This window comes from Chelonoidis abingdonii, chromosome 18 (genome assembly GCF_003597395.2).
Source record: "Chelonoidis abingdonii isolate Lonesome George chromosome 18, CheloAbing_2.0, whole genome shotgun sequence".
In the NCBI taxonomy this organism is placed as follows: domain Eukaryota; kingdom Metazoa; phylum Chordata; order Testudines; family Testudinidae; genus Chelonoidis; species Chelonoidis abingdonii.
The window spans coordinates 19950947-20020845 of record NC_133786.1 but is presented as its reverse complement, the minus strand read 5'-3'; the positions used below and the strand labels follow the sequence as shown (position 1 = coordinate 20020845).

The following is a 69899-nucleotide window of genomic DNA, read 5'->3' as shown; positions in this document are numbered from 1 at the left end:
GGGGGAGACTGCGGGAACTATAGGATAGCTACGGAATAGCTACCCACAATGCAACGCTTCAGAAATTGACGCTAGCCTCGGACCATGGACGCACAACACCGAATTACTGTGCCTAGTGTGGCCGCATGAAACCGAATTTATAATATCAGTTTTATTAAACCAATTTTAGCTAATTTGATATTATCGCGTAGTGTAGACGTGGCCTTAGAGTGGCCACCTGCTGTCACTGCTGCTCCAAGGGCAACATACTCTGCATTACCCTGACTGGCCACCGGGTGTCACAGCTGCCCCAAGAGAAACACCTTCTGTGCAATACCCATATAGGCCACCAGGTGTCACTGCTATGCCAAGGGAAACATGTTCTGTGCATTACCTAGACTGGCCACTGGATGTCACTGCTGCTCCAAGGGCGACATACTCTGCATTACCCTGACTGGCCACTGGGTGTCACTGCTGCCCCAAGAGAAACACCTTCTGTGCAATACCCATATAGGCCACCAGGTGTCACTGCTATGCCAAGGGAAACATGCTCTGTGCATTACCTCGACTGGCCACTGGGTGTCACTGCTGCTCCAAGGGTGACATAGTCTGCATTACCCTGACTGGCCACTGGGTGTCACTGCTGCTTCACGGGAAATGCCATCTGCGTAATACCCAGACTGACCACCAGGTGTCACTGCTGCACCAAGGGAAACATGCTTTGTGCATTACTCTAACTGGCCACCAGATGTCACTGCTGCGTCATGGGCGATACACTATGTGCATTACCTCGACTGGCCATCGGACGTCACTGCTGCCCCAGGCGAAACACCGTCTGAGCAATACCACTACTGGCCACCAGGTGTCACTGCTGTGCCAAGGGAAACATGCTCTGTGCATTACCTCGACTGGCCACCGGGTGTCACTGCTGCTTCATGGGAAACGCCGTCTGCGTAATACCCAGACTGACCACCAGGTGTCACTGCTGCGCCAAGGGAAACATGCTTTGTGCATTACTCTAACTGGCCACCGGATGTCACGGCTGCGTCATGGGCGATACACTATGTGCATTACCTCGACTGGCCACCGGGTGACACTGCTGCTCCAAGAGAAACACCTTCTGTGCAATACCCCGACTGGCCACCGGGTGTCACTGCTGTGCCAAGGGAAACATGCTCTGTGCGTTACCTAGACTGGCCACCGGGTGTCACTGCTGCTTCATGAGCGATACGCTCTATCCATTTCCCTGACTGGCCACTAAGTGACACTTCTGGGCCAAGGGAAACATGCTCTGTGTATTACCTCGACTGCCTACCAGGTGTCACTGCTGTGCTAAGGGAAACATGTGCTGTGCATAACCCTGACTGGCCACTGGGTATCACTGCTGCTTCACGGGAAACACCATCTGCGTAATACCCCGACTGACTACCAGGTGTCACTGTTGCGCCAAGGGAAACATGCTTTGTGCATTACTCTAACTGGCCATCTGGTGTCACTGCTGCGTCATGGGAGATACACTCCGTGCATTTCCCTGACTGGCCACTGGGTGTCACTGCTGCCCCAAGAGAAACACCTTCTGTGCAATAACCCTACTGGCCACCAGGTGTCACTGCTGTGCTAAGGGAAACATGCGCTGTGCATTACCCTGACTGGCCACTGGGTATCACTGCTGCTTCACGGGAAACACCGTCTGCATAATTCCCCGACTGACTACCAGGCGTCACTGTTGCGCCAAGGAAAACATGCTTTGTGCATTACTCTAACTGGCCACCGGGTGTCACTGCTACATCATGGGAGATACATTCTGTGCATTACCTCGATTGGCCACCGGGTGTCACTGCTGCGCCAAGGGACACACCTTCTGTGCAATACCCCGACTGGCCACCGGATGACACTGCTGCTTCATGGATGATACGCTCTGTGCATTTCCGTGACTGGCCACTAGGTGGCACTTCTGTGCCAAGGGAAATGTGCTGTGTGCATTTGCCTGACTGGCCACCGGGTGTCAGTGCTGCTCCAAGGGTGACATACTCCGCTTTACCCTGATTGGTCACCCAGTGTCACTGCTTTGCCAATTGAAACATTCTCTGTGCATTACCTCGACTGGCCACTAGATGGCACTTCCGTGCCAAGGGGAACACCTTCTGGGCAATACCCCGACTGACCACCAGGTGTCACTCAGGCGGCGGGTTCAAGGTGCCCCACAGGAACCCAAACAGACCCACTCTGCCCCAGGCTCCTGGGCCCACCGCCCAGGGTTGATACTCCCTGAGGGCTCTGCCAGAGCCAGGTTCCCCTGCCCAGGCAGCTCTTGGGGGCTGCAAGCAGTTGAAGGGAGGCAGGAAGCTGAGGGGCAGCCACAGCCCCAGAGCCAAGAGCAGCAGCAGAAGGAGATGGGAGCAGCTGAGCTGCTCATCCCATGGCACCAGCCAGTGCATCAGTCACCCCACCCCCCACTGGCCAGCTCCAGCCGCCACCCGGCCAGGAGGAGGGCAATGCAGGGGACGGGGCAGGAGGCAGGGCTGGCACTTAAGAGGAGCAGGGAGCAGAGTGATAGAGGTGGGTGGGGCCTTATGGCAAGGGGGGCACCGGTGGCTCCAGGCACCAGAGCACCAAGCGCGTGCCTGGGGCAGAAGCCGCGGGGGGCGCCCTGCTGGTCCTTGCGAGGGCGGCAGTCAGGCAGCCTTCGGCGGCTTGCCTGCAGGAGGTCTGCCAGTCCCGCGGATTCAGCGGCAACTCGGCGGCAGGTATGCCGAAGCCACAGGACCGGCAGACCTCCCGCAGGCAAGCCGCTGAAGGCAGCCTGCCTGCCGTGCTTGGGGCAGCAAAAAAAGCTAGAGCCGCCCCTGCAAAAGGGGGGGGTGCTAGCCCCCAATTTTCTGTCTAGCCTACCTCAGCCACCTCACTGCGAAGAGGCTGGTGCCACCCATGGAGGGGAGAAATGGGGGTTTAAGGTTGGGATTACAGGGTCAGGGTCTAGGGGTTGGATTAGGGTGAGGGTAAACAGGAGTTAGGTTTAGGGTGTGGATTAGGTTTGGAAAGGTCAGGGGTTGAGAGGAAGAATTGGATTGGGGAGGGGAGGGGTTAGGGTTCTGGAAGGTAGGGTTAAGGGTTAGAGGGTTGTGTTTAAAGCAAGGGTTAGGATAAACTTTAGGGATTAGGTTGGGTAAGAGTTTGGGTTCAAAGGTGGGTTAAGGGTTAGGGTTATGGTCAGGGTGGGGGTTATGATATAATAGGGTGATGGTCAGGGATCAGGGTTAGTTGAAGGGTTCGTGTGCAGGGGTCAGGGTTGGGTTGCCTAGAATGAAGGGAGGGGTCAGAGTTTAGGGTTGGGTTGTAGTGAGGGACAGGGTCAAAGGTTGGGGGAGGAGTTGGGTTGGAGTACTGGGGAGCAGGAGTTAGGGTTTGGGATTAGGGTTAGCAGCTGAGGGCTCAGGGTTTGTCATTTTTGCTGTTCTAATTGCTTGACGACCATTCTGTATCATAATTTCCTGTAAATGTCGTTTAATTCCTTTTTTTGACTTTTCAAAAACATTAGTTTCATTATTATTATAACACCACTTATGTTTTTATTGCGACATAGTACATTATAGGTTTTAACACTCATGGTTTTTTTTATGTCAGGCTATTATTTATGACAATATCACTTGAATGCTGCCTGATTTTCTTGGTTGCCTCAGCCCTGGTCCAGAAATAGCAGTTTGTGATGGATGGTATCTGCCCTGTCACAGTTTCCTACCCCATGAAATCTCTATATTAAATTTGGATCTCAATAACACAAATGTTTTCTAACTCAGAAAAATGTATTCAGTTATAAAACTCATTTCATGAGTGTCCCATTTTCAAATAGAGATTTCCCAGAAGTAGCACATTGTGACAAGACCTACCCCATCTGTCACAAATCACTACTCTTAGACCCAAGGCTGGTGAATTGGGGGGGTGGTGAATTGCATCAGGACAGCAAAAACTTGCTACGTCGATGTCAGACACTGCAGAGGAGATACTGGGATGTTTTCCCCCACCATATATCAGGCTCTCCACATTAGGGACAGTGGCTGCCAGGCCAGCTGGGGGCTGGTCTTGGTCTCTGTTGTGAGCAGGCTACTCTGGGAGCAGGATAGCGTGAGATCTGGGGCAGGTTGTTCAGCAGCCAGGAGCCCACATGCTTGTTCGTCCTTGAGCAGCTCAGGAGTACAGAGCACCTGCTGTAGCCACGGCTGTAGTGCTGCTCTGGGGCCAGGCTCTGCTTGGTGCTGGCTGCAAGAGATGTGGCAGCATCAGAAACAGCACATAGGGGGCAGGAGCTGCTGTGGCAATCAGCCACCAGCCAAACCCACAAACCTGTCAGCCTGCAGCATCACGATCTGTCCTCCATATGCCACATACACCTCTACATCCCTCCTCTGTATACCAGAGACAGTCATCTACCCATCTCCAGACATCTCTGTTTCTCTCTGATTTCCCATGCAGTGCCCAACACAATGAGACTCAGACCTGAGTGAGGCATTTGGATACTACAGTACTGGAGCTGCAGGGTGACAGTGCGTCTCTGGGCATCTCTAGTCTCAGCCCCTTTTCTCTTGAGTCCGAAGCTATGACTCTTGAGTTCACACCTCTTGGGCCGAGACCCCATAGCCCTGAAGATACTCAACAAGCCACTTGTGCTCTGTGATCCCGTTACAGCAACAAGAATCTCCCCAAAGTCCTTATGAAGATGGGGGAGGAGTGACACCTTGAGCCTAGCAGGCAGCATGAACTCTCCTCAGCATGGCCTGGACCATCCCTGGGGCAGACAGATCCTATATGACCCATACGAGACCACAGGGGGCAAGAAAGTGCATCCCACTGAGCCTGATAGGAGGCATGGGCCCGCCTTCTGGGTTGCATTGGGGCAGACAGACCCTCCCCCCAGATGGTTCCTCTCCAGCCTATGGAAGACTACAGCAGGCCAGGGGGTCATTATCCACGGGGCTGCTCTGTTGCAGGCTCTCCTGTGCTACATCGTGATCTCCAGCACGTCCCTGCGCTGCAGCTTGGATTGCTTTAAGGAATGCACAGAGGCACCATTAATGAGTGATGGCAGGTACAAGGATTTGGGGACTTAAGGTGTTTGGGTGTCACAGGTGGGACAGTGCCTTGTGTGTCCATCCATCCCCCTCCCTCCCCTGGGGCAGTGACCCCTCATTCCTATTTCACACTTTAAGAAAAGCGCCAATGCCGCTGTTTGTCATGGGGTAACTTTATTTATTGGCATACTTCTTCAGAAGTTTACAACCCCCACCTTGCCCAGCACCTACCCAATCTGGTGCAGTCTCACTGATGACAGCAAACACTCCAGAACAGGGGTGGGCAAACATTTGACTTGAGGGCCACATCTAGGTGGGGAAATTGAATGCAGGGTGTGAACCAGGGAAAGTGCCCTGGCCCCGTCTGCCGAGCCTGGCCTCATGCCACTGCCGGAAATGGCCAACACCATGTCGCTGTGGCCTCTGGAGGAGGAGGTGGTGGACAGAGGGCTCCTTGCACTGCCCTCACCTGCAGGCTGCTCCCCTGATGCTCCCATGGGCCATGGTTCCCCATTCCTGGCCAATGGGAGCTGTGAGGGGAGATGCCTGCAGGCAAGGGCAGTGTACAGAGCCCTCTGTCCCCTCTCCCCAAGGCAGCAAGGACGTGGTGCCAGCTACTTCTGGGAGTGGCACAGAGCCTGCCACACCCCAGGGCTGGCAATCCCGCAGGCCAGATCCATCCCACAGGCCGTAGTTTGCCCATCCCTGCTCTGTAGAGCACTCAAGTTTCCCCCTAGCCAGGGTATTATCAGTCCTCAAAGAGGCCACCCCTAGCATGCCACTTCCACAGTTGCTTGTAAGGGAACCTGGACCAGACTTCTACACTGGGCTCCAGCCCAGGCACCCTCAACACATCATCTCAGGTCTTTAATCTCCCACCCCTTACTGCTCCTTCCCCAGACTGCTTCCTACATGGCCTATTACAGGTCCCGCTGCCGTGTGCTCCTCTCTGACCTTCTCCTGATGGCAGCACAGCCTGACCCCTTCTGGCCTCGCAAGGGCAATGCCCCGGAAAGGGGAAGTCCTGGCTGGCAGGGCTCTGCAATGACCAACAGGCTAATGGGAGATAGAGGCCAACAGTCATTGAGTACGCTGCTTAATTCTGACAAGTCCCTCTCACGTTTCTGGGTTTCTGCTGCACATGCTTATTTTAGCAAAACCTGGCCCTAGCGTCTAGCTTATAAATTGTACTTTTCTGTCTTTAAGGAGCATGGAATATTTAAGATAGCTTTAATTCTAAAATATTTAAAAAAAGGGATCACGTTTGATTGTGCAATGATAACTTAAAAAAATAGCCTCCAGGTCAGTTCTATTCACGTCAACACATTTCTTTCAAAAATCTGGAAAAAAGAGAGTTTCCTGTTTGTGTTCTATTCAGATCTTAGCCCGACAAACTGAAGCACAGGGTTCAATCTGAATTGATTTAGTAGCAATGATAAAATGATTTTTTGCATAATCTGCATGCTCTCGCATGCCTAAGAATGGTATTCTCTTATTTCCCTTTCTTCCTCAGAAAACTATACCAAACCAACCACACATTCCCTTTCTAACCACATCTCTGTCAGACACCCTAATCACCTACCCACTCTATTAACCTTTCCTATATGCACCACTACTTAGTGTCCGTCCCCTAAACAGGCCCCTGGTGTGTTACTCCAGTCACCTTGCCACATGATTCTCCCTCCAAACATAAACACAGCCCCTGTATGTGCCCTTCACTATACACCATTTGCTCATTCATATTCCTTGAAACTACACCTCTGCACATCCAGAGTCTCCCACGTGCATTCCCCCCCAAAACTACATGCTTCCTTCTCCTCATTTCCGATGTTAGTGAACTACTGGGACAAGAATATGTACGGTTGGTGTTAGGGATGCCAACTCTAAACTTCTCCCTGTCTGCTCCCCCAAAAGAAAGTCCCTATTGAGTATATTTGCAAATTTCTCCCCCTTACAAGTCTCTGTCAGCACCCTGTACTCATCCCTGCATGTGCCCCCTAAAAAAAAGTCCCCCTTCAAGCCCTCCCTAACCAAGTCTCCCTCATTACCCCTGCTGAACATTTTCAAAGTCAAGTGTCCTCTTGCCTTCATCTGCTATACTAGATAGCTCCCTCCTCCACCACTAATCTTCCTGAGCTGACACCCCAAAATAGGAACTGAGGGCTTCCCTTTATCATTTCCCTAACTGCTACCCTCAACTCAACTTAGCCATCTCCATTTGCAACCCCCTCCAATCTGCCACCGTGCCTCCTCTTGCAACTATCTCCAGCTGTGTCTGTCTCCTTAACACTCCCTACACTATTCTCCTTCTGCTCCCCCCATAGACAGCTCCTTAGATGCTCTAAACACTCCCCCATTCCCTTCAGTTGTTCATGAATGCTCCCACTCCAGACACCCTCCCTCTTTCCTCCCTCTATGTTCCAGGGGATAACATTAGTTTGTATACAGCACCTTTTTTCTATCTATTCATACATAAGTAGTTGGTTGAAAGATAATAGGCCACTGGATGAGGCTCAAGAATATGTAGCATTGTTCATAGGTTTTCTAGGACCAATTTGTTGTTGCATGATATGCAAGTGGCTTTTTCTATATAGCTATCACTATACAAGACATCTGTACATAAGGCCACGCAGCTGCTGGTGGCCTGCTCACCCCACAGGAAGCTGTTTTCCTATTTTTTTTCAAAGTAATAAAGGGCAGATATGTGGAAACAACCATACAAAGATTAAGAGTACCGTTTATTATTTGTCCCTTCTGACCTACGAGTCTATATATAATCATAACCATGCTGAAAGTGTTGGATTCTTTACCTTAGTATTAGTGGAATCAATGACACAGTGTATCCTATTAGACTTGATACAGGATATAGGACACTAGATTTGAAATAAGACATGCCTCAGCATAAGCTACATCTTATATGCAGCAGAACTAAGTTTCCACAAAGGGAGGTCCAATGAGTTGCATCACTTAACAGATTAAAATGTATACCAAAGCTGTTGCAGAGGCAGGTGGAAAGGAAGAGCCAGTAGCACAAGGTATATACCAGAGAAAGTCAAGAAGGAACAGTGCTAACTATTTAACCAAGGTAACTAATGCTGCTGGAGTATTACATTACCCACACCTCAAACTTGTATGGGTGCATTCCCTCCACCCATTGCTGCAATATACCGTTTTTCAGAGAGAAGAAGAGATGGACTGATAGTACTAGTCTAGGTCACACAGCAACTGCTGATGACTTCATCTTCTCATTAACTATTATTCCACCACTACACTATATTTCAAATTCCATAAACTGTTAATTGTAACAGTTGTTTTGTTAAAAAACCACCACCACAAAAAAAAAAATAAAAAAAATCCAGGAATTTCTGGCTATTCAAATCCTTTCAACGAACTCCAAGGCATGTGAAGTGAGGACACAAGATACTGTTTATAAACTTCCATTTAGTTTAATAAGTTAACAAGTTCAGGCCATTACACAGCAATGGAACTCTTCTTAAACATTTACAAAGGTGCAGAATTTCATCCATTTCATCTTTAAATAAATCATTGTACTCTAATCTCTTAAATAGCTAAACAGTTCCTATTTGTCTTTGTATTGAAATCTGGGGTTAAAATAATCCACTCACAAAGAAGGCATCAAAGTACAAAAAAAGAGCACAAGTATGGGGCACTAGCTCAGACTCAGTGTGGGTGTTGGCTCCAGAACCTGTACAAGTGAGCAAAGCAAGCAGATACCCGTGAAAGTCGTCCTGAGTTGAGGGGCACTCATGTAAAGGAGCTGCAATATCACAGGGTACACACCAGCTTTTTATTTTACAAGAGGTTTCACTGAATCTCTGCTACCAAGGATATGACACCTTCACTGTATATTAATTATGTACAGGAAGGGAAGAAAAAGACAGCTGAAAGGAACAAATAAGATCTAAGTCACAGCTGCTGTCTTATCTGGGATCAGATTGGCTTGCTAGTTGCCCACAAGCCCCCAGGTCTATAGATTTGAAATCTAACCCAAAGAAAGATGTTTTCACAGGAAACAAGTCCCTAAGTAAGGTTAACTCAGAGGAAACAGAAGAAAACTTCCATATACATATGCACCTTGTATATACGTACATGCATATTCTAATTTGAAAAGCAGTAATTAACTTAGCTGAGTAAAGAGTGAACAATTTGCAGAGGTCTGTATAAAACTTTTCAATATCCCCAACTTCACCCCAGTTATTTGTCCCATTCTCTGCCTGGCTGTAGTCCCCTTTCCATTACCTCAACTCATCTGACCATGAAATTCTTAAGTGTATTCAACAGATATTTGTGAGAAGCAGTTTTCATTTTTATTTTATTTTTTAAATATACCACTTTACAAAAAATGCCTATGGGAATTGGGAGGATTGCCAGTTTGGTTCACCACAAAGTCTGTAAAGGCTAGTAAGCAGACCTACTGATCATACCTCTCCTTTTCAATCAGTTCATATCATAGCCTGTAAAAAGATAGCCGAACAATGCTGTTTACAAAGAACCCTGCTCCTCAGCACACACACACACACTTTGGTTCCATTAACAAGAAGCTTTCTGAAACATCCTTCGAAAGAGAGATCTCCATAACACTGCCTTTTACACTTAAGCCTGTGTGTGTGTGTGTCTCTTAACATTTAAAGCTGCACAGCATCCCTTATCTACGCATGCAATTTCTATTGACATGAGATGAGATTGCCTGTAGACTAAGGACAGAAAATGGACTTTAATTTTTCATCTATAGGCTTAAATAACAGCTTTGATGGCTAATTAGAAAAGGGCATTCAAATTAAAAACTATTTTTAAAATGCATTTCTTTAGCTGTGTGTTATTACCATCATATTAGAGACTAACATTCATTTACATTGTGTAGTTTTTGCATTAGCTTCAGCCTAGGCAATGACACTGTGGCTTCATTTGTTCAGAATCACTTTCACTTTTTGGTTCTCAAACAGCCAGCAGAATGTTGCACTATATGCACAGCAGATGTGTCAAAAGAATGCAATTCTTCCCCCCCCCAAAAAGAAGAAAAAAAAAAAGCAAGCAACCCCTAAAACTTTACATTCAGTTTTCCTCCAATACACATCAAAATACCGATATTTGGTAAACAACCAGTTTTTATTAAATTTAAGTGTTTGACCCCAGTGACCCTTTAAGGAGATGCTCTGCAGCTTTAATCTAAAGAGTGCAGAAAAATCTGCCATCTTCATCCTTGCAGATCCTGGCAGTTATACCATAAATTACTGTGATAGCACCAAGATGAGCAGTCAAGTGGTTGAGGGAATAAATAACCCTTTGAGGGTACTACAGCCTCTGTGAAAAGTAGTTTACACAGCGAACATTTCAAAGCAATCAATATAAGTACAGAAAGAAAAAGTTAGATCTTTTAAGACTCACAGATCAATTTTGAAAATAAAATCCCATAGGACTTGCTCCTTAAACACATCAAATTCTCAAAGTGTTTGGGTGCTAAAGATGTACATGGCCTCTTTCACCTGGAAGTATGCCAAAGGTAGATCAGTTACTTGACCTAATCCCACCTAATTGTGAGGCTGAAGCATCACCATTCCTTATATATCAAGTACCCAGAAGTACACAAAAGGCATGGGCAAAAGTCCCACAATCTACTGTTTGTGCATGGTAGCAGCTACATATGAAAAATTACTGAGTACAAACGTGAAGATGCAGAACAGGAGAAGAATGTGTCATTTAACCAAGACCATACAACTGAGCAACCCTGCTCTAAGAATACGATCACCCAGTCATCAGACACTTTAAATAAAAGCTCATAAGAAAGTAAAGCTGTGACTCCTAGTTTAACCCTGCTAAGGAGACATCCACCATGCCCTGCAGCCACCTGCAAAGGGCTATCTGGGTGTATTGAAGTGTCTGGATTCTTACATTTCAAGAAGTGCACAACGAGCTTCACTGGCATTTCCACAGTCAGATCCTCTCCAGCAGGGCCAGCCCATTCCATTTGTTGTTTAAGAAGAATTAAAGCTCAAATCAAAACTTATGAAACAGTTACGTTCCGGCTCAGAAGTTGCTTGTTTCTCTTATTCAAAGTCATGTTCAGATCACAGTTTATGTTCAGTCTAACCTCAAAATATGTATATTTCACTATCTTCAGCCTTCCCGGGAAGCTGCTACAGTGTCCACTGAAGGGTTTCACAGGTAGCTGTTGGAGAAATCTTGATGTTGTCTGGCTTCAGAACATTAACCACTTTTAGTCTCAAACTACCTCCCGAAAGTTGAGAAAGAAAAAACATACAAAACCAAGAATGAGGGAGGTGGAGGATTTCCAGTCAGAAAAGGCCACAGAGGAAGGTGAGCTGTGACAGAAAGGTGGGTGATACATCTTTCTAGGAGTCATCCAAAACTGCCAACATGACACAACTGAGATCTTGGCACAGTCTCCATCAAGGAGCTCATGTTTCAGTGACAGATAGCAGGTGCTGTAGGCCGATAACTTGTGGGAAGGAGTGGCATAAGCATGATGGTTTCTCAGTAAGGAAGGAAAAGGGAGAAAAATAGAAAGGATGTTGAGACTGAACAGACCGTTCAGGACCAAAAGCTGGGAAAAAAGAGGAGGGTACTGGCCAGCTTGACCAGTTTTATACTGTGCACACCCCCGTCTAGCTGGGGTGAGGGGGACAATGCTAAAGAGCACCTCTAACTTAGGTGCCCCACTCGTTAGCTTTCAAATCATAGCTGTGCACTCTGGATCCTACCCAGAGCTTAGCGCTGCCCTGAGCCCAGGAACATGAATAGTTCCTGGCCCTAAACTCTTCAGTTATACACTGCTAACCCCCTTCTAGTCTTTTGATGTGCCCCACGATCACTGTTCAAGGATTTTCCTATAGACAGGACTTCCTCTGTAATTTTTGCAAAACCTCATTGTCGTCCTCCTGCAATCACCCAGGAATAATTTTTTCACACATACAAGCTGCCTTTAAAACAAAACAAAAAGAGACACACACACCACAACATCTCCTTTCTAGGCAGAAATGATTTCCCATCCTAGTAGCCACCCTAGTGACTTGGGGAGGAGGAAAATAAGACCAGTCCCAGGTGACCTCATCTTTTAGGATGATTTCTTCTCTGGTCTCCCTTCTCCACACTTCTACATCCTGCTGAAGAGCAGATGCTCCTTTTCAAACCATTTATTCCCACATGATACTCTCATAGGACATTGGTTCCTTCCAAAATGTTCTTGGTTTGACTCATTCAAAGTGGGCCTGAAGGGAACTTCACAATACAAGTAAATTCAGCAACTTCTAACTCCCTGCCACATTCAGGGGAAAGAGTCTGCCTAGCTGTCTACTTGATTCTCTTTCATGCAATGAAGTTGATGCTAAGAAATGTAGGGGCCTTCATTTCCTCTGCCAATACAAGACAAATCGAGTACATTCATATAGTACTTGAAAGAAAGATACATAGTCAGAATCAGATTTGCAGGAGGAAGAGTCACTGCCATCAGGAGTCACTAGGGAAAGGTCCATTTTAACAAGTTAAATCTTTTCTGTGGAGGACTTCACCTTCATTCTTTCCACTAAAGAATGGGGCACATGGGGGACTAAAATAAACTTCAAGTTACATAGCAAACACTCCTCTAGTGCAAATCTACCCCTTATTTTCCAAGCATCCTGTTGGTCTTCAGAGTAGAGCACTCATGGACCACAACAGCTGTGCTTGCATTCTACAAGACCGAAGAACATCTGCTTCTCCAGTGGCCCCAAACATCTCTGTAAGGAAAGGAGGCCATACGTACAAAGACTAGCTGCTGGTCCAGACAGCTAGATGTGGTGGACACCACATATGGGGGAGCTACATCTATGGATCAGTTCATCTTTCTATAAACACCCTGGCAGTAGTGGGGAGCCTTATGTCTGGCTAGCAGCTGCTGCAGTAGTGAGAATAAGAGGACTTTTGCAAGGACCCAGTTGTCTTGCAGAGTCTCATCTCGTGTTCCCTTCTTCTGGTACATCCTTTCATTTATAAGAAAAATTCCCAAAATACTCTACAAAACAGGGGGGCACTGTTCAAATAGCATAACTGGTTTATGGAGTTACTCTTTCCTCTGAAAATTTACCCCAGCTGGCTGGCTGCAGCAAACAGGTGTTACTCCTCAGTCAGGCCATGAACTCTGCAAAATGCAGAAGTACAGTGGAGGAACCTTCATTTTCCAAAGATTAACCCCTTTTCCCCAAAAACGTTATTCAAAGGTCTCTTTTGCCATACAGTTAAAGATTTCAGGAACTAAAGGGTTAAGTCTTAACCCTGGAGAAGACACCTCAGAGGCCCTGTCCCCCTTCTAGCTGGTCATCTGGACAAGTCCAAGGTGCAAGGCAATCAGGAGAACATGGAGTCATTCCACCAGTGCCAGGAGCAGTCAGAATGACTGCTTAGCAAGCTATCAGGTCTTATGCAAGAGCAAATGGGTCATGATATCCAGAAGAGGCAGAAACAGGGTGGCTAATCAACCTAAATTTTAGGTTCATAACTCCCTTACCTCCTCAACCAACATAAAGCACCAGGGGAGGGGCGGTGTCCGTCTCAGCTGAGGAAGGAAGGAAGAAAGAAATTGGATTGTAGTTCGCAGATACCTGGGGTGGGAAAGACACAGAGACAAAGGGGGCTTCAATGCAATCTTTCTGACTGGCTCATCCCAACCTTAGTTCTCGCCCATTGATGTTGTGCTGCCATTGGCCTTGGGTTTTGATTTAGACTTGAAGGAGAAGCGCTTGATGAGGCGCCGGGAGAAGCTGCTGGCTTTCTTCCTGGTGGCAGAGCTGGTGCTGGCATTGGACAGGTCATCATGCGACTGGCTCAGGCCTGCTTCCTTCTGCTTATTCTTCTTCCGGAAGATGAGCTTGGTGCTGCTCCGGAGAAAGCTGACTGGAGAATAAGACAAAATGAAGACGACAACAGACATAACGATGCCCTGCCTTGGGAGCTTTCAACAAAATGATTTTGTGCTTTACAGACACCTCCCTGTGAAGGACCATCATCAATTCCATTTTACAGGTTTATGAAGTACAGCAGAAAAGGAATATGCAGAGAGTCAGTGCATGAGTTGTGACTAGAACCAGGGCCTCTGAAGTTAGTCCTCTGCTCTAAACACTAGATTACAAAGTCTCCTCTCTGGAGAAAGGATGAGACATCCACAGGCCAGCAGAAGAGAGTCACAACTTAGCTAGGTGCTAGTCACTTATTTCCTACTATCCTTGAGCTCTCCCTAGAAGTCTTTCCTTTCAGCTGGGTCTTGTCATAATTTGTGCAATACCCCTTCTCCATACCTGGGATGAGACAAATGGCCTAGGTTTCAATAGGGAAGGGTCAGCGATCCAACACTTTTTAAAGACTGCCTTCTTGTTTTGCACAATCTCAGTGTAATAGAAAGAAGAGCCTAAGACATTAGGTCCGGTATAAGGGGCCTGGTGTAAGGCCTAAGGCCAGAACTGAAGTGAGGCCCTGCTGAAATAAAGCAAAATTTGCAAGATTCAAGCTACGAGCAGAAGTCAGGCCCTGTTACAAAAAAATGCCTATTTCCAAGTTTACAGAACCTGGCAAAAATAGGGCTGGTACTGCAAAAACACAAGCACTCAGTGGCACTAGGTATTCACGTAAACACATACCAGAAGGTTAGTGCCAGAACACCCCAATATCACGATATGGTGTAAACACATTCCGCGAAGATGGTACAGGGACACACTGGTTCTCTTAAAGATAAGCTCAGGATGAGAGCAGTGATGGACAGAGATGCTTTGATCTAACTGACATATACAAGGTAAAGGGTGGTAACTAACCAACCATGTCAGAAGGGCAATATGTAACTTGTTTGTATTAGTGTAGAAAAAGGGGTTTCAGAAGAGGTGTCTGGCTGGCTGAAGGGGAAATGGCAAGTCCCGCCACTCACTGAGCTGGTCCACTGTAACGGGCAAACATGTGTTAGTAGCCCTGTAGAATCTATGGGATATTAGAATCATGCTTCATCAGCAATAAACCTGGCCAGGCGCCTTTGCTATGGAACAGAGTCCATGGTCTTTTTGGCCAGTTTGATCGAGGTCTGCTGTGTTAGCGACCTGCACAGAGCTGGGACAGCACACACTGAGAATGCACGCATGCAGCCAACAAGTGACATTTAGATTTTTTTTTTATTTTTATTTTTTAAAGTAACAGCAGGTCTACACTTCAAACACTGCAGCACTTCAGTGAATACGCTATCTATGTCTACAAGAAAGAGTTTCTCCTGCCAGTGTAGGTACTCGACCTCCAAGAGGTGGTAGCTATGTCAACAGGAGAATTATCCTATCAGCTGAGTGCTGTCTTTGCCAGGGGTTGGACTGGTACTGCTGTTTCACTCAAGAGGCTGTCTACGCTAGAGGGTGGGAGATTGATCTAAGTCCCGCAACTTCAGCGGCAAATCAATGTACTTAGATCTACTTACTGTGGTGTCTTCCCCCTGCACTTCTCGTTGAGGTGGAGTACCAGAGTCGACACTACAGCGATCGGCGGTCGATTTATCGCATCTATACTAGATGTGATAAAATCAACCCACGCTGGATTGATCGCTGCTCGTAGATCCGGCCAGTAGTGCGTAGACAAGCCCAAGGGCGTGGATTTTTCACATTCCTAAATGACCTAGTTATACTGATCTAATTTCCTGGTGTAGACCTGGGCTAAGTTGCTAGCAAAGACTTTCAGTGTTGCAGAGAGGAACTTGAATGTGTGTGACTGATGAAGCAATGTCTGTCTAACACAGAGTCTCAGACAATAACTCAGAGAAATGTGAACTGCCCTACTATTGTCAAAAGGATAGTGAACTCAGATAATACTTTTGATATTTGAATATTGAAAGCATTAGCTATTTTGTTACTATCACAAAGCATGTAAGGAATGAGAGGGAGGATCATGTTACCAAGATCTGCACACAAGCTAATCTGAGTGACATGTATTTTGGTGGCATTTGGGAGAAGGATCATTACTCCCCCCACCTAGGGTGACCAAACATCCCAATAACATCATAATTGTCCTGATATTAGGGGCTTTGTCTTATGTGACTATATACCCCGCAACCCCTGAAAAAGTGTCCCCCAATTTTTCCACACTTGCTGTCTGATCACCCTACTCCATAATATGACTCGAGAAGCCTGAAGTCCAGAGAAAGTAAGAATGAAACTCTAGTCCCAAAAGGGATCGAGTCTCAGAGAGACCAGCAGGGCATCCAAGTCTTTCCATCAGCCAGCCCCCAACCCTAGTGGCCAGCTCTGCTCCAATGATGGATTCGGGGGGGGGCTAGGTGGATTCTTCCTTGGCTCTTGAGCAGGGGTCCTCAAACTGGGGGTCATGACCAATGTTCCCTCTAATTTTTTCCATCCATGTGTGAAATATATTTTGTTATGTGCACACCAGTAGAAACAAAACACCTAAATATAATATATATTTTTAAAAAGTTACCATAGGGATAATTACTCCAGCCTGGACAGGTTAGGCATTTTAGAACTCACTACTCAGAGAAATAAAAACTATGAAATGCACAGACCAGTCAAAAAACTAAAACAACACGCTTTGAAAGAAGAAAATTACTGACAATGTGTGTGCATTGCAGGAAGTATCAAGAAGTATCATCATCATCATCATCATCATGTGTTTGGCAGTGAGTGTGAAAGACTGTGTGTGTGAGAGAGACACAGTGTGCACACGCTGCCTGCTGGGGAAGTTTCTGAGAGACGCCGTGCACTGTCTCTTTAAAGGCACTCACTGAAAGCTCTCCTGCTCTGTCTTGAGCCCTGTCTCCACTCCCGCAGAGTTGGGGTACATGGGCACAGGAGTGGGAGGGGAGAGAAAGACAGACAGACATTGTGTGCCGGCTGCTGGGGAACTCTCAGAGACTGTGCACGGTCTTCTTAAGGTACTTATTTACTGGGAAGGCTGGTTCAGACCTCAGACCCAACAGCTCGCTCCTGTTCCATGTCCTCAATCAGGCTGTCCCCTCTCCCCTTCTCTGTGGGGATAGGGTATGAGGGCAGGGGAAGGGGAACACCCTGACATCAGCACCTGCTTCATCCCCCACTCTGCACAGCCAGCAGGAGGGTCCCAGGAGCAGCTGCAGGAGCAATGTGGCAGCAAAGCAAGTGTGGGAGGGGCTAATCAAGTGCACAGCATTTGAATCACTCCTGGACTGCCACCCAACCGCACAGCCTAGAGGGAACACAAGTTGTGATCCTTCAGGGGGTCATGAAGTTATTATGTGGGAGATCGTAAGCTGTCAGCCTCCACCCCAAACCCTGCTTTGCTTCCAGCACTTATAATAGTGTTAAATATTTAAAAAAATGTGTTTTTAAATTTATAAGGGGAGGGGTGTGTCACACTCATAGGCTTGCTGTGTGAAAGGGGTCACCAATAAAAAGGTTTGAAAACCACTGCTCTAGAGGCTGCTGCTTCTTTCTCTGCTGGTGACAGTTTGACTTGGGCAGGTATCACTGCACCAGTTACACTCAGTTCACATTTGCAAGTTTTTCTTAAAAACTACAAGGGCTAGACACAGCTTTCATTAAAAATGAAATGCATCAAAATCTCATGGTAGACCACAGGCCCTCGGTATGTGTCTACTGTGCTTATGCCTTAATCCAGTCCCAAGGTTGTATTCAAACGTAATTTAAAGGAGAATCAGGCTCAAGATGACGAGCAGAGTACATGTGATTGTACTGTATATTCACCATCCACACAATAGGCTTTCGGCAGCATCTGAAGTGGATAGAACTTGCTTTGTGCCTGCAACTTGGGAGAGTACCACCACTTTGTTTCCAGTCTGAGCTCGGGGGATACGCTAGCCAGGCGTTCTCAACTTTCTTCCTGAGGCCCCAACCAACATGCTATAAAAACTCCATGGCCCACCTGTGCCACAACTACTATTGTTTTGCATATAACAGCAAGGACTGGCATTAAGGGGTAGCAAGTAGGGCAACTGCCAGCGCCACATGGGGCTCCCGCAAAGCTAAGTTGCTCAGGCTTCAGCTTCAGCCCCAGGTGGCAGGGCTCAGGGCCTCGGACTCCAGCCCCACAAGGTGGGGCTTCGGCTTTCTGCCCTGGACTCTAGCAAGTCTAACATAGGCCCTGCTTGGCAGACCCTCTGAAACCTTCTCGCAGCCCCCTAGTCCCCAGAGGGCCCTGGACCTCTAGTTGAGAACCATTGCACTAGCCTACCTCTGAGCAAGAGGGAGTGGGCAAGAGATCAGCTCAGTGATTTAGCGTGCCATTTCTTCCTTATCTTTTTTACCCTTCTGTCTCCATTTTCTTACTGGTGATCACTGGAGCTAGTTCTTTGCTAGTGACTACAATGCAATCCTGCACCTTTCTCTCTGAGGCTCATCAATATGGGGGCAAGATTCTCTCCTAATAAAACACTTTTCCATGGTTCATATTTTGCTGAATTTCAACACATTAGCCTTACATCCATGACAATGGGTTTGGGGAAGTTAGGGATGCATTCAGGACCAATGTCCTATGTCTAAACTGGGGCTCCAGCACAATTCTACTGCCTCATATGCAGACGGCCAATCAATATTTAGCCTAGGCAGAAGTGTTTGGTTCTTTTCCTTAACTACAGCAGAACCTCCAGCACACAATTCACACACATACACCTAACACCAGCTCCAATTCTCACCAAAGCTCGAACAGACACTATAGCAAGGTCTCCCATAATATAGCCATTGTAATTTATGAGCTATACCTGTAGAATACTTACTAGCGAGCTATTCTTAAAAATTACACTATTCTCTTCTGCTATTTTGTAATGTATCCTGCTTGTTTATTTGCTCACTTACTCAGCTGAGTAATTAGCAAGATCTCCTAGCTAGCAGCGTGAATTACAGTAAACAGTTCACCTTGATTTGCTCACAAGTGACTGCCTTAAAAAAAAAAAACAAAAACAACAAAACACACACACACACAGAGAAAAAAACCCCTAACATCCCACCCAAACCCTAACCAAAGTAGCCGTAACTACTTATTCAAAAAATTTCCCTTCTGCCCCTCATTATGAAAGCAGATATACAGAACACAAGCGAAGTTAACGTGACCCGCACGTCAGATGCTAGAGGGAGGATGTTACACTACCAAAGCGAGAGACTGTCATGCCATCCCCCAGGCCCTGCTGTGCTGAACATTGCTTACTCAGCCTCACCTTTGTGATCCTTTAAGCTCCTGGTCTCGAGGGCTCCTGTGGAGCCAGTTTCAGATTCCACATCCTCCACTGAGGGTCTCTCAGAGATGTCTGACTGTGTTGTCTCATCCAGCTCCTGACTAGCTCTCTGTCCTGAGAATGATCCTTCCAGCAGCTGGGACGGCTCAGTGGAGCTCTGCGGGTGGTTACACATGCCTGCCATTATGGAGTATCCATGCATGGTGGCCTCCATAGATGCCGCATAACCAAGAGAAAGTGCCATTTCATCTTGGGCAATTGGTACCTGAAGGGGATGCAAAGGTCAAACAGACAGAAGTTGAGAGTTAAAGTTCACAAATTACCTTCATCTCCATTGGGGCATCTCCTCCCCTCTTTAAAAATAAAGAGCTCAAGCTGTTCTTACTAATTATCCCATCCAGAGAAAAATGAGCTTCTAGGGCCTGGAAGGAGAGAAGAAACTACCAAGTGATATTTCAAAACATTTAACTGCTCCAAGAGAGGAACATCAGGTGGGACTCTGAGGCTCAGGATGGATGGGCTTTGCACATGTTCTTAAGCACTGTGAAACCCCATGTTTTGATTCCGAATCCTTCAAGTTCTGTTTCCTCAGAGGACCCAATGCCCCAGTCAGTGTAGTACTAGGAGAGTGTATGTTTGTATAGTTGCCAATATTTGGCAAGAGATATTTGAAGTGCGTGGATTTCATAGCATAGCATGATTCTCCTCCTCCGTCCTCCAGCCAGGGACATCTGGCGAAATCCCTTTCCCCTTCTCTAAATCTCCCATGAAATTTCAACTGGACGCTGCATCATAGACTCAGACTCGTAGGTCAGAAGGGACCAATATGATCATCTAGTCTGACCTCCTGCACAAAGCAGGCCACAGAACCCTACCCATCCACTTTTATAACAACCCCTAACCCATGACTGAGTATATCTTTCTGTCCTACTGCTGTGACCTACTGAACCCCCAAAGACAGCTGCATTTTAACGATGGCAATGTGCTTTGAGATCCTTTGTGGGGTGATGCTACATGACTGCAGGTCATTATTCAGCACAAACAGATTCCTTTGTATATGAGGTCCCCTGCAGGGCCAACCATCATGACACCCATACCCCTATTAACAAATCTCAGCGCACAAACTTTGGGGGAGAGTTCCCAGATCACCAGTTACCTTGGAAACTCCCGAGATGATAAGTGTGCTGCGTTTTGTAGGGGTCTTCTTGGCAGATTTGTTATTCGTTTCAGTCAACTGCCTGATTGCTGTCTCGGTCACAGGATCCAAGCCATTGGACATGTGACTGTCCGCTGAAGACAAAAGAGGAAACAACCCCCGGACATGATTGCAGCGCTCCTGAGCAGAGATAAGTCACCTCCAGACTGAGATGCATTATCAGTGGACCAAGCGTACCGGCATGGGGGGGAGAGAAGAGAGGGGAAATGGGCCCAAGAAGAAGAGTTACCACAGACTTCCCTGAATGACCTGTATGATGCTGGAGAAGGAAGTCTTGGAAGAGTTGACAGCTGAACTAAAGGGACTTAAAAATTCAGAGTCCCAGCCACTCATGGGCATCAAAGTTCCCCTAGAACTTTTTGTAAAATATTAGGAGTTTGGTTGCTTGTGCCCTGACACAAATTACTGACTCTGGTAATTTCACTTTGCCTCCTTAAATCCATCATGCAGTTTCTAATGGATGTGAGATTCTGCTTCACTTCCTGTCCTAAACTGTCCTGAAGATTTGTTGTATACTGTTCAACAACTAGTGTGTTCTATCTCAGAGGTGAGAAGCAATCCACGGGTATACAACCTGTGAAGCACTTTGGGATGAGACCTCTTACAGACATGCAAGATGGATGACGAAGTGTGGAAGGAAATTAGAGGATCCATTAGAAACAGAGCCTGAGACATGAGGGTTGGTACGAGGGGCTTGGTGTAAGGTCTGAAGCCTGAACTAAAGTCAGGTCCTGCTGAGATAAAAAATGGTTACCTACCTTTTGTAACTACTGTTGTTCTTCGAGATGTGTTGCTCATGTTCATTCCAAGTAGGTGTGTGAGTGCCGCATGCATGATTGTCAGAAGGTTTTTCCCCTAGCGGTACCCGCCAGGTCAGCTGTGGAGCACCCTGGAGTGGCACAATTATGGTGGTGAATACAGGTCCCTGCCACCTCTTCAGTTCTTCTTGCTCGATACTCCAACAGAGGGGAGGCAAGTGGTCTTGGAATAAACATGTTCTTTGAGAATGTTCTTAGGAGTCGGCGACTGTCTCGCCGTGCCTTGGCCCTGGGTAAAGGAGGAGAGGCCTTTTCCTATTACTCCTACCCCACCTCCTGTTCTAGTCTTGCCTTGGCCAAGAGGGGCAGAAGCAAGGCAGGGGCTGAGGCTTAAAATGCTTCCTTTGTGGGACCAGCTCATAAAACCCCAAGGACTTTCAGGTTGCTCTAGAAAGGGGTGGGCATACTATGTCCCACATGCCAGATCCGGCACGTCAGCTGTTTTAAGCTCGTCCTCAAGCTCCGGCTGGGGAGAGGAGTCCGGGGCTTGCCCTGCTCCGGTGCTGTGGTGCTCCAGCTGGGGAACAGGGTCAGGGGGGGTGCTCCATGTGGCTCCCAGAAGTGGCAGCATGGCCCCACTTCAGCTCCGACATGTAGGGGCAGCCAGGGGGTTCCACTCTGCACGCTGCCGCCGCCCGCACAACTCCCATTGTCTGGGAACTGCGGCCAATTGGAACTGTAGGGGTGGTGCCTATGGACAGGGCAGTGCGCAGAGCTGCCTAGCCGAGGCTCCGCTTAGGAGCCGGAGTGGGGACATGACCGCTGCTTCTGGGAGCCACTTGAAGAAGTACGCACCGTTTGAAACCTGCACCCCATAGCCTCTCCCTGCGCCCCAACCACCTGCGCCAGCCCTGATCCCCCTCCTGCCCTCCAAACCCTTTGATCCCAGCTCAGAGCACCCTCATGCACCCCAAACCCTGCACTCCCAGCTGGAACCTGCACCCCAACCCCCTGGCCCAGCCCTGATCTCCCTCCTGCCCTCTGAACCCCTCAGTCCCTGCCTGGAGCACCCTCCTACACCCCAAATCCTCATCCCCAGGCCCACCCCAGAGACTGCTCCCCCATCCCCCCCCCACTCCTTCACTTGGAGCCCCTTCCCGCACCCTGAACTCCTCATTGAGCAAGGAGTTCCAAGAGTTAAAACTATAGCAGCTAAGAACCCCCTGCCCATTAGTGATTTGAAGCTGGAGCCCCTCAGTGGAATAGACCTTATGGCTGTAGAGATCCATCTTCTTTGCCTCTTTTCAGATAGACTTTGGAGTGGGGCCCTGGTGACCCTGCCTTTCCTTGGCGATGGCCACATTCATGACCAGTGTGCCCAGCTGAGGGTGGGTGAGAAGGTATTCGTACCCCTTAGAGGGTACAAAGTACTTCCTCTCCACCCTTTTAGCCATGGGATAAACGGAAACAGGCGTGTGCCAGAGGGTCTTGGTAGTGTTGTGGATGGTCTTGATCAATGGCAAGGCCATCCTGGAAGGACCTTCTGGCATCAGAATGTCCACCATAGGGTCCATTTCTTCTGACACCTCTTCTGCTTGGAGGTCAAGATTTGGGACTATTCTTCTGAGCAGCTCCTGATGGGCTCTATTGGCCAAAGCCAGTAAAGAGACAGTCAGGGGAGGAGGATGAAGCAGCCCTCATCGGCATGGGGTCCTCCTGACCTTCCAATTCATGGAGGGCCTCTCGTGCAGGTACTTCCTGTGCAATGGCAGACGCGATGCTGGACGCAAACTTGGTGCCGAGTTTGGTGCCAGCCCAGGCGCTGGTCTTGGAACCCCTGGGAGGTTCCCTCACCATAGAGGCAGATGGAGGCCCCCCATCTATCTGAGGTGACCAAGAAGGACCTAGCGCTTGGTCCCTGGGCTTGATGATACACCCAAGGAGTCACTGAGTGGGCGCCTGTCACTGTAGTGGCTAGGGCATCACCAAAAGTTGCTAGGTCTCTTTATGCCTGGAGCGATGAGATCGGTGCTGGCTGCATCTGGAGACATATGACTCTGGCTCAGAGTCTGATCTTGGGCTCCATGGCAGTGGCATGTGGGACAGTGCTGGTGATCAGTGCTGAGGTGAGGATGGCCAGCTCTGCCGGCACCGGGGAGTGCTGGGTTGCCATCTCTATGAGGCCCAACTCCTCGATTTGGCTCTCCTGTCCCAGGGAGTCCAACGGGGGGAAGCTCCTAAAAATCTTACACTTGTAGGTCTGGTGGACTTCCCCCAAGCAATTTAAGCAGGAGTCGTGAGGCTCTCCCTGGGCATAGATTTCTGGCAAGACCTGCAGGATCTGAAGCCTTGAGACCAAGGCATGGCCCAGTCCCCAGAGGGGAGTAGAAAAATAGGGGATGAGGGGTAACCCCCAACAGAAACTTATCTAAGAACTAACTAACTATATAGGATACAAGAACAACTGTTCGCTAGGAGAAGAGCTTGCTCAAGGCAAGAAAACAAAGCAGCTCCAACGACTGTCACTGGTGCATCTGAAGAAGTGAGGTTTTTTACCCACAAAAGCTTATGCCCAAATAAATCTGTTAGTCTTTAAGGTACCACCGGACTCCTTGTTGTTTTTGTGGATACAGACTAGCCCAGCTACCCACTGATACTGGCGGTAAGAAGGAACTGAAGAGGCAATGGGTCGGCAGGGACCTATATTCACCGCCGTAAGGGTGCCACTCCAGGGCGCTCCACAGCCGACCCGACGGGTAGTGCTAGGGGGAAAACCTTCCGACGATTGTGCATGTGGTGCACACATACCTACTTTTAATTGACATGAGCAATCACTCGAAGAAAACAAAGTTTGCAAGAGTCAAGCAGAAGTCAGGCCTGGTTACAAAACATGCCTATTTGCAAGTTCACAGAACCTGGCAGAAATAGGGCTGGTACTGCAAAAACCACAAGCACTTCTTGGCACTAAGTATTCACGTAAACACATTCCACAAGGTTAGTGCCAGAACAACACCCCAATACCACGATGTGGTGTAAACACATTCCCCGAAGATGGTACAGGGACACACTAGCTCTCTTAAAGATAAGGTCAGGACAACAGCAGCGATGGACAGAGATGTTTTGATCTAACCAACATGTACAAGATAATGGGTGGTAACTAATCAAGTCAGAAGCGTAACAGGTAACTTGTTTGTATCAGTGTATAAAGAGGGAGTCCTAGAAGGGGTGTCTTTGTGGGGCCGAGGAGGCAGAATTGCAAGTCCCGCCACTCACTGAGCTAGTCCACTGTAACGGAAATACATGCGTTAGTGGTCCTGTAGAGTCTATGGGATACTAGGACTGTGCTTCGTCAACAATAAACCTGGCTGAACGTCCTTCCTACAGAACAGGGTCTTTCTCTTTTTTGACAGTTCAATTGAGATCTGCTGTGTCAGCTCTCTGCGCAGAGCTGGGACAGCATGTACACATGCAACCCACAACTGACAACAAGGAGTAGAGGGTTGGGTTTTTAACTAATCCACTCTTCCCCTTAGAGAAACTCAGGAAATTTGCTTCAATGATCATGAACAATTCAAAGTCTGGAATATAGAACCATATGGAACATTTTAATTCAATAGGCTCCTCCTGCAGTGGGTAGGGTGGGACCACGAGGATGAGCTGCATTTGGCCACTGCTGATGAGTCTCATTGACTCAATCCCCAGCTTTTACTGTGAAGGAGGAGAGAGTTCCTTTGCTCCAGATTAAGATCTCCGTTTCTCGTGCACTTACAGCTGTTGCTGGCTAAGGCACTGCTGGGACAACTGCTCTCTGAAAGCCTTGTCGTCATCTTCTCTGTCACTTCCACTTTGGATGGGGACCTCGAAGGTGAATCTAGACTCAAAAAGGAAAGAGAGGCACAAAGTTAAGAAGATGACAAAGTGGAGGATCTGGGCCACAGCTGAGGTCACCTGCCTTTTGAGAAGGATGAAATGAACTCACTATTTCCCCATACAGATACAAGGAGGTGAACCCTTTGGGGGACACCATTGGACCCCTTACATCCAGCAGGACTTGTTTACCAAAACACACATTGAGATAGGTGATCTTCACCAGGGATGGGGCAAATGTAGCAGCCCAAACACTGGACCTGGCATACCCTGATTTCTCACCCCATCCCAGGAAATATTTTTAAACAGTGACACCAGGGGAGCAAACTGCAGATCTCCTCTTCACTCCACCTGGAACCCTACCCAAGAAATGTGCCAAGAAAAGGGATTTTTACCATCCCACAGCAGGGTGGAAGGGGATTTGGGTCTGTAGAAGAATAATATGTAGCGCTCTGTGCTGACAAATTAACCTCCCAAATACATGCATTCAGTATTATCCTCATTTTACTGACAAGGAAATTGAAGCAGAGAGGGGGAAGTGATTAGACTGAAGTCATACCAAAAGCCAAAAACGGAGAAGGGATTAAAACCCACATCTCCAGACAGCCTTTATCATGTGTGGTTGAAGAGGCTTATTTTACATTTGCCTCCCCAGTGTTAGCAAAGTGCCAAAAGCATCCTCCAAGGGTACAGTGAGATTCCCCATGTATCCCTAGCCTCTGCTTCCCAGAAGCTGGGAATGGGCGACAGGGGATGGATCACTTGATTCCCTGTTCTGTTCGTTCCCTGCGGGGCACCTGACATTGGCCGCTGTCAGAAGACAGGGTACTGGGCTAGATGGACCTTTGGTCTGACCCAGTATGGCCGTTCTTACATTCTTAAGTAGCTTGTAGGAAGTGAAATAGCAGTGTTACCACCACCATCTACACTTGTGATGCCAACAGCAACCCTTCTTTCCTGCTGCAAAAGGAGCAGATTGCAGGGATTGCTGGATCTGACTGCAACAAAAATTTAGCTTCTTACCACCCAGAGCTAGCCTGGCAAGATAAGAGTTAACTTCATGTTGATAAAGCAAACACCAGCAAAGTCTTAGATACCTGCCTCTGTATGAAGTCCTAATCAGTCCTTACCCAGCTTACAGTCCACCTTGGGTCTGGACTGGACGGTGGTGACAGTGGTCACAATGGTGCCATCAGGCATGATGGTACGGTCCATTTCAATTTTTTTGGTGGGAGTGATGCTGGTGCGCAGCGATGTGGCATACTGGGGATTCGGGGACAAAGGAGACTCGTGGTAGAGCAGCTTAAGAGAGAACAGGAAGCAAATAAGTCACAGAGAGTCTCTCTCTGGTGACATTCCAGGCGAGAAAGGCTGTAAAGGCCTGACTTCCGCTCACATGGTAAGAGGACTTGGAGTGCGAGCTTGCACAGAGCAGCAATTTGTGACCCCAGAGCTTTAGACTGCTCTTGGGTTACTAACTGAGAGGCACAGCCCACTATCCATTTCCCACCCAACCACCCACTGCATCTTTTCCCTAATCCCCAATCACACAAGCAGCTTCCAAGCCTCGTCTTTTATCTGCTAAGCCTACAGTGTTGAAATCAGAGAGCGAACCTAGATCCGACTGCTGTGCACTGAATGTCCTAACTAACATCACTGTCAGGGAAGTGACAGCATCATAAGCAGCTACATCAGGCCAGAAAGACATATGCCCTTTGTTATATCACACTGTCCTCGAACCAGGAAGGCCAGCCATACACCATCCATTACCACCACTCCTTCAGTCAGCTGTGGGGAAGCTAGAGAGTAAAGGGGAAGGCAACACCATTCTTCACTCTAGAAGCTTCATTTGCTGCCACTGTATCATTCCCAGATCCTGAATTCCAGTTCCTGTGGAGTGGCCTGTCATCTAGACAACACTTCCCAGCTATTTGTAGGTCATATGTTTACCTCCAGTGTAAGGGTAGCCGCAGGTGTCAGCAGCTGCCCAGCTCCTGGACTCAGAGAATAGACCAGCCTCCCAGATGGCTGTTTGGTGCAGGAGTCAAGTGAAACAGTAGTATATCCCAGAAGCACATCTGTGAGAGGGAGAACAAACTCAGGCCAGAAACCCCCAAAAGCCCCTTTTGCCTTTGGGGACCTAACTCCATGCCCCTATGAGGCAGCCTCAGAGTTGCAGTAGCTCCTTAATCACAGGAGGGCTCAATGGGGCCTTATGCTTGCACTATGCCACAAACCAATTGAGAGTCTGCTCGTTCTGTGAAAATAAGGTGGAGTTTTGCAAGTTCCTTCAAACTCAGGTCCTGGGACTAGTGCATAGCTTAGTACAACTGATCTGAAATCCAGCTGCTCTCTGTAATGCTCATATCCCCCTTCCCCTTTCAGCTATAGCATGCAACGGCTTGGTGGTGTCTGGGCATCCGAAGGGCGAAAAGGAAAGCATCTGGCCCAAAATCTAGGTTTGAAGATGTCAAACCTGAGAACTATAGTAAGCGTTTTTCATCAAGTCCAGTTTGGGTTGGTATGTGAACATTCCCTGCAGAATTTGCAACCCAAACATCGTGGCATTTGTGGCAAATTGCCAGTATTGTTCTCTGGGTCTCGCGCATTCTCTTCTCTGGGGTAGGTTCAGGGCGATATTGCTTGCCTCTGGACCAGTTCTTAATCACTCCCCTGGTGCCCTTGGAGGAGGAGAGTGGAGAGGGAGAGACCTGGGCCCGCCCCCTACTCCAGGTCCCAACCCAGGGGCCCTGGGGTTGTGGTGAACCACTTGACTAGCGGTTTCTTCCCCGGGTTACTTCCCTCTCATATCCGTCAGCTTGTGAAGGGCTTCTCGCCTTTCTTCTATACAAGCCTGGTGCCCCTTACCTAGGGTTTCTGTTGGGCTTCCCAATCCACCGCAGCACTCCTCCAAACCTTCTATTTCTCTCTGGACAAACTCTTCTCTTCCTCAGTTGGGAATAGCCTATGGGTAAGATCCATTCTTCCTTTGCCTCTTTTTCAGATAGACTTTGGAGTGTGGGCCCTGGTGACCCTGCCTTTCCTGGCGATTGGCCACATTCATGACCGTGTGCCAGTCTCGAGGTGGGTGAAGAAGGTATTAGTACCCCTTAGGAGGGTACAATAGTACTTCTCTCCACCCTTTTAGCCATGGGATAAACGGAAACAGGCGTGTGCAGAGGGTCTTGGTAGTGTTGTGGAATGGGTCGTTGATCAATGGGGACAAGGGCCCATCCTGGGAAGGACCTTCTGGCATCAGAATGTCCACCATAGGGTCATTTCTTCTGACCCCTCTTCTGCTTGGAGGTCAGATTGGGACTAATTCTTCTGAGCAGCTCCTGATGGGCTCTATTGGCCAAAGCCAGTAAAAGAGACAGTCAAGGGAGTGAGGATGATAGCAGCCTCATCGCATGGGGTCTCCTGACCTTCCAATTCATTTGGAGGGCCTCTCGTGCAAGGGTACGTTCCTTGCTTGCAATGGCAGACGCGATGCTGGACGCAAACTTGGTGCCGAGTTTGGTGCAGCCCAGGCGCTGGTCTTGGAACCCCTGGGAGTTCCCTCACCTAGAGCAGAGGGAGGCCCCCCATCTATCTGAGGTGGACCAAGAAGACCTAGCGGCTTGGTCCCTGGGCTTGGATGATACACCCAAGGGTCACTGATGTGGGGCGCCTGTCACTGTAGTGGCTAGGCATCACCAAAAGTTTGCTAGGTCTCTTTTGCCTGGAGCGATTAGATCGGTGCTGGCTGCATCGGAGACATATGACTTCTGGCTCAGAGTCTGATCTTGGGCTCCATGGCAGTGGTCTATGTGGGACAGTGCTGGTGATCAGTGCTGAGGTGAGGATGGCCAGCTCTGCCGGCACCGGCGGGTGCTGGGTTGCCACCTCCCACTCTATGAGGCCCAACCTCCTCGATTTCGGCCTCCTGTCCCAGGGAGTCCAACGGGGAAGCCTAAAAACTCTTTACATTGTAGGTCTGGTGGAGGATCCAAGGATATAAGCAGGAGTCGTTGAGGCTCTCCCTGGGCATAGATTTCTGAGCAGAACCTGGCAGATCTGAAGACCTTGAGACCAAGGCATGGGCCGAGTCCCAGAGGGGAGTAGAAAAATAAGGTCGATGAGGGGTAACCCGCACAGAAACTTATCTAAGAACTAACTACTATATGGGATAGCAAGACCACATGTTCGCATAGGAGAAGAGTTGCTCAAGGCAAGAAAACAAAGCAGCCTCCAACGATGTCCATGGTGCATTCTGACGTAAGTAGGTTTTACCCAAAAGAGCTTAGTGCCCAATAAATCTGCTAGTCTTTAAGGTCCATCCGGTATCCTTGTGTTTTTGTGGATACAGACTAGCCCAAGCTACCCACTGATATGGCGGTAAGAGGAACCTGAAGAGGCAATTGGGGCCTCGGCAGGGTACCCTATATTCACCGCCGTAAGGCGTGCCACTCCAGGGCGCTCCAAGCCTGACCTGACGGGTAGTGCTAGGGGGAAAACACTTCCGACGATTGTGCATGTGGTCGCACATACCTACTTTTAATGACATGAGCATCCTCGAAGAAACAAAGTTTGCAAGAGTCAAGCAAAGTCAGCTGGTTAAAAACATGCCTATTTCGCAAGTTCACAGAACCTGGCAGAATGGGAGCTTGTACTAGAAAACTCACAAGCACTTCTTGGGCAGCTAAGATATTCACGTAACACATTCCACAAGGTTAGTGCCAGAACAACACCCCATACCACGATGTGGTTGTAAACATTCCAGATGGGTACAGAGACACATCTAGCTCTCTTAAGATTAAAGGTCAAGGACACAGCACGCGAATGACAGAGATGTTTTGATTCTAAACCAACATGTACAGATAAGGGTGGGTAACTAATCAAGTCAGAAGCGTAACAGGTAACTTGTTTGTATTTCAGTGTAAAGGGAGGTCTAGAAGGGGTGTTTTGTGGGGCCGCAGGAGGCCGAATTGCAAGTCCCCACTCACTGAGCCTAGTCCAACTGTACGGAAATACATGCGTTAGTGGTCCTGTAGAGTCTATGGGATACCTAGGACTGTGCTTCGTCAACAATAAACCTGGCTGAACGTCCTTCCTACCGACAGGGTCCTTTCTCTTTTTTGACCGTTCAATTGAGATCTGCTGTTTCAGCTCTCTGCGCAGAGCTGGGACAGCATGTACACATTGCAACCCACAACTGACAACAAGGAGTAGAGGGTTGGGTTTTTAACTAATCCACTCTTCCCTTAGAGAAACTCAGGAAATTTTGCTTCAATGATCATGAACAATTCAAAGTCTGGAATATAGAACCTATGGAACATTTTAATTCAATAGGCTCTCCTGCAGTGGGTAGGGTGGGACCACGAGGATGAGCTGCATTTGGCCACTGCTGATGAGTCTCATTGACTCAATCCCCAGCTTTTACTGTGAAGGAGGAGAGAGTTCCTTTGCTCCAGATTAAGATCTCCGTTTCTCGTGCACTTACAGCTGTTGCTGGCTAAGGCACTGCTGGGACAACTGCTCTCTGAAAGCCTTGTCGTCATCTTCTCTGTCACTTCCTTTGGATGGGGACCTCGAAGTGAATCTAGACTCAAAAGGAAAGAGAGGCACAAGTTAGAGATGACAAAGTGGAGGATCTGGGCCACAGCTGAGGTCACCTGCCTTTTCGAGAAGGATGAATGAACTCACTATTTCCCCATACAGTACAAGGAGGTGAACCCTTTGGGGGACACCATTGGACCCCTTACATCAGGGGACTTGTTTACAAAACACACATTGAGATAGGTGATCTTCACCAGGGATGGGGCAATGTAGCAGCCCAACACTGGACCTGAGCATACCTGATTTCTACCCCATCCAGGAATATTTTTAAACAGTGACACCAGGGGAGCAAACTGCAGATCTCCTCTTCACTCCACTGGAACCTACCCAAGAAATGTGCCAAGAAAAGGGATTTTACCATCTCACAGCAGGGTGGAAGGGATTTGGGTCTGTAGAAGAATAAATGTAGCGCTCTGTGCTGACAAATTAACTCCCAAATCATGCACTTCAGTTTTATTCCTCATTTACTGACAAGGAATTGAGCAGAGAGGGGAGTGATTAGACTGAAGTCATACCAAGCCAAAAGAGGAAGGGATTAAAACCCACATCTCCAGACAGCCTTTATCATGTGTGGTTTGAAGAGGCTTATTTACATTTGCCTCCCCAGTGTTAGCAAAGTGCCAAAGCATCTCCAAGGGTACGTGAGATTCCCATGTATCCCTAGCCTCTGCTTCCAGAGCTGGGAATGCGCGGCAGGGGATGGATCACTTGATTCCCTGTTCTGTTCGTTCCTGCGGAGGCACTGACATTGGCCGCTGTCAGAAGACAGGTACTGGCTAGATGGACCTTTTGGTCTGACCCAGTATGGCCGTTCTTTATTCTTAAGTAGCTTGTAGGAAGTGAAATAGCAGTGTTACCACCACCATCTCACTTGTGATGCAACAGCAACCCTTCTTTCCTGCTGCAAAGGAGCAGATTGCAGGGATTGCTGGATCTGACTGCAACAAAATTTAGCTTTCTACCACCCAGAGTAGCCTGCAAGATAAGAGTTAACTTCATGTTGATAAGCAACACCAGCAAAGTCTTAGAATCCTGCCTCTTGTATGAATCCTAATCGTCCTTACCAGCTGTACAGTCCACCTTGGGTCTGGACTGGACGGTGTGACAGTGGCACATGGTGCCATCAGGCATGATGGTACGGTCCATTTCAATTTTTTGGTGGGAGTGATGCTGTGCGCCAGCAGTGTGGATACTGGGGATTCGGGGACAAAGGAGATCGTGGTAGAGCAGCTTAAGAGAGACAGGAGCAAATAAGTCACAGAGAGTTCTCTCTGGTTGACATTCCAGGCAGAGAAGGCTGTAAAGGCCTGACCTTGCCGCTCACTGGTAGAGGATTGGAGTGCGAGCTTGCACAGAGCAGCAATTTGTGACCCCGAGCTTTAGACTGCTCTTGGGTTACTAACTGAGAGGCACAGCCCACTATCCATTTCCCACCCAACCACCCACTGCATCTTTTCCTAATCCCAATCACACAAGCAGCTTCCCAGCCTCGTCTTTTACTGCTAAGCCTACGTGTGAAATCGAGAGCGAACCTAGATCCGACTGCTGTGCACTGAATGTCTAACTAACATCACTGTCAGGAAGTGACAGCATCAAAGCAGCTACATCAGGCCAGAAGACATATGCCTTTGTTATATCACACTGTCCTGAACCAGGAAGGCCAGCAATACCATCCATTACCACCACCCTTCAGTCAGCTGTGGGGAAGCTAGAGAGTAAAGGGGAAGGCAACACCATCTTCACTCTAGAAGCTTCATTTGCTGCCACTGTATCATTCCCAGATCCTGAATTCCAGTTCCTGTGGAGTGGCCTGTCATCTAGACAACACTTCCCAGCTATTTTGTAGGTCATATGTTTACCTCAGTGTAAGGGTAGCCGCAGGGTGTCAGCAGCTGCCAGCTCCTGGACCTCAGAGAATAGACCAGCCTCCAGATGGCTGTTTGGTGCAGGAGTCAAGTGAAACAGTAGTATATCCAGAAGCACACTGTGAGAGGAGAACAAACTCAGGCCAGAAACCCAAAAGCCCCTTTTGCTTTGGGACCTAACTCCATGCCTATGAGGCAGCTCAGAGTTGCAGTAGCTCCTTAATCACAGAGGGCTCAATGGGGCCTTATGCTTGCACTATGCCACAAACAATTGAGAGTCTGCTCGTTCTGTGAAAATAAGTGGAGTTTTTGCAAGTTCCTTCAAACTCAGGTCCTGGGACTAGTGCATAGCTTAGTAAACTGATCTGAAATCAGCTGCTCTCTGTAATGCTCTATCCCCCTTCCCTTTCAGCTATAGCATGGACGGCTTGGTGGTGTCTGGGCCTCCGAAGGGCGAAAAGGAAGCATCTGGCCAAAATCTAGTTTGAAGATGTCAAACTGAGAACTATAGTAAGCGTTTTTCATCAAGTCCAGTTTGGGTTGGTATGTGAACATTCCTGCAGAATTTCAACCCAAACATCGTGGCATTTGTGTGGCAATTTGCGTATTGTTCTCTGGGTCTCGCGCGTTCTCTTCTCTGGGTAGGTTCAGGGCGATATGCTTGCCCTTGGACCAGTTTATCACTCCTGGTTGCCTTGGAGGAGGAGAGTGGAGAGGGAGAGACCTGGGCCCGCCCCTACTCCAGGTCCCACCCAGGGGCCCTGGGTTTGTGGTGAACCACTTGACTAGCGGTTTTTCCCCGGGTTACTTCCCTCATATCCGTCAGCTTGTGAAGGGCTTCTCGCCTTTCTTCTATACAAGCCTGGTGCCCCTTACCTAGGGTTCGTTGGGCTTCCCAATCCACCGCAGCACTCCTCCAAACTTCTATTTCTCTCTGGACAAACTCTTCTCTTCTGCAATCTGCACTCTGCCCAATCCAACCTTTCTCCTTCAACTCCCACCCCTGTCTGACTGAAGCAGGGGTTTTAGCCCATGACTGGAGTCAGTGCTCTAACTGGAGTCAGGTGCTCTAATTGGCCACAGCTGTTCTAGTTATCTAAGCAAACCTTCCTCCCTTGGCAGGGAATAAGGCCCCTGCTAACACTCTTATGCTGCCCTGGCCATGCTGTATCACATTCCCCCCGCCCTGCTCACACCAGGGGTTGGGCTACTCGGACGAGAGGCAGTGTTGGCGTGAGAGGCATCAGCGTTGCCGTGTTGGCTTCCAGCCTATGCTGGACCGAAAATGGAAAGGTTGCAAAGAGAAGAACCACCTCGTCACTCTGGCATTTCTTTCCTTGTTCCTATGCATCCACTGGAGCGGGCGTGATCAGTCACAAGGGTAAACCACCGCCCCAGGAGATAGTAGCGGAGAGTCTCCATAGCCCCTTTATCGCCAAACATTCCTTTTCACAAACAGCGTATTTTTGTTCCCTGGGGAGGAGCTTCGGCTGAGGTACAAGATGCGGTGCTCCTCCTCCCCTACCATCTGGGAAAGGACGGCACCGAGATCCCACCCCCGAGGCGTCCGTCTGCAGATGATTCCTTCTCGAGTCTGGGCCATGAGTACGGATGGCAGCATAGGGCTGTCCGCAATCTGCAATGCTGTTTCCGCCGCATCTGTCCACTTCACTATCTCGGGCCCCGAGCTTTTATCAGATCCATTCAATGGCCCGCTCTTGTGGCACATGAGGGATGAATCTCCAATAGTATCCAACTATACCCAAAAATGCTCTAGACCTGCTTCTTGCGGATTGGTCGAGGCCAATCTCTGTATAGCCTCACCTTGTTCCATTGGGGCTTCACCACCCCTCTCCCTACGACATGCCCAGTTTTTGGCCTCAGCTAGTCCTATCACGCATTTCAGAGATTTGCGGTGGACCAGCCTTTCGCAAAGCGTCCACACTGCTTCCACTTTGTCCAGGGTTCTCCCCAATCAGGCTATGTATAACTATGTCATCTAGATAGGCGGCGGCATAGTTGGCATGGTTCGTAATAATTATCCATCAGTCTTTGGAATGTGGGAGGGCCCATGGAGTCCGAAAGGGGAGACAGTGTACTGGAACAGGCCATCGGGTATAGAAAAGCAGTCTTTTTCCCTGGCATCTTGGCCAGGGTATTTGCCAATATCCTTTTGGTCAGATCTAGGGTGGTTAGGTATTTGGCCTTGCCTAACTGATCAACCAGCGTCAATGCGTGGTATCGGGTAGGCATCGAAGTGGGATACTTCATTTAATTTCCGGAGTCGTTACAAAACCTCAGGTGCATCAGGCTTGGGGACTGTACGATTGACTGGACCATGGCTGTGGGATTCTCAATGACCCCGAGTCCAGCATCTTTCGCACTTCTCCTAATTTCTTTCCCTTTTAGCTTCCAGTATTCGATATGGTCTTATCGTCACCCTACTCGGGGCTGTGACAATATGATGTTGGACTAGTGCCGTTCGCTGTTGGGTACAAATACGTCCTGGTTCCGGTGGATCATTCATGACTCCATCGTTGTTTCGGGGTTAAGTCAGGAGACATCTTTACCGGCTCCTTGCGGCCCGTCTGCCTGAGGTAGAGCTCCTCGAGTGACCAGACACATCTCTCTGTCATGCCAGGGCTTCAGTAAGTTGATGTGGTATATTTGCTCTGGCTCGGCGGTCTGGTGTCTAACCTTATAATTCACTTCTCCAATGGCTTCCTATCTCCTATGGTCCGTGCCAACTGGGCTAGGAGGTTTCGTCTTCTGTGGTCGGCACTAACACCATCCCCCGTCCCCGGCTGAAATCTTTCGATTTTCGCCCGACCGTTGTAGTATGTCCGCCTGTGCCTTCTGTGCTTTTTCTATATGCTCCCCGTACTATCGGGTCTCGAGTTATCCGCTCTCGCATCTGTGTACACATGCTCAATAATATTTCCTGGTTGGGTTGTCCCTCCAATACCTCCTTGGCGATATCCAATATCCCGCGTGGGTGGCGTCATTATAAGAGTTCAAAGGAGAAAAACCCGTGGACGCCTGGGGAACTTCCCGTATAGCGAACACTTAGATCGGCAAAGAGATGTTCCATCCTTCTCATCTGTGTGCTACCACCTTCCGGATCATACTTTTTGAGGGTCGATTGAATCTTTCGACTAGTCGTTGTTTGTGGATGGTAGACGGAGGTCCGAATGGCTTGTATACGGAGCAGTGGCACCTAATGCTTTACATTAGTTTTGAAGTAAACGGGGTTCCCTGGTCTGTCAGATCTCCAGTATCGCCCACGCTGCGAAAACCTGTAGTCTTCTTTAGTATTGCCTAGACGTCGGGTTCTTTAAAGGGATGCCTCTGTGATATCGTGTGGCATAGTCAAGGATGACTAGTACGTTTTCAGTGGCCGTGCGACTTTCTAGTGGGCCACAATGTCCATAGCTATCCTCTCGAACGGGAATCAATAAATAGGTAAAGGTACTAGTGGGCGCCCGCAAGCGAGGTCAGGGGCTATCAGCTTGGCATTCAGGGCAGGAGGCACCAATAACGCTGGACTTCTGCTCGTATTCCTGTCCAATAAAACCTCTTAGCTATTCTATCCAGCGTCCTTGGTCTTCCCCTAGATGTCCCCCAAATAAATGACTGTGAGCATAACCTAGTACGCCCTTATGTGTTTTCGTGGGACTAGGAGTTGCTCTACTTCTTCCCCTCGTATTTGCTCTATTCTGTACAACAGACACGTCATTGAGCTACGTAATATCGCCTTGGGCCTTTCGACTTTTCTTTTGCTCACCAGGTACTCCTTTAGCTTCCCTACTCCTCCCTCACGTGCACTATAATGGACTTCGGCCTGGGTCCTGCCCAAAGTGGTTCACGTGCAGCGCTGAACTGACTAATTAGGGGGCCTATTCAACTCTGTCTCCACTGGGGTGCTCCGCACATTGGGCCAGGAACTCCGCTTGAGTCCTCCGTGGAGCCGAACCTTCATCCTTGTCTCCTGGGCGGTTCGTCTACCCACAAGGGAAGTCTTTTGATTAGCTGCCAGAATGCTGGTCCCTTCACTTTTAGCCGCCCTTCTTTCTCGCCTAGGCCTTACGGGGTTTTCCAGGGGATGAGAACAATTCTGGAGCAAAATTCAGCAACATGGGCGAGGCTACTTTAGTATTGCCTCTGTCTCAACCTGGGGGTGCTTCTCTCTCCTGCCTCTATCGGGTCAGTAAAGTTCTCAAACCAGGGAAGTTCTCTCCAATCACAAGAAAGGGAGCTTGGGACGACTCCTGCAAAACTCTGGTGGTATTACCCTGGATTTCAATCCGACTGGATTGTGGGAAAATCACGGTGCCATTCGCATGTTACCCCTGTGCTTTGCGCGAGTTAGTTGGTCTGTTCCCACCAACTTTCCGCAGAACCAACGTGACAGCACTCCGCAGATCTATTAATGCTATGGTTTTCTATACCGGTTCATTTTTACTGGTCTGGTAAATCCATGTGAGGTCAATGTAACCCTACCAAGTTGATTAGGCCACATTGCTCCCCATAACTCCCCAGATTTACACTGCATAGGCACCTCCTTGTTGGGACATTGGGTGCTATAGCCCCATTCCCCCATCATACACCCGTCCCTCATTCCGGTTATCACCCCTTGCCTGGGCTAGTTGGCCGCCCCCCACCACTCTTCCCAAACCCCCAGGTCCCTTTCTGGCCTCGAGCCATTCTCACTGTCGTGTCCTCCCGGTTATAGTTTTCTAGAGCTTGACAGGATACCGGGGCCTGGGTTTGGGGTTGTCCTTCCTGGGTTGCCGTGTCTCCCCGCTTGGAGTCTGGAACATTCGCGGGCTGCCAGTGTCTTATCCACGAGGGAGAGCCAACTCATCATAGGGTAGAGGGTCATTCTGACCCACCCAAGTGTCCTGAGTCGCTGTGGTAACCCCCGATAACCAGTCCAACTATTAGTACGTCACATCTCCTCAGAGCTTATGGGGCTTCACAGGGCCGCAGCCATTTCCGGTCCGTGTGGATCAGTCACACAACTGCGTTCGGGGTGTCGTCCTCCATATTATTCAGCCATTCATGACCTCTGGGCTCGTAGTGCGTTGTCACTCCGAACTGCCAGGATCTCTGTCCTGTAGCTGGGGAAGTAGTTGCTGCAGCTTCTGCAGACATATCGTATAGTACCTCGGGCTTCCCGCACGATTAGCGGAATGGGGCGGCAAGGCATACCACAGACCATTTCTCATCCGCGGGTGACACAAGGCCTGCCTCGCAGGCTGTTCTCTTCAAAAGCACGGAGGTATGCTCCACCATCATCCTCCCTGGTCATTTTTATGTATAGTAATGGCTAGCCCGTATGGTCCGGGTCTTTCCCCGTGGTGATTCTTTCATTAAGGGTTTTATCTGGCTTATTAGGTCTTCTCAGCAGGCCTCGTGCTGAGAGCCTGACTCTAGCACAGCTGATTAGCCTCTTCTGCAATTCTATCGCCTCTTGTGGGTTGGTTGCTGCGAGCCTGGTAGCCTCCTGCTGGGCCGCGGTGGCATGTAAGAGGCCTTGACCACGTCGCCATTCTTAGGGTGGGAGGGTTATGTCTTCCCCCTGGACTATGTTCCCCAGCACGGCCAGATCCCACTCTGACACCACGTGTGGCAAATTGCCGGTTATGTTTCTTCTCTGGGGTAGGTTCAGGGGTCAATTGCTTCCTCTGGACCAGTTCTTAATCACTCCCCTGGTGCCTTGAGAGGAGGTGGAGAGGGAGGACCTGGGCACCCCCTCTACTCCAGTCCACACCCAGGGGCCCTGGGGTTGTGGTGAACCACTTGACTTAGCGGTTCTTCCCGGGTTACTTCCCTCTCATACCCGTTCAGCTTGTGAAGGGCCCGCCTCTCTTCTATACAGCCTGGTGCCCCTTTACCATAGGGTTTCTGTTGTTTGCTTCCCAATCCACCGCAGCACTCCTCCAAACCTTCTCTCTCTGACAACTCTTCTACTTCTGCAATCTTCACTCTGCTCCAATCCAACCTTTCTCCCATTCAACTCCCACCCCCTGTCTGACTGAAAGCTAGGGGTCTATATCCCATGACTGGTGGAGTCAGGTGCTCTAGTTATCTAAAGTAAACCTTCTCCCTTGGTGGAATCAGGCCCCCTGCTAAACTCTGTATCACATATTGCACTAAGACACTCTGTTTTCAATATGTGGGTCTTATGAACTGACCCGGCTTTTTCCAAGGAGAAGATTTCATGATCCTTTCACTTGTAAAAATCTCAGGGGCTGTTGTAACACCAGGAATGACTTCAATCCTCTGATTTTGAGCCTTACCGGATCCTGTTTATGGCTGATCATACTCACTCTCCCCATCACTGCTGTTCCCCAGTACTCTCAGCTTCAACTCTTTGCTTCGTGGTCCCAGCTCCCTGTCAAGATAGAAACAGAAGAATTGGCGCTCAGCACACGTCAAAAGATTTCCATCCAAGAACTCTCTTCCTCTGACTGACCCTATTCCTCACCCACCTCCACCTCTTCACAGGGCCCAGAATTTAGCACCGTTTTTTTGTGTGAGAGTGATGCCAGAAGAGAGCTTCTGCTCCAGATGTGAGGTGCAATTTCACAGCTGCTAAGAACGCAAGGGGAGGTGGAGCAGCAGTGCTACAATCAGAAGTGAAATTATTATATGGATTGGGCTGCACTAGGAAAACAGCATGGATACTCAGGATGGGAAGAGCAGGGATATGAACACGAACTTCTGCCAATACAAAGGAATTTGAATCTAGGATAGTTGGCATCTGACATATACCCATCCCTAATGAACCCCAGAGACCTGGCACACTGGCTGCAGCCCTCCCTTAGCTGAAAAAGCAAAGACCAGCTCCTTACAGCATGAGCTCCTCATTCCACTCCACTGCTGCTGCAGTGCTGGAGATGCTTGCTCTCGTTGGCTTTGTCCATTTCTGCTGCAAAGGACTGTCTAGCTCAGCTACACAGCATAGCTTCCCACCTCCTGGGATAGAGAGAACGGATCAGAGGAAAGGAAATGAGGACGAGAGGACTGGAATTCTACAGAGTGAATTATTAGGATATTGCTCAGCATGCTGGCATCCCTCCAGCCCAAATCCTGAAGACCATCAGAGCAAAGTGTCTTTTCATCCTCTGAAGTCAAACACACTTACGCCCCCTCTCCTGAAGTTTGTCTGGTTTCTCCCTTCTTACCTCCTTCCTCTTCACAGCTCAAGTTGACCACCTGCATATGCCGGAGAATTAACTTGGACACTGTAGAGGGCACTATATTAGATGAGGACTCTTGGGACAGTTTTTCACAGGACATCTGAGAAACAAAATGGGAGGTAGACAGATCAACCATGCCCAACTGAAATACTCTCACTAATCCCTTTCCCCAACCAGCGGATTGGAGTAAGGGGCCATACCAGGGCAAATGGGAACATTAAAAGAGAGGACATAGCCCAGTGAGAAGGAGGAGGCTGAATAACCTCAATCAACGAAATACAGTGCTGATGGTTATGATATGCATCCCTGATTGCCCTGTGGCAATTCATGGTATCTAGCATGAACAGAGGAGAGAAGCCACTCATGAACCTGAGCTGGTCCCACAGCCTATTAACCTGTAGAGGAGTCTGTGCAGGGAAGTGACTATGGGAGCACCATTGCTTAAGACATTGTAAAGCAAACAGAGGAACTGACTATAGGGAACAAATCTGAACTGCCTATGGAGGATGGGTGAAATAAGTCAGACATCCTATTAAATTGTTAATTACTGTTTCTGTGTGGTCTCTTCTGCACTCACCTGCACATCCAGTCCCCACTCCTGAGCCCAGATTCCATTTCCTCCTTTAACACTCTAATACAAGGGCCATATCTGGGTATGGAAATTGTATGGCAGGCCATGAATGCTCACGAAATTGGGGTTGGGGTGTGGGAGGGGGTGAGGGCTCTGACTGGGGGTGTGCGCTCCAGGGTGGGGCCAGAAATTAGGAGTTCAGGATGTGGGATGGGGCTCCAGGCTGTGGTGAGTGGGTGAGGGTTTGGGGTGTAGGAGGGTGCTCCGGGCAGGGACCAAGGGGTTCAGAGGGAAGGAAAGGGATCAGGGCTGGGTCAAGGGGTTGAAGCACAGGGAGTGGGGGTAAGGGCTCCAGCTGTGGGTGCAGGCTCTGGGGCGAGGCTGGGGATGAGAGGTTGGGGTATAGAAGGGTGCTCCGGGCTGGGATCAAGGGGTTTGGATGGTGGGTGGGGGAAGCAGGGTTCGGGCACAGAGCCGTGGCTCAGGAGTGCAGGCTCTGGGGCAGTGCTTACTTCAAACAGCTTCCAGAAGCAGCAGCATGCCCCCACTCTGGCTCCTACACGAAGGCACAGCCAGGCGGTCCTGCTGCACACTGCCCCATCCACAGGCAGAGCTCCCATTGGCTGTGGTTCCCAGCCACTGGGAGCTTCAGGGGTGGTGCACAGAGCAAGGGCAGCATGTGGAGCAGAGCCTCCTGGCTGCGCCTCCACGTAGGAGCCAGAGGGGGGACATGCTGCTGCTTCCGGGACCCTTGCAGAGCACCCCCCTGATCCTGCTCCACCACTGGAGCTCCACAGCAGGGCAAGCCCCCGACCCTGCTCCCCAGCAGGAGATCATGGGCCCGATGCGGCCCAAGGGCCGTAGTTTGCCCATACCTGCTATTATAGATATCTCTGAGCCTGCCAGTGATCCTCCTCAATTCCCACTGCTTTCAAGGCATACGGGGAAAGAAAAAAAGGATTACTAGACATCAGACCAATGTTCTTATCTAGTCTGGTTTCCCATCTCAAAGTGGTCAGCATCCACTATTCCAGAAGAAGGCAGAAAAAGCCTATAATAGACAGGTATGGATTTAACCCATAGGGAAGTGTCTTCCTAATTCCTGCCAGTTAATAGCCATTTTATGTCCTGAAAAATTAGTTAACAGACATGTAGTTTTAATCCCAGTAGTATAATGGAGAGTATTACCCTCCCCAAACACATCTAACGATTTTTGATTCTTGCCACGCTCTCAACCTCGGTAATCTTGTTGCAGTGACTTCCACAGGCTAATCAGGCTGAAAACGAGGAGAGCCTTACCACATTGCTACCAGCAGTGCATGCCTTCAGATTCACCATCATGGCAGGCTGGGTGCTGATAACTGAGTCCTCAATCAGGTCCTTTATGGTGGACAGATCCACTTTCCCATCATTCTTCTTCCCAACAAACCAAAATGAAAAAGACCCCCCAAAAAACCACAAAAAAGTTACTGGAACAGTTTCGTCCATAGAAGATAATTTGCTGTCCTGATTTCTCATCAAAGCCATTAAAGTGGCCCCAGTCCACCTCCCACAGAGTCATACTCAGCCATTCCCTCTAGGGTTCCTAAAAAGGGGTAAACCAAGTGTGTCACTCACAGCTTATGTACATAGTACAGCTTATATATACAGTGTACATACACATACATCCACACTCTCACAGTGTTTCAACGCAAACGAGTTAAGGACAAGTGCCTGCAATTTCCCTAAGAGCTGCAGTCACTCCAAATCATGACAATAGTAATTAAAGCTTCCCATACCATCACAACTGTGAGAGACAGATGGGTGACCAACCTGCTGCACTTTGGAACAGCAGTTGGATTGCTACACTGAGTCAGAAAGAAGAAGCCGGGGGAAGCCAGATACTCAATACACACACACACACACCACACAATTAAGACTTATGGGATTGGAGGGACTAAACAGGAAATGCTGCAGGGCACAAGTGTGCCAGAATACACTTCATTAAGCGGTTAATATTGTGGATTGTGCCTGCACTAACTTTTTTCAGGAACTCTCCTACTGTAGCAGCTCCACCACTGGTAGCAACACTGGGAGAACTTGTCTACATTAGTGCTTCCACTGTCTCAGCCATTGGTGGTGCTGCACCAACGCTAATTCAAGAGTAGAAGATTCCCACCCCTCACCCTTTAATCAATCGTTCAAAAGATACTAATACAAACAAGGCTATAGAGAGGAAAGGCTGACAGCTCCTCGCCTTTCCCAAGTAACAGCCCAGTACTGGGTTTAGCCCACCATGCCTGTTCTCAGCCCCAGCCCCACTTCTTCCCTCCTCCAGTTTGCTCACTTCACGGGGCTGAAGTTTCGGAACAACTGAAAGGTTCAAGTCTGGTCTGTTCTTGAATGTCCATGACACCAGCAGGCCCTCATTCTGCAGCTCCTCCAAACGGATCTCCACCTGGCTCAGGCCAAAAGAGGACCATTAAGAATCAACTTGTTATTAGATGCCCTGTTCATTGATTCAGGATTAAATCACCAACAGGGCCTCATGAAACCTAGTATGGTGAAAGGGCAAAGAGGACCATCACAAATCAATCTGTGCCAAATACTTTGTAAACAGAGGGCTTGCTTATGGTATGCCAGCATGATATCCAGAGTTCCGAGAGGTAAGAACCATCCCAGAAAACCTCACAGTCCCAAAGAAAGATCTGTAATAGCCATCCTGAGTTCTCACCTCTATGTGAAGCACAGAGACTGGTGAGAGGAGAACAAGACTATAAACATGTCTCATTATTTCACAGATTGAACAGAAAGCCTGGCAGGAGACACATAACGAAGAACAAATTGGCTATTAATACAGGACCTCCACCGAGACCAATCAACCAACCATTGCCAGTTCCGAGCGTGGACATTTACAACAACAACTTTTTAGGAGGAACTAGACTGAGAACCAACTGGGCCACCAAACAGCCTGGAAATGGGCAAATACAACCTGGGCTGGATTTGAACCTGTAACATCAATGCAGAAGGCTCCACTGCTCCATTCCCCAATCCCACTGAGCAACACAGTCTCAGTGAAAATGCATTTCCAACAATGCTTTCTTCAGAAGGTGCCCGGACCTCGGAGTCTTTCAAGAAGGCTCAGACAACAACTCAGCAGGAAGCTATTGGAAGTTATGTTTCTTTTAAATTTACTTGGGATTAAAAGGGCTGTTCTCTGGGAAAATTTTGGAGATACCCAATAAATGAAACATTCAAAAGGGAGAAAACTTCTTATGAGTGAAGTAAGGAACCCAGGATCAACAGAGCTAAACACACAGTTTCCCAATAATGCATTTCTTTTCAAGCAAAACAAAGGATTTTCTTGTTATAACACAGATGGGTCACAGGGCTCTTTCATACTTTGCAGTAGAGCCTGACTATGTGGACTCCATGCTTCCAGTCCAGCCTAGCAACAAACAGCATCTTACAAAAACACAAATAGGCCATTACCATGCCTCAGAAATCCAGTCACTGGATTTTGTTATGCCTACATAGACTGGGTCTATAGCAAGTTTTATAGCATGATTCTCAGACTGGAGCTCCCTCAACACACAGCTCAGGGAAATTCTGCTAACCCCACAGTTTTGACAGGAGGATTGTTAACATGACTCTCATGCCAGCCCTTCCCCTCCTCCTGCAGACTGGAAGAATGGTTAAGGGACAGGGAAAGAGGAAGTCTTTAATCCATCAATTTAGCATTATTACCTGGGCCTGCAGCAGAGCTAAAGTGACATGATAGGTATCCATGGCAACAGCAGCTGGAGACTGCTGAGTGACAGAGACTGGGAACTTCACAGCATCAGCTGACAGATGGCAGTGCAATACCTAGACAAAAGAGGGAAAGAGTCTGCAGCAGCCTCCCTGGGAGAATTGGGTTGAATGGGAAATGCCTGTGCAGACCGGCAGCCAATCAGAGAAGGGCTTATTGGGAGCCAATTGGGGGCCAGATTGGAGACATCCAATCAGGGCTCAGCTTGGCCCTATATAAGGGCTGCCCAGGAGAGTAGCAGGCAGTCTGTCTCCAGAGCAGAAGACCAGCACCATGGACAGAGCAGTGCTGGGCAGGCTCAGGGGGAGAATAGCAAGGCTCCGGCCCAATACCTGCCAGACTGCAGGCCCTGATAGAAAGGGCCTAGAGAGTGCGAGGGGCCAGAGGGAAAATGGCCCAGGGGCAGTTGGGACAAGGGGAGAGAAGGAGAGTAGAGAGGTTTCCACTAAAGGGTCCCTGGGTTGAGACCCAGAGTAGTGGGCGGGCCTAGGTCCCCCCTTTCCCCTTCTATTGCACCTGGCCATGCAGTAGGGTGGCTGAAACCAACTGCAACTGGCCCTTGAGACAAGGGGCTAGATTTTGGAGGTTGTGGTTGGCCACTGAGTGACACGGGCTCAGATGCCAACCAAGGGCAGACAACAGGTGGGACACCACCAGGAGACGGTGCTCCACTGGACTCAGCTAATTCCCGGAGATAAACAGCAGGAGGCGCTGGGTGGTGAGACCCAGCCTTGTCATACGTGGTGACAGAAGTCAGGGGAATGCAAATACTCATGACTGGAGAGGAGTGTCAAGGGGTGCTTATGGTGTGACCATAGTTACCTCAATAATTTGCTGCTTAAGTCTTTGATGTACTCTTACTGAATCTCCTCAGTTTTACAAGGTCCCCTCTGTTTTGAATTGTAAGGCCATGATGTTGAAAGTCCAACAGCACTGATCAGAGCCAAGAATAGTGCAAGATACAAGCACTGTGTCAGTTTCCTCAGCCACCTCTGTCAAATCCTGACCTGCACCCCCACTACTATCCCAGACTGGAGCTTGCCCCTATAGCTATTCCAGTACTGAGTGGCCACCCTTCTCCTAACTCTGACATCTCAACCCTGGCCCCCATCCATTGTCCCAGACTTAAAGGCCAAGATAATCCTTGTAGAATATACACTAGCACTCAGTGAAAAGATACAGAGCACAACAAAATGCAGAATGGCAGTGTCTTACCATACTGTGGTCTGCCTGGCCTGTGCAGGTCACGTGACTTATATTCACCGCTGGTGGAAGCTGAGGACTCTCTTCGAATGTGATTTGGATTGAACTCTGGGGTAAGAGAATCTTGTTAGTCCCCAAACAAGGTTAGTTTATCTAAAAGCCATTTCCAATGAGAGGCCTCCAGAACTGCCACATGGCAGCCACGGGACAGCTGTGAGAGTGCAGAGCAGCATCCACACAAGACAAGTGGGTAACAGTGAGTGTAGGCACATTCAGAATGAGTAAGAGGAAAGCCTTCCTTGCATGGTATGGAGCTGGCTTGTGAAATTCCAAGCCTGAGGGGGCCATGGTAGATTTAAACAAGGGCTGGAGGATTCCATGACAAATAATATCTGTAGCTACGCCAGCATCACGCTGAAGGGTACAAGTTCACCAATGCAGGCTCAGATAGGAATTACTACCCCTTTGTGCACACAGCATAGGGAGAGGAACTCCCTCTGGAGAGCATACAAAGGCTTTGTTTATGAACAGCTCCTTATGCAGTCAGCCCTAGGGTGTTTTAAAAGGACCATAAAGGGATCACACAGGCATTATCCATTAAACACAGATCTCAGCAGGGATGGAAATTATAGCAACCCCTGATATCTGAACCCAACCATCCATGGCTGTTGCATCCCCAAAACCAGTATTTCAGAACAGTGTCTGGCAACCCAGTCTCAGCTACGAAGTTACCCCACATAGTTCTCCTTGGGGCCAGAGAGATTTCAGAATCCCAAAACATCTCACTTGGCAAAGTGGCTTTCAAGAAATAGCATCACCAAGAGCATCTGCTCAGTTCTTTGCTTGTTACCCCATAAATTCACTAAGGGCAGCAGCAAAGATATTTTAGGGAAAGAGAGAAACAAGAAACCGATAGGAGCTGCATTCACACTAGGAGGGTTTCGGTCAAAGCACTAAGACAGACAGGTTCCAAGTGGCAGAAGGCAGAGAAAAATGAGCCCCCTGAATACACAAATCACATGAAAAAACCTGTGTCAAAGACAGCGGGACCACAGTGACAGAGATAGCAATGTCAGATCATGTGGGGGGTTGTGGCTGATGCCAATTTGCTTTAACAATTTGGTTTTGGGGCCAAATTATTTCAAGCTGGGTTTGAGTCTACCTGCCCCCTGCATCAATTCTAGTTTAGTTGCCCATCTTCAGATTTGGAGAAGTGGGGTGGGGGGAAGGCTCTGATAAAGCTTTACGTCCATGAACCCAGTTCATTTAATGCAGATGACACTCCAGCCACAAGGGAGAACTCTGCAAAATATGGAGGAGGAGAAGACAAGTGGTGGTGGGGTCCAGTACTGAGATAAAATGGGCACCACTCCCAGAGTTTTTGCCTCCAGGTGGCAGTAGGCAAGTACCTTCTTCTCCACAGCTGCAACCTGCTTCTGGGAAGCATGCTGTCACACAAGCACAGCTGCTAGACCTGTATCTCCATTTTGAAATATACCCTCAGGATGTCTGACATCTCACCGCACTGAGTAAATATGGCAGCCACCACCTTTAAGTTCTGCTTCCCCTCTATTTCAGTGCCTCAAGCTATGGCACCCCCAGCTTGCTGCAGAGGGGACTCTGGACCTTAATTTCTGTCCTCTCAGGAGAAACCTGAGCATCCCTGTCTTTGCATTTGTTTTTGCCACTCAGAAAGATGCCTCACTTTGACTTCCATCCACAGCCAGTCTGGGGGTGAGAGAGGTGAGCTGCTCTGTGCTTTTGGAGTGATCCCTCTCCCTGGGTCTGCAGAGATGACTAGAGTTGAGGAGAGGACAGACAGAAAGCAAGATGCCTAGACCTGTGCTTCTATTTCACAGCACACAGATAAAACAATGGGCATTACAGTGTCATGGGAGCTCACCTGCTGGGAGGCAGGTTCAGATGCTGCTCCTTAGCAGAGATCACCATGAGGCTGGACATGTCTCCCTTACAAGGAGAATGACAAACCAGAGAGAGTACAAGAGCCAAACTGCAGCTTTTCCTGAAGCTTCAGAAAAAAAATGATTCCAGCTGCAGCTACCTAATCATGATGTGATCTCCACACTCAGCAGAATCTCACCAACTATAAAGGTCCCTGAGCATGGGCCAAATGCTCCCCGAGTTCCAATCTGCAGACCATTTGCTACAATAGTCCTGGGATCTCAGGCAAAATTCTGCCAATGTTCCTCTATCCTGATCCAGAGTCCCCCTGCTCTTTCAGTCATGGGCTCCCGACACACTTGTCTGCTGACACATCTCTGTCCTAACCGGGAGCTGCCCTGCAATTCCAGCTCGGAGTTCATCCAACCAAGAGCCATAGCTGTGATGCAAATGGCCAATCTGAAACATAAACAAGTGTTTAAGACAAGAAGTGAAAAAGTAATTTTCACTCCAGACCTAATTTTGAACCCAAGTGTCCTGAGGTGAAAAGCTAGTGCTTTAACCCTTTTGCAACATGGAGGCCTTTTGGTGTCCCCTCTTCCACCCTTTGTCTCTGTTTAGAGAATCCCCCCTCACATCAAAACACCTCTTTGACAGGGGTAGTCCATCCTTTTAAAGGTAGTAGGGTCTAGAGCCATCCCACTCCCGTCCCATGGTATGGCCCCTTTAAGGTGAGGTACCCAAGGATCCACGAGCAGGAGTCTTGTAGAGTTAGTCTGGGAAAGAGAGTTGTATATAGTCTGCCTATTCCCTCAAAACAGACACACACATTAGCCGAAGAAGGCTGCATCCCTGCCGACCCCTCAGAGCCTGGGGACTAATTGGAGAAGCAGTCCTGCTGGAGGAAAGCTACAAGAGGAGCCGTGGGGGCCTCTGCACCAAGGAGGGTGCTGCTTGACAGACAATCCCCAGCCCTAAAGGAAGGGCTGGGAAGACCCCTAAACCTAAAGGGAGGAGGCCAGGCACTTTTAATTACATTTCTTCAGGTATCTTACAAGATAAAAACCCCAATGCTGAAAACATCAAAACATATAATTCCCCCAAGAGATCACATCTTCTCTGTCACCCTTTGGATATAGCATCATATGACAGGCCGTGCAACCACATCAGGAACCCACAACACAGCAACAGAATGGATATCCACATCAGGTACTTGCATCCTTTGTGATGCGGAGTCCAAATCCCCAGTAGGGCAGTTAATGGGCACGAACACATTGCTTTAAGTCTGTTAACCTTTATAAAATCCTTTTTACCATCTCTTCTGGGACACTGCTGGGTTAAATATATTATTTTTAACATTCCTTACCTAGTAACACTTGAGATTATTAAAACAAAGAATTTTTAGTCATGCTTCTTGTTTAGGTTCTGTGTTTCTTTTAGCTTGGACAAGGCAAGCAAGAGTAGTAGTAGCGAGTGAGTTTTCCTTGCCAGTGGTTGTGCATCACTGCACTAAAAAGTGCAATGTTTAGATTAAAAAGTAACTCCATTGAAAGTGTATTGAGTAAATATTTCCTGATTCTTTTTTTCAAAGTGTTTCTACTCAACTTAGCATTTGTTAAGAGTTAGACTTCACAAACCCTGCATTTGGATAGCAACTTTGACAACATCTTATGTGGTTAGGCTGAGAGAGACTTATGTGGTCTGAACTTTCATCTTATTCCTTATTTCATAACATTGCTTTCTTATTTATTCAATTTTGCTTCTTGCGCAGGTTCAACCCCACTTCAGCTACATAAACTGTGGAAGGCAGTCAGTACTGAGTTTGGTAGCCCTATTTGGCTAACCATTACTGTCTGGATAACAAAGTCACTTTAATCACTTCCTGTAACATTTCCTCCATGAAAAAATATGCCACATTTGTGTAGTCCTGATATACTGTATACATAAATAATAAGCTAAAACATATACAAAGTCTACAGTCAGCCTCATTATCCTATCAGGAGATTGTCTTTCTGAACACTGAATTTGTGTGCTTCGCTTTGTATTTGAAAAATCTGTGGTATATTACTGTAATTTTATATGTAAATGAGAGATTACAAGACAAGTGTTTCTTCCTGTGCTGTGCAGGATTTGCTACATTCAATGTTACTGACTAACTTGGCCCCCCCCACCCGGTCTGTTTTGTGTATATCAGCAGATTAATCACCTGAGATCAACACTGAAGCAAGTGAATTAATAACAGAATTACAGGGGAAAGTTACTTGCTTTATGCTATGGAAAATAAGTATGGAAACATGCGAGTTTAGGCCTCAAACCTCCACTGATCAGGCTAAACTTCCACACAGTATAGTTATGCATTATCCTTTCAAATGCAATCAGCAACATCATGGGGCTTTCTCCTTGCATAAAACATTCCCACCCTCCCCAAAAATACACACAAATTTTATATCGATCTTCTCCTCTCATTGAGGCAGCAAAGTCCTGGATGTGACAAAGATAATAAATTCCTCAATCTCCTTTTTTGGAGTGCACATTACTTTAAACTAGCCTTCAGGGAATTTTGTCTCAGTCTTTTAGAAGCCTATAGCAACATCTTAACACTCCAGAAAGGCCACGAACCTTTCCACCACAGCAGGCAACCTCAAATACTGGACCCACTATACCTGTACTCTCTTTGGGTGCAGGGTGGAAGTCATCACCTTGCAGGTACTGTGGGATGCTACATTTGTTTCCATGAGAAATCAATTAGGAATAGTCTGTTTTAGTATTATGCAACATTAAGAATTAGAGATTAAAGTGAACACTGGCAAGGAAATTCAGAAGTTAAGATTACTGTGGAAGCCTCCTAGTGCAATGTCAGATAGTTTTACATTACCTAGAGTTGGGGGCTAGAAAAATAGTTTTACAAAAAAAACTTACTGTTAAATAGAAATCTTGACTATTTTTAGAACAAAAATAGTTTATATTTAAGTATTCTTAAATGCTTGCAGTACTTACAACCAAGGCATTGTAGTATTAGGCTAGTGCATGAAAGCCAGAAAATGAAATTATCCAGTCTATTATCATTGTTTCAGATAAGCAAAAGGTAGAACGTAAAAAACAGACATGTTAAGGGTAAAAATTCTCATTTTTCAAGTATGCTCAATTTTAGTAAATATGGGCATTAGTAGAAAGGTGACTATTGTATATTATTTTAGTCTAACATATCCCACTACATTTAACAGATTACATACAATAGCACAAAAAAACTTCATATATGCCAGTGGTCAGATGTCCCGCAAGGAAGAGACCTAGCACAACGTAGGGATGATCTGAAAGATCTTTTCCATCTCTAACTTCCACTACAGTGATTGTGAGAACTTTACTTTCCATTTCTGGTTTCAGTGCATTTAAATTTTCAATAGTAACACTGCATGATTAAGGACAAGCCAAGACCCCAGCTCCCCATGTCCCAGTTTACTCGGGCTACAGAAGGGTCCACCCCCTGTGTCCATTCAAACACTATTTGGACAGGAGTCAGGGAAATCCACAGCACTTTCTGTTCTCCAGAGCACTTTAAAGTTAATCTGAGAAAGGATGAAAGCCGCCACCCCTTTCATGCCATTTGCCCCTGTATAGGCAACCCCGATTTTGTTCTTGGGGGAGCAATTTCATCAAAGCTGGGGGAGGAAGAGAATGGGGTTAACTATTAGCAGCTATTCAAGTGGCATTTCTGTGAGGTGCCCAAACACCCGACCCCCTAATCCAGTTGGAGTTACTGCCCCATGCCCGGCTCCGGACCAGCACCCACTCCCTGCCTCTTACCCCGTGCCTGCAGGCCTGCTCGTTGAGAGCTCGCACCCAAGCTCGCTGCCAGTTCTCCCGGAAGGATCTGAAGGCAAAGAGCGAGGCAAGGAGCCCTCTGGCCCCCGCTACCGCCTCCTCGGGCGCTCCGTCCCGGGCCACCCGCAGCCTCAGTAAGGACTTCCAGATGCTTGCTTCCCTTAGAGTTGCTCCCGAGGTCTCCGGCTTTCCCCGGTCGCTCCACACGCTCCGGGAATACTGCAACAGCCAGGCCGAGACGGTGAGCAGGGAGGCGGCGAAGAGGAGCACCAGAGCCGCCCAGCCCAGCTCCAGCTCCAGCTCCATGGTGCTCTCTGCTCAAGCAACTTCAGGAAAGCCGGTAAGGGTTTCACGTGGGTCCGGGGGACATGACTGGGGCAGGGGAGCCGCCCAGGGCCTCACCCCGAGCTCCGGCAGTTGTACGGGAGCATCTCAAGGGTCGGGGCCTGCCCAAATCTCAGTCGCTACTCCAGGAATAACCACTGATTTCCCGGGAAAAGGGCGGAAGGACGCTACCGGTCTCCCTTGTGATACGGAGTGGTTGTGGCTCCCGGTCTCTCCCCAGCTCCTCCACTCGCTACATTGTATCTGCTCCGCGTTCCACACTGGCCGAGGCGACGTTGCGCGGTTCCGTATACTCCCCGGATCTGCACTCTTCCCGGGCCTGGTTCTCCGGGGCGGAACCGAGCTTGTGCCGGGGAAAAGCCAACCGGGGCTGCGTGCGCAGAGCTAATCTTGACACATGATCGGGGACGCCCCGCCTCCTGCTGGGCTGGCCCCTTTGAGGCGCCGCTCCGCCTCCTCCAGAGGAAATGAGAATTGTCTTCGCTCTGAGCTCGCTCACTGACCGCACGGATCCCGGTCTCTGCTGCTGTAATACCAGCAGGTGCCTCCCGCCCCGGCAGCAGGGTTCGTTTTTGTTGTTGCGAAACTGCAAACCCAGCCACTCATTCACCTGAGGCCAAATGAGAAAGAAGCCTCGTCCCTGACAGGATCTTGCAGTCCCTCCAGCACGGGAGAGGCAGAGAAGGGCGGCTGGGTGTCACTGTCTCAACTGATGTGTTTGAATAACCTGGGGTTGGTACAAGTGGGAGCAGACGGGCAAGAAGACAGTCCCCTCTCTCTGGGAGCTTCAGATATTGGTATGTTGGATTGCTGGTAGGCACACTTGATTATCACTGTGTTGTACAGGTGGTGAAACTGAAGTGCGGAGATGGGGAAGAGCTCAAATTCATACAGGTAGTGGTACTGTGGTATTGAGAGAAATAAGATTTGATATTTATATCGTGGCGTCCATACAACCGTCCTTTAGAGTCTGATTCTCAAGCCTTGCATTTTGTATAGTCATTTACTGTGGATGTAAAATGCTATTTACTACACAGAACGTTGCCTTGCACCTGCTGCAGCAGAGTTCAGTGATTCTGACAATTGCTGGAATCACAAACAAAATCACAGAGTATGGTCACAGTGGTTGTTTTATTGTTTATCATAGCACCTAGCAGGCCTAGTCGTGAACCAGACCCCACTGTGCTAGGTACTGTACAAATAAAGAAGATGCTATACTTTTTTTATACATTGTCCTATAATAAGAGAATAAGGATCATTCAATGACAAGAATAGTAGGTAAATTTTAAACCAATGAAGGAAATACTTCATCACAAAGCATGTAGTAATCCTGTTCCATTTCCCTGTAATAGGGAATTTAATAGTACCAAGACAATCCTATGTCCCAGTTGCAGGAATTTCTTGGTCCTGAAGTCATTTCTGGAATTTAATACATGATGCACTGTCAGGGTACCTTAAAGTTTTAATACAAAGTCATCAGACAGTGCTGATGTGATTGTAATGCATCATGGTCTCTTAAGGGAATGGCTTATTGTGGTGGAATGACCTCAGAGGTGGCAACTCATAACCAGGAGTTGAAAGAATTAGCAGAGAACTGAAAATAAGTACAAATATGCAATATTTTTACTAGGATTTTCAAAAGCAGAAGCTTTAACTCTTAGTATAGTTGAAAATACCATCTTTAGTTGTCAGCATATTTATGGATTTAAAAGCTTCATGATAAAAGCATAGTGCAGTTTATATAAAATACACTCCACTACAGACTAAATTAGAAAGAGAGGAAAAAGGAATATACTAATGGGTCTTAAAGATAATATTCCCCAAGTTCCTAATCCTAAAAAACGTTACCCATCCAACCCTCATTTGACATATTTCCCCTATCAATCACCATCTCTCTTCTCAGGAAAGGACTAGGAAAAACAGACCTATCTGCAGAGAAGCAGGTGCGTCTAGGCAAAGCCCTCCAGTTAGGCAGACAATAGGTAATATTGACTGGCATCATAACAATCAGCACAAATACATTGCTGATCTCTTGCAAAAAAAAGTACCATGTTAAATACTTCTACAGTAGCAATAATAATAATACTAGTTACCCTCTGCAGAACTACAGAATTAGCCTGGCGGTTGCAATAAGATGAAGCGAATCATCATAATGCTAAAGTGCGCCAAAGAGTCACTTCATTGACTCCCACAGAGTGATCATGAACGTCTCTTAAACACAAACCACTTTGGAGAAAATTAGGGACGGCTCATAAAAATGGGACTGAGGATCAACCCCTGTAATACTGCACCTAACGGACTAGAACCCTCCTCTGTACTTCATCAGCACGTCACTGACGCTTTGAATTGCCATTGAGCTCGGTGCACCTGGACTGGGGCCAATGAAAAGAAGATGACGCGTAGTTAACAGCAGGCGCATGGCCAACAAGGCACCATATGACGCTTCAGGTAGCCATCTTTGATGTGGGTAATGGGAGGCCGGGAGGCCATCAGATTGCAATTAATTTGCATTAACCCCCAAATTTGGCACTTACCTCGTGCAGCTGTTCTCACTGCAAACCTCAACCCAGCTGCATCCGGAGAGGCACTGATGAACTAATTCCCAGAGCCAAGTGGGGACATTCGTATTTCCCCCTTGCACCAGATTGGGCCGATCCAGTTCCAGCCCCTGAACGTCTATGACGGCTGAGGCCGTTCGGGCGCAGACCAAAGCGGCGCTAGTCAGATTCCTAAATTGGCGCGTAGTCTCCCTTGCCGTTATCAAAGATGGCGGTCAGGTACTCGTCCGGCTCTCTGCGAGAGCGCGTAGGGAAAGGGCAGAGGTTGGTGCCATGTTATATAGAGTCCGACTGGAAACATCTTCAGGGAAGCGAAGACCTCGAGAGAAAAAAGCTTCCGGATTTGTTGTTTTTTTTTTAAAGCCAACCGGGTAAGGGAAGAAGCTTAGTATTTTGATGTGATTGTATTTTGTGCTTTATTATTTGTATATTTTATCAGAAAGCAAAGAGCTTGGATTAGCCCAACCTGAAGGAGAAGATTCAACCACGCCATCCTCTGAGAAGCGCCGCACTGCTGAAGCAGGGGAGGCAATTTTTATTTACATATTTGTAAAGCTGTGAGGATCAGTAGTCAAATTCAGAATCAGACTTGAATGCAGCTGATCCTGGAGTTGTACACCCACATTCAAACAGTGGAACGTATATCTAGACACACATACTGTAACCAGTAGATAAACACGTGTACACAAAGTGAGTACATTGACTTTAGCAACTGAGTGACTCGTGCGATCAGTTTTGCTGCTGCTTCCCCCTACAAAAATCCTCTTGTTCCTCGAGGGTGTCTCTGATATGTGGAGCTTACCTGTGATCCCCTTGCTGATTAATTTTTGTGGTGCTCTCCTGGGGTTCGTGGCTACCCTGACGCTGATCCCAGCCTTCAAGGATCATTTCATTGCTGCCAAGCTCTTCGGGATAGATTTGAACAAAACTTCTAAACAGCCCATGTGAGTAACAGCTACTGATTCGTTAACTTTTATTGCGTGATAATAATCATGATAGTTACAAATTGCTTGACATCTTAAAATGACTAAAATAAAGAGAAAGCATAATCTACTGATTAAAGCATGGAAAAGGCAATTGATTTAGATGTATGATCTTACACACATCTCTGCTTCTGTCTCTCTTTTCATTTAATTAGGATGATATTTGGGTTGTTGTGAGACTTAACTAATTCAGTTTTAAACAATTAAGTACCTTGAAATTATTTGCTGGAAGGTGCCAGAGCAATCCAAACTACTGTATGCATATTATTTATTAAGTGGTATTTGGGTCCCTCTGTTTTCTGGTAACAACATTCAGAATTGTCAGAAGTAGGTGCTGCTTTGTAAAGGATACTTGTCAAATCTAGCAACTGTAGCCAGTGTGATTGTCTTATGTTCCTGTGTTGATTAATCACTTCTATCTTCCCTTTAATTGTTCCGTAAATATAAACCAATCCAGGCACCACATCGGGCTTGTATACTCATAAACCACTACAGCGGCACAGCTGCTGCTGCACTGCTGTAGTGCTTCAGTGAAGATGCTACCTATGGATTCTCTTGCTCTGGACCTCTGACTTTCCTCATATTTTGTGAGAGTTAGGATCTGAAATTCTGGTTCAACTCAATCTCTGTTTATAATTTTTTTTATTTGACAGTCACTTACAAGCTGTTTGGCTAAGCAGCAGCACAGGCACTGGCATTTACAAAGAGAATTTATATTCTAATCAATAGGAAAGATTTAGTAAATGCAGATGTACAGTAAAGGGAAACTGCTAGGTCAGTACCTGAATGCTGTCTTATTGGGTATGGGCTTATCTTCATTCTGGGCTACAATACAATTAATTTTAAGAGGCTAAAAATTTGTTGTGAGGTTTAATAGCTTTGTTGCTGTTGGATATCAGGAATATTGGGCTCAAAACATTGCACCATTACAGCTGGATATTCCCTGTATTATGACATTCCAGTGGAGAAGCAGTGAGAATGCAGGACTAGCTGCAAAGTTCTCAATGCCTGCATATAAAGTGATTTTCTTTTTAAACCTCCCCACCCCTCTTTCTGTGTTTCAGTCCTGAATCCCAAGGTGTGATCAGTGGGGCTGTGTTCTTGATCATCCTTTTCTGCTTTATTCCTGTGCCCTTTCTGAGCTGTTTTGTAGAGGAGCAGTGCAAGGCGTTTCCACACCATGAGGTAAGTATCTCCCTCCATGATGCTTTTTAAAGCCTGTATTGCTCTCCACCATGGGCTTAGAATCTGCAAGTCTCAGTGAGGATAGCTTGCATGTAGCTAAGACTTGGAGTTTTGTTGGGGGTCTTCAAATGTATCATATCTCAAAGCCAAATGTGATTTCCTTGGCATGTGAAAAAGAGGAGTGGTGGCTATGTATCTAATAACCATGGTCCTGTCATCTCTCTGTCTTGCAGTTTGTGGAGTTCATTGGCTCCCTTCTTGCCATCTGCTGCATGATCTTCCTGGGCTTTGCAGATGATGTTCTGAACCTGCGCTGGCGACACAAGCTGCTACTTCCTACCATGGCCTCCCTTCCTCTGCTTATGGTCTACTTCACTAACTTTGGGAACACAACTATTGTGGTGCCCAAGCCCTTCCGGGTGTTATTGGGGATGCACTTGGACCTGGGTGAGTGACGGAGCACAGGAAGATCATCAGTTTAACACTAGCCACAAGGGTAAAAAGGCGACCCAAAGCCACAGTTCCTGAGGATGACAGGTGGCAATTTGTGCACAGTTGTAGGTTTCCTCCCAATGCAGATCCATTATTTGGAACATAGATTGTGGTACCAGAGAACTAGGTTGATAGCCTTATGAAGTTATTAGTTCAGCAATTCTCAGCTTTGCCCAGAGAAGCACTTAACACTTTTACAGGATCAGGCTCTAAGTTGATGAGTGCCAAATGCTGTTGGTGCTTAAATGTGAATGGCAAATTGACCAAAGCGCAGAACTAGGAATCTGAAGGCCTGGATTCTGTTCTCAGTGTTGTCACTGACTTGTTTTTGTGAACTCTGCACCATCATCCGTCTTTGCATCTGTTTCCATATCTGTGTGTGTGTATGTAATACCAACTTCTTGTGAGCAAGAGATGTTTATTATTAGACTATTGTGAAATGTGCTGTGATCATTCATTAAGGCAAAGTGGTACACATTACAAAATTGAATCTAGACCCCCCCCCCTTTAAAACTTGGATGTGAAGGCCCTTCTCTTTGTCTGATCTGCAGGTATCCTGTACTATGTGTACATGGGCATGCTAGCAGTGTTTTGCACCAACGCCATCAACATTCTTGCTGGAATTAATGGGCTTGAGGCAGGACAGTCTCTGGTGATAGCTGCTTCCATCATCACATTCAATGTTGTTGAATTAAATGGTAAGGAAAATGTATGTGTCTTTTTCGGGCTCTGAATCAGTGCAAAGATCTAAGGGAGCTAGGTGCCTGTACTTGGAAATGTTTGATGTCTAGAAAGATGAGCAGATCTTCAGAGAGGATAATGCTTATGTACCAAGTGGGGCCATGACAACCATTTGTATCTAGTCAGTGTATTAGTGTAACTTTCCTGAGGACTCTCCGGATACCTTCTTGACAGACGCTGTATACAAACCTGAGATGGACAGATCCACACCCTGACTCCAGGACACACTTCTGGCCCACTGTGGCTGATGTTGGAGTTGTCAGTAATTTGTTATCTCTCTCTTTTTTCTACAGGAGACTGTAGAGATGATCACATTTTTTCTCTCTACTTCATGATTCCTTTTTTCTTTACTACTCTGGGGCTGCTTTACCACAACTGGTAAGAGACTGCATGGAATAAACAAGCGTTCATAGTATCATAAGGCTCCCTCCTGCCTCTTATACTTAGAGAGGAGACCAGGAATGAAACATTCACAAGCTCTCAGAAATAGAATAATGGGCAGCTGATCAAAGTATTCTATATTTTGGCTGGAGCACATAGATTCTGGTGCATTGATCCATTGGAAGCCTTTGATTGCACCAGAAAACTGCACAATAACAAGGACTTCTGACTCCAGGTTCTGTGGTTTGATCACAAGACAATCTGTCCTCCCATCCCCCTACTCCAACAAATAGTTCAGGAACTAGATTTAAAATCTTGCAGTAAGATTGTGAATGCCAATGCCCCTACTTGATCTTCAACACTAATACTATGCCCCGTCCCCATTCTCTCTATCTGTGGGTTGCAGGTATCCATCCAGCGTGTTTGTAGGTGACACTTTCTGCTATTTTGCTGGTATGACATTTGCTGTGGTGGGGATCCTTGGGCACTTCAGTAAGACAATGCTGCTCTTCTTCATCCCACAAGTGCTCAACTTCCTTTACTCTTTGCCTCAGCTCTTCCACATCATTCCTTGTCCTCGTCATCGGCTGCCCAGGTAACAAATGTGTAAGTGACTGTAAGATGCAATGTATTTGGAACAAGGAGATGCCTTTGTTTTGGGTCTGAAATGGGGGTGAGGGTGTCTGCAGATTTCCCTAAAGGATAAAATACATGCCTCACCTCTGTGGCTGGAGGAGGGAATGAGAAGTGAAATGTAGACCTGAGTCATCAGCTAGAGACAAAGACTTTACCAGGACTGTGTGGGGAATTTCACATGGCAACAACTGCCCTCTTCTTGCCCAAGGACCGGAGAAAAGTGTGGATCTAGAAAGATTGTGGTTGCCGTGATTTTATGGTTTCCAGTGTTTTTCACAACATTTAAACTTAACAAAAAAAACTCCAACCTTTCCTGTTGCAAACAGCAGGGTGTAAAGAGAGGAGCTGCTGCCCTGTAAATTCAGCCCAGCATAAAATTGTCTCCCACCAAAACAGCATCCGGTTCCCAGAAGGTAGAAACTACGGAGTCCTGATGTGGCATTTTATTACTAGCATGACTTAATGCAAACCAAGTTTATGTCTGTGATATAAAATCAACCATGGTGGAGGATCTAGTTACATGCACCTGTCCCTAATATGCTTGGTAATGGTTTGTAGTCTGAGTTATAACCATGTTAACAAATAATGTTATAGCCTTGTAAAGACCAGAGCTGTAACATTGTTCCTTAACAATGTTATAAAATGGTTGTTACTAACAGCACAGGTGAGATTTTGACAGTTCTTGCAGTATAGCGGTGACACTACGTGTGTGTGTGTGGCTTTTCTACTCTGAGCATGTTGTGGTAATTTAAATACAACCAACTAATGCCCCCTCTTTTGGGGCCTCCTCCCCAATTCTCCTGCTCCTGCCTTATTTGAGTGGCTACACACCTGAGACTCCTAACATTACTGGGCCTATTACATGCACAGGATTAGTCCAGCTGTTTCCACCATCCACTTTTTAAACCACCCTGTCTGCTTTAGAGAGAGATTAAGCTGCCTCTTTGCTGCAATTGGACTAATATTTCAATGTTCTTTTCAGGTTCAATCCTGGTACAGGGAAGCTGGAGATGAGTTATTCTAAATTCAGAACCAAAAGTCTTTCAGCCCTGGGAAAGTATATTCTAAAGGTAACCTGAGAAAGACAAGTAAAATTTGCCTTCCAATAGCAACCATACATTTGGGAATTGGTGGCAGTGCATAACCCCCTCTCCACCCCATGCCTCTGGGCACCTGAGGTCAAGTCCTGAGTAAAAGGAAACAAGTTCAGTATAGTCTCATCCCAATCTCTAGTGGACATTTGTCCATGTTACTAAAACCTTGCAAAATGAAGCATGACTAGCAGTGATTGCCAGGGCCCTGATCTGTCTTTCCATTGATTTCACTGAGTTTTGGATCAGAACATAGAAGTGGAACAACAGAAGGCATTGTTGGCAGGGTTTTGTGGAAGAAGCTTTTAGTACATCTGCCTGCACCATACTAGGCTCTAAGTAGTAAACTACTAATGCATCTGATTAAATGGTGCTTAACACACTTCTCTTCCCCAGGTATCAGAGACCTTACATATAGTGGATGTGAGACAGGAATTGGATGAAGATGAAGAATACACAGAGTGCAATAACATGACACTTGTTAACTTTGTTATAAAGCTTATTGGACCAGTTCCAGAGCAAACCCTCACTGTCCTGCTGCTGCTCATCCAGGTCAGGCAAATACTCCCTCAGGGAGGAGGACGTACTCCGCAGTGGATGTGGATCCACACTAAACTTCTCGGGCATTGGGAACATTTGATTCTACCCCTGTATTCCTTCCCTTCTATCACATTAACTAGCTTGCTATTGCCTGGGTTGATTCTCACCTCCCCAGGGTAGCTCTGCTCTACTGTAAAGAGCCATACTGCTAGGGAGGTGGTGGAATCTCCCTCCTTAGAGGTTTTTAAGGTCAGGCTTGACAAAACCCTGGCTGGGATGATTTAGTTGGGGTTAGTCCTGCTTTGACCAGGGGGTTGGACTAGATGACCTCCTGAAGTCTCTTCCCACCCTAATCTTGTATGATTCTATGCTCCTCAGAGAGAATAATCTTGCCCAGTCTCCTCATTTCCACCCCACCTCCCATGTAAGTAAAGATGTGGAAATATTTTAAATTAACTCTCGTGTTACTTACAGAGAGGTTGGTCATATGCAGAAGTACCAATAAGTTGTTTGATATCGGGACTTAATCTTCATACCACTCTGTAAAATATTTAGCACAGCTGGATTCCAATTCTCTTCCTTGTTTTTCCCTCTGTAGGTAGTGGGCAGCACCACTGCATTTTTGATTCGGTACCAACTAGTACGCTTGTTCTATGATGTTTGACTGAGCTGCCAGGCATGAGGGAAATGCCAGCACTTCGTGATCCATGTTTTACTTTCTTTGGTTCCCCTCCAAATGGCTGCAGTGACCCTGCTTTGTCTCTGTGAATCATAAGACCCCTTTTCAGATGTGAGTAAAGACCCTTACACTGGCCTCTCTCTACTGAATTTTTTTTTTCTGTGCTTTGGTTGGGAACAGAGGTAATTCGTCCAATACTGGTGTTAATGTTCCATGAGGATCATGGACCTGTGGACATTAACATTACTGGCAATAATCCACAAAAGATACACAAATGTGACTTGAATCTTTTGTCCATGGAGCTGGGAAAGAGGCCAGGGGCGGAAGAGGACCCAGGCACCCCTGCCATCCCTTGCCCCTAATATATGTTTGTATTTCTCATTCAGATGATGTATTATTGGGATATAGCATATTTCCCCCAGCATGCTGCCTTACATAACTATTGTCTGTCCCTTGCCATCACTTTGCTCACGAGGCAGGTGCACCACCAGCTTCAAGCAGTGACCGCTGAGGGAGGTGGGGGGAATGGATTTACTAGCTGGCATTAAAATCCTGGTCTCCCGGTCCCTGCTGGCTCTGATGCCCAAGCCCTGAGTTTAGCGAGGAGCAGCGGCCACAGCCAGGGCCAGATAAATGGCGCGGGGTGTCCATCCTGAAGAAGGCAGGGCTCCGTACCGACCCCTTCAGCAGCGAAGAGCTAAGCCCGCTACTACCCGGCCTACGGAAAAGGAGCTGGGGAAGCAGCGAGAACGAGGCTCCTCAGTTCCGTTAGTGGCGCCTTGGCCTCTGCGCCCCTTTGAATTTGGCGCTTTGCCTTCCGATTGGCTCATTTTAGCAGCCAATACACGCAAAAAACTTTGCCGGATCGTGAGCCTAACCAATCCCGCAGAGACATTCGGCTGGGCGGCCAACCAATGGCAGAGCGCAGCGTCACCGTCCGGGGGCCGGGTCGAGGTCTCCGCCGGGGACTATATAAATAAATAGTGGGGGTGCGGGGTCGCTTCGCGCTCAGACTGAGGTGTTCGAGCTTTTGCTTGAGTTCGAGCGTAGAACTCTTCAAACGAGTCGCTGAGCCGTGTGCGTCGCTCCCGTTTTCCTGCGCCATGTCCGGCCGTGGTAAGGGCAGCGGCAAGACCCGCGCTAAGGCTAAATCTCGATCGTCCCGCGCCGGGCTGCAGTTCCCGGTGGGGCGCGTGCACCGGCTGCTGCGGCGCGGCCACTACGCGGAGCGAGTTGGTGCGGGCGCCCCGGTGTACCTGGCCGCCGTACTCGAGTACCTGACGGCGGAGATCCTGGAGCTGGCGGGTAACGCGGCGCGGGACAACAAGAAGACGCGCATTATCCCGCGGCACCTGCAGCTCGCGGTGCGCAACGACGAAGAGCTCAACAAACTGCTGGGCGGTGTCACCATCGCGCAGGGCGGAGTCCTGCCCAATATCCAGGCTGTGCTGCTGCCCAAGAAGGCGGGCGGCGGAGCTGGGCAGGCCAAGAGCGGCAAGAAGAGCAGCAGCCAGCAATCGCAGGAATACTAGGGCCGGCCACGCGCCGCCGGCGGAGACTCCCCCCACCCCCCCAGGCCCTTTTCAGGGCCGCCCACAGGGCTCAGCCGAAGGAGCTGCGGATCCGTAGCGGGCTCGTGGGCGGGGAGAGGGCGAGGCCCCCGGCGCCTTAAGCTGGGTTGAGGGAGTCGGGCTTTCCGCAGAAGGGGGTGGGGCTTAGGTGCGCAACAGCCACTTCCCCGTGGGGTCGAGTGGGGAAGCTGCCTGGAGTCCGTTGTACGAAGCGGGGGGAGCCCAGCCTAACACTGCGCACGTGCCTTGATAATTAACTCAGCTGCTACCGAACCCTCTTGCGGTCCCCTGCGGGTGAAGCTGCTGTGTGCAAAGCCCTAGTGGCACAGGAAGCTACTGTAGGGTCTGTCGTCTTCTGCAATTTCCTGCCCCTCCGCTGACACCCACTTGACATAGCAGTGCAAACTGACCCTTAACAAAGACTCGTACGGAGGACAAGCGGTGTCCACCGTTATAGCTTTTAAGAGTCGCCCCCTGAGGTTTGCTGGGGAAAGCTTAAACAAACTGCTCCTGGATCCTTTAAATAACTGTTAATGTGTACCGACGGAGGACTGAAAAGAGACATATCAGAATGCAGCTGTGGAGCTGCCTCAGTGTATACTTTCTCTGAAAGTTTTTGGGGTTTTTTTGTTTGAAAGGAATCCCTGCTTGCTGTTTAATTACCTGTTTCAAAGTGCCACTGCTCTGAAAGATGTATATCTACATATCTTGTTTTTCTTTTAACTTTGAGGCTGAGGGCATCTTGCATCAGAACAATCCAAAACACTGTAAACTAACAAGCCCTCACCCTCTTGAGCAGCAGGCAGCTTTCACTTCTCTTAGCAGTGGTGTGACTCTTTACCAATGTACTGTAAAATTCTTTGTTTAAAATGTTACAACTATGACTTTGATTCTGCAGCAAAGCCATACTTTGTTTGACCTGTTTCAACAGACAGCACTGGCAGCCAGAAGCTCAGTACAGCCACTACAGGATCAAACCAGAGAAAATTACAGGGTTAGTGTAAACTTTTAGTTAACAGAAGAGCTGTGTCCTTTCACTTAGACACTGTTAAATCTGCTGTAGTTGTCTTTGTAACTTCCTGCACATCCCAGAAAATGTTTTGTGTAATAAAATATGGGGTAACCTGCTATTACTGTAGCATTATATTCCTTGCGCTGCTAGTTCAGTGGCCAGAAACGGTGTTAATATGTATATACCTAAAGAAGAACAAGGATTTAAATGGGCATGGAAACAATTCCTTTCATAAGTAAAGTATTGTCAATGGGCGTTGTATAGACAAGGAAACAACACATGGTTTCATATACAAAACACCATCTTTGTCTTTTACACTTTAATGGGACACTAGTATCGGCCTGAAAGATGATGGGGATGAGTCACTAGTTCAAATACATATTCTACTAATGTAAGTGCTTGGAAGAGAGTGTAAGGTGGAGTGGGCAAACTTTTTGGCCCAAGGGACATCTCGGTATAGAAACTCCAGGGCTGCCCATGAATGCTTATGAAATTGGGATGGGTGAAACTAGAAATAAGGGGTTCTGGGTGTGGGAAGGGGGAGAGGTGAGGGCTCCAGATCGATGTGGGCTCTGAATGAGGGGTTGGTGCAGGAAAGTGCTCTGGGTTAGGACTAAGGGGTTTGGGGGAGGGGGGATCAGGCAGGGGGTTGGGGTTCAGGAGGTGGTTCCTGGGCAATGGGAGCTGCAGAGGTGGCACTTGGGGGGGAGGGATGACAACTGCATGCAGAGGCCCCTGGCTGCCTCTATGCATAGGAGCCAGAGTGGAGACATGCCTCTACTTCTGGGAGCCACAGCACACAAAGCAGGGCACACCTTCAATCCTGCTCCGTTGCAGGAGTTTGAGGGTGAGATTAAAATGACTGGAGAGCCAGATGTGGCCCCTGGAATGCAGTTTGCCCACCCCTGCTGTAAGGCAAGGGTAGGTAAACTACAGCCAGCAGGCAGGATGCAGCCTGTTTTAATTCAGCCCTTGAGCTCCTGCTGGGGAGCAGAGCAGGGTCAGGAGTAAAGGGGGCTCTGCTCTACCCCTGCAGCTCCTATTGGCTGGGAACCATGGCCCAGGGGTGATGCCCGTGGACAGGGCAGTGCACAGCACAGCCCCTAGGCCGCACCTCTGCACGAGCTGGAGTGGGGACATGCCACTTCTTCAAGGAACTGCTTGACATAAGTGCTACTTGAAGCCTGCATTTCTGAGCCAACATCCTGCCCCAACCTGATCCCCCTCCCACGCTGCAAACCCCCTAAGACCACCCCAGATCCCCTTCCTGCACCCTTAACTCATTTGTCTGCACCCCCACCCCAATTTTGTGAGCATTCATGGCCTGCCATACAATTTCCATACCCATAGGTTGCCCTCAGGCTAAAACATTTGCCCATGCTGGTGTAAAGGAACATATCTTATTTAAAATCTAGTTTCAAAAGTCATAGTTGATACTTATAAGGAAAGTTCATGTTATGTTGCACTTAGATATCTGTGCTCGGTTATGGTTAATTCAGTCTGGAAATGAAGACACTAATGGTTTTTTAAATAAGTTCAAGTAGTATTGATTTATATGGCAGTGAATAGAAATTTGTCCTTGCATCATCCATAAGATTCCTTGCGTGCAGAAATGTTGGTTCTTCTATTTAAATATAAATACAATGGAGGTCATTAAGGGCCTTATTTGGCACATATTAATCAACTGCCAGTTATTGAAGGGCACAGGATTAAGCCCAAAGGAGGTATGTGTAGGCTAGACTTAATTCAGGCATTGTCTATACTATGTGGGAAGATCAATCTAAGTTACGCAACTTCAGCTACATGAATAATGTAGTGGATATTAACATGATTAGATCTACTTACCAGGAGGGGTCCATACTATGCTAGGTCTCCTGTCCACTCCCTTTGTGTTTCTCCCTCAGGTGGAGTATAGTAGTTGAGCAATCTGCAGTCAATTTAGTGGATCTTAAGTAGACCCGCTAAATCGACCACCAATGCATCGATTACCACACGTTGATCCCTGGTTAAGTGTAGATGAGCCAAAAAGGGCGCCTTTTACCCCTTACCATTTTAGTATTATTTCCTATATGGAGTTATTTTTGTTACTGTATTCAAAAGAACTTGCTTATAGTTTTGGGGTAAACAAGTTGCTGAAACAAACCACCCCAAAAGATAGCTCAGAGGAGAAACTGCAAATAGGATTTGTATCCTCTGAACAGGCATTAACTACTCAAATTATAGAGTTTAATATTTTAAGTTTTGTTTTCAGATCCACAAAGAAAATGGGATGTGAGTGTAAATTAAGAGACTCTACCTAAGGGAGGATAACAGTGCAGCAGCAAAGTCCATGGCTTTTTTCTGTCCAACTTCTGACCATGCAGGAATTATGCCAACTGCAAGAGCAGCTGGTGGGTGGGAATGAAGTGTCTATCGGGCATCATTCAGCTGCCTTGCAACATTGAGGATACGCTTAGCACCCTTGCTCAGCAGTAAGCTGGCTAGTTCAACACCCAGGTTCTCTGCGGCCTCCTGAGCATGACGAGGAATGTTGTTGGCTGTGATGCCAACATACTGTGTATTATCATTGGGTCCCTCTTCATTCTAAAAATAAAAAAAGATACTGAATGTAAAACAGCAGGGAAACCTGGGGCTTAAACAGTAGGTTGCCATATACACTTTTATAAGGCTTATCAGAGAATATTGTAAAGATGACTAAAGATTTTAAGGACTGGACTGAGAGAAATATGGTAAAAAGGTCTGTTTTTGTTTTTCATTTGACTTGAAGTCTGAAGGTTAAAACCAACTGAAATTAAGAGGCATTTATCTATTTACCTGCTGTGGGCAGTTAACATCAGTCTGCATCGTGTCCTTGAGGCTATCTGATCCATCCAAGCTGTAGACAGCTCCTGTCAAGTACAACTGGGCAGAACACAATAAAGGTATGTGGCATCTGTGGTGACCACCCCAAGCATCCCCTTTCTGGTCTAAGGAGGAAACTAGTAAAAGTTGGAGAAACCATTCTGCCATTGACTCCCATGTGCCGTTGGAAAAGTTGCTTCCTTTCTGTCTCAATCTAGGCCTACAGATGTAAGTTGAAGCTTACCAAGATCCTATGATTAAAGGGGCTAGTCATGTCACATGATTGATCATCATGGGAGAGCAATCCGTGTGTTTTAGGAAAGGTACAAGGCACAAGCATGGATGTAACCTAATTGTTACCTTTCCTTAATGGGCCGAAAAGGGTTGCTGTTCTGTCATGGGAAGCTTGCAAGCATGTTGCCTCCACAACCCTCCTTACCCAAAAGGTAGGAGACAAGTACCATTTGTTTGAAACCATGGTTTCTTCGAGTGCTTCTTCATGTGGATTCCAGTCAGCTGTGTGCGCGCGCACGTGCACAGTATCCAGAACATTTTTCCCTAGCAGCAACCGTAGGGTTGGCCTGGGAGCCCCCTGGAGTTGCACCCTCATGGTGCCCAATATAGAGCCCTGCTGATCCGCCACCCTTAAGTTCCTCCTTACCTCCAGTGACGGTAGCTGTAACTTCCCTTGCTCTTGCTCCGGCAAGTGACCTAGCAGTTGCATTCCTGTTGTACTTACCTTGTTTATTCAGATAGCGTAGTGTAGTTTAGTAGAGTTAGTTGTAAGTTTAAGGTATGGGGGTTTCCCCCCTTTATTTGTTGCCTCCAGGGCATGCTGTGATCCCCAGGCTTCAAGATCTGCAAAGACTGCGCAAAACACATGCCAAAAAGTGACTCCCACACCTCCTGTTTACAGTGTCTGGGCAAGGGTCACCAAAAAGACCACTGTAAAATCTGTCAGGAATTCCAACCAAGAACCCTGAAAGAGTGCAGTGGCTTAAAATCCTTGTGATGGAGGCAGTTCTTGAAGCGCAGTTGGACCCCCAGTGCCGAGGATCCCGCTACCAGCATGTCATCTTTGGCGTGGAGCGTGCCCTCAAGAGACCAGGCACCAAAGAAAGACATGGCCAAGGACTCTAGGTACCACCATGAAGTGTCTCGGGGACACTCCAGCCTTTGGCACCAGTCCCAATCGCCAGTGCAGAACAAGAGAGATTGAAAGGGGCTGATCCCCTTTGCCTAGATCCAGAGACAGCCATCAGTGGCACCAAGTGCAATGAACAGTGGTACTTCGTGCCCTCCAAGGGCTACGAACATCTATACACTCACCCACAACCTGATTCTCTGGTGGTGGATGCTACTAACCAGCAAGAGCGGCAGGGTTTCCAGGCCTTTCCCCCAAGAATGGGGACGCAAAAAAACTGGACCTATTTGGCCAGAAGGTTTACGCCACAGGGTCTGCAACTCTGGATTTCCAAGCAACAGGCCATCATCAGCAGGTATGCTTACAATACTTGCTCGGTGAGGGCTAAATTTAGAGTTACTTCCCTCGGACTCCCGAGCTGAATTCTTAGCTTTGCTCAAGGAAGGGAGATTGATCTCCAGGGCATCCCTGCAAGCAGCATTTGATGGGGCAGACACTGCCACTAGAGTCATGGCCATGGGTGTAGCCATGAGAAGGGGCTCGTGGCTCCAGGTCTCCCCTTTGAGGTCCAACAGACCATACAAGACCTGCCTTTTGAGGGTGAGATTCTGTCTTAAAGAAAAGACAGACAAAAGGCTAAACAGCCTGAAGGACTCCAGACCCACCTTCAGGTACCTGGGCCTCTACACGCCTTCCACTCAGCAGAAACACTTCTGGCTGCAGCCCACTCAGAGGTTTGGTCAGGAGAACCACCATGTTGGCTCCAGAAGACGGAACAGAAGCAGCAGGAGAAGGCAGCATCAACCTTCTGGCCAGAGCTCGGGACAACTGAAGCCTGCTTTTTGTAGGCAGTCAAGGAGGGTGTACTACACCTGGAAATGGATCCATCCCACCTTACCTTCTCGTCTCGACTATCCCCTTTCTATGGTGCATGGCCCCTTATTACCTTGGACCGATGGGTGCTCTGCACAGTAGAGAGGGGCTACTCCATCCAATTCTGTGCCCTCCTGCCCTTCCCTGTCTCTCTTCAGGGACCCTTCTCAAGACCAACTCCTTATCCAAGAGGTGCAGTTGCTCCTATCTTTAGGGGCAGTGGAGGAGGTTCCTTAGGAGCAGAGGGGTGAGGGTTTTTAATCCTGGTATTTCCTAATACCGAAAGCCAAAGGCTGCCTCAGGCCCATCCTGGACCTGTGGGAACTCCAAGTTTACAACGAAAATCAAGTTGCGTATGGTCTCTCTGGCTTCCAGCATTCCCTCACTGGTATGCTGCCCTTGACTTGAAGGACGTGTATATTCATATCGCAATCACTCAGCCCCACAGGAAGTACCGCAGGTTCATGGTGAACATCACCCACTACCAATTTACAGTCCTCCCGTTCTGCTTGGCAGCAGCACCTTAGGTTTTCACCAAGTGCATGGTAATCATCGCTGCGTTTATACGTAGGCACCAGTTTCAGCTGTTTCTTTTCCTTGACTAGTGGCTGATGAAGGGCCGCTCTAAGGCCCAAGTGGAGGTTCAGGTCAGGTTTATCAGAGCCATCTTCGTCAACCTTGGTCTCCTTTTAAATGAAGCAACGTCTACTCTGTCCCCTGTCCAGAAGACAGAGTTTATAGGTGCTGTATTGGATTCGACCCAGACCAGGGCATACCTGCCGCAAGCGAGGTTTTAGGCCCTGACCAATATTATTTGAGGGCTCAGAAAGGTTTCCACAACCACAGCAAGAAACTGCCTGAAGCTTCTGGGTGTACCAGCTTGTACCTCTGTGGTGCAGCATGCCAGACTCAGGCTTCGACCTCTTCAGACTTGGCTGCCCTCAGTGTATCGCCCAGCCCGGGACAGCTTGGACAGGATTGTGATCCTGCCTTGCCCGATTCTTGACTCCCTCCTGTAGTGGCTTGACCCTCAGGAGATATGCTCAGGGGTCCCCTTTGTCACTCACTCCACAGCCGTCTCTGTCACTAGTGATGGATGCATCAGACATAGGCTGGGGAGCACATCTAGGAAACCACAGGACTCAAGGTCTTTGGTTCTCAGACGGATCTGGCATGCTACATCAATTTCAGAGAGCTGAGAGTGGTGCGCCTGGCATGGTGGGCCTCCCAGCCATACTTATCGGGACAATATATATGAATCATGACGGACAACACCACCGCAATGTTCTGTATCAGCACATGAGGGGGTTGTCATAAACAGATGGTTAAGGGTTAATGTGTCTTACCTTTAAAGGGTAAAACGGGAACCAGGCTGACACCTGATCAGAGGACCAATGGGGGGACAAGATACTTTCAAATCTTGGTGGAGGGAAGTCTTTGTTTGTGCTTTTTGCATTGTTCGCTCTTGGGGCTAAGAGGGACCAGATGTACACCCAGACTTACTCAATCTTTCTGAATCAGTCTTTCATGTTTCAAAATTGTAAGTAATAGCTAGGGAAGGCGGATTAGTCTTATGTTTGTTTTCTTAACTTGTAAATGTGTCTTTTTTGCTGGAAGGATTTTTACCTCTGTTTGCTGTAACTTTGAATCCAAGGCTTGGGGGGCGGGGAGGTCCCTCTAGTCTATATGAATCTGAATACCCTGTAAAGCATTTTCCATCCTAATTTTACAGAGAGAATTTTTACTTTCTCTTTAATTAAAAGCTTTCTT

At 47.9% G+C, this 69899-nt stretch overlaps 4 protein-coding genes across 10 annotated transcripts in view; 2 read left to right on the top strand and 2 right to left on the bottom strand.

Annotated features, from left to right (window-relative positions):
* Positions 1 to 9350: 9350 nt before the first annotated feature.
* C2CD2L (C2CD2 like) lies at positions 9351 to 51774 on the bottom strand. Of its 3 annotated transcripts, XM_032776143.2 has the most exons (15): positions 51040 to 51448; positions 45346 to 45441; positions 44067 to 44186; positions 42667 to 42777; positions 41640 to 41756; positions 39755 to 39869; positions 39422 to 39545; positions 38897 to 38961; positions 27052 to 27179; positions 26232 to 26403; positions 25004 to 25105; positions 20417 to 20550; positions 19243 to 19525; positions 13728 to 13952; positions 11169 to 11232 (listed from the first exon to the last, which is right to left on the bottom strand). In XM_032776143.2, exons 1-14 carry the CDS (start codon positions 51361 to 51363, stop codon positions 13729 to 13731), a joined length of 2115 nt encoding a protein of 704 aa, XP_032632034.1. In that variant the 5' UTR covers positions 51364 to 51448; the 3' UTR covers positions 11169 to 11232; position 13728. The 3 variants fall into 3 exon arrangements, with proteins under 3 accessions (XP_074929672.1, XP_032632034.1, XP_032632031.2); XM_075073571.1 differs by having other exon boundaries at positions 9351 to 13952; positions 51040 to 51774; XM_032776140.2 differs by lacking the exon at positions 11169 to 11232 and having other exon boundaries at positions 13643 to 13952; positions 41640 to 41753.
* A 2393-nt stretch (positions 51775 to 54167) lies between these two features.
* On the top strand, positions 54168 to 60823 carry DPAGT1 (dolichyl-phosphate N-acetylglucosaminephosphotransferase 1). 3 transcript variants are annotated; one of them, XM_032776148.2, is made up of 9 exons: positions 54234 to 54904; positions 56008 to 56128; positions 56362 to 56575; positions 57172 to 57318; positions 57655 to 57739; positions 58149 to 58337; positions 59361 to 59448; positions 59866 to 60021; positions 60608 to 60823. In XM_032776148.2, exons 1-9 carry the CDS (start codon positions 54750 to 54752, stop codon positions 60671 to 60673), a joined length of 1221 nt encoding a protein of 406 aa, XP_032632039.1. In that variant the 5' UTR covers positions 54234 to 54749; the 3' UTR covers positions 60674 to 60823. The 3 variants fall into 3 exon arrangements, with proteins under 3 accessions (XP_032632037.1, XP_032632039.1, XP_032632036.1); XM_032776146.2 differs by having other exon boundaries at positions 54168 to 54331; positions 59866 to 60823; XM_032776145.2 differs by having other exon boundaries at positions 59866 to 60823.
* Positions 60824 to 61667: 844 nt separating this feature from the next.
* Positions 61668 to 63389, top strand: H2AX (H2A.X variant histone). Its single transcript, XM_032776152.2, has one exon. The coding sequence runs from the start codon at positions 61792 to 61794 to the stop codon at positions 62218 to 62220; it is 429 nt and encodes a 142-aa protein (XP_032632043.1). The 5' UTR covers positions 61668 to 61791; the 3' UTR covers positions 62221 to 63389.
* A 2094-nt stretch (positions 63390 to 65483) lies between these two features.
* HMBS (hydroxymethylbilane synthase) overlaps positions 65484 to 69899 on the bottom strand; it is a 21710-nt gene continuing 17294 nt past the window's right edge. For 2 of the 3 annotated variants that reach the window (XM_075073568.1, XM_032776149.2), the window contains exons 13-14: positions 66086 to 66172; positions 65484 to 65854 (exon numbers count right to left, since the gene is read on the bottom strand). In XM_075073568.1, the coding sequence (XP_074929669.1) occupies positions 65681 to 65854; positions 66086 to 66172 (261 nt within the window). In that variant the 3' untranslated portion in view covers positions 65484 to 65680. The remainder of the gene's footprint in view (positions 65855 to 66085; positions 66173 to 69899) is intronic. The other variant, XM_032776150.2, reaches the window with a different exon arrangement.

Bases quoted from the DNA above. Each gene is read 5' to 3' on its own strand.
- C2CD2L (XM_075073571.1), bottom strand. From the start codon at position 51,363: ATGGAGCTGGAGCTGGAGCTGGGCTGGGCGGCTCTGGTGCTCCTCTTC. The intron at 44,187-45,345 runs GTAAGACACTGC...TCTTTTGTCTAG, and splicing joins GCCAGGCAGACCACAGTATG to GTATTGCACTGCCATCTGTC. The intron at 19,526-20,416 runs GTAACTGGTGAT...CATCCCCTTCAG, and splicing joins TCATCTCGGGAGTTTCCAAG to GTACCAATTGCCCAAGATGA.
- DPAGT1 (XM_032776145.2), top strand. From the start codon at position 54,750: ATGTGGAGCTTACCTGTGATCCCCTTGCTGATTAATTTTTGTGGTGCT. The intron at 56,576-57,171 runs GTGAGTGACGGA...TCTGATCTGCAG, and splicing joins GGGGATGCACTTGGACCTGG to GTATCCTGTACTATGTGTAC. The intron at 57,740-58,148 runs GTAAGAGACTGC...TGTGGGTTGCAG, and splicing joins GGGCTGCTTTACCACAACTG to GTATCCATCCAGCGTGTTTG.
- H2AX (XM_032776152.2), top strand. From the start codon at position 61,792: ATGTCCGGCCGTGGTAAGGGCAGCGGCAAGACCCGCGCTAAGGCTAAA.